We start from the raw sequence: 72,089 nt of genomic DNA on the forward strand, positions 1-72,089 counted from the left end.
CAGCACTGCCAGCCTCTAGGGTGACTCGTGCAGCACAGCCAGTCTCTAGCGTGACTCGTGCAGCACTGCCAGCCTCCAGGGTGACTCGTGCAGCACTGCCAGCCTCCAGGGTGACTCGTGCAGCACTCCCAACCTCCAGGTTGGCTCGTGAAACGCTGCCAGTTTCCAGGGTGACTCGTGCAACACTGCCAGTTTCCAAGGTGACCCATGCAGAACTACCAGTTTCCAGGTGACTCGTGCAGCATGTTACGGCCCTACTGGGACGCAACGGGGTTCTACTCTGATGGTATTAGAGTTTGGGTATCCGGCCCCAAGTTAGTAGAGGCTTTCAAGGGGTGTGTTCCGTAACGCAAGTTAAATTAAAGGGGGAGGGATACAAATGTTTCAATTTATATATATATATATATATATTCACCGCCACCATAAATAAATATATAACAGTTGCACACGGGGGTTATTACTACACGATTATGTACAAGCTTGTCTTCCTCCGAACACACAGGATGCTCCACAGTGCTCACTTTGGGTAGCCCCTGGTTCCTTCTTCCGTGGCCCACGATGAATCCTCTATGATTCTCTTGGCGAATCTACCCTGGCCACAGGCCAGCCAAATCACAGTCCCACTGGGTGCTCCGTCGTGGAGGCCTTCAACCACAATCCAGCTTGTAGCTGGCAGGTACCGATCAGCTCCGCTGTGTAGGCCACTCCACAACTGATACTAGGGTTGCGAGCCCTAGGCAGGAGCCTCGTGTGATCCCGCTGATCACTCTCCTCACTAAGCACCACAGTGGCTGGTCTCTTCCACCAGCCATCCCCGGATAAGGCGATTCCCAACACTGCCACGCCACAGGCAGGCTAATACTCTCAACAGAGTTCGTCCGGGGGTGACTCACAGCTTCTTCAAAGCAGACTGGTGAAGAGACCTTGGCTGCCTTGGGTAGACTGATCCATCGTCCAATACAGCAGTCCCAGGTCGACTCTGCAATCAGACACGTCATTAATACTGGGACGCTCTAGGGAACCTCACTTACAGGCTTAGACACAAACGTCCACCTCTTCATTCCATAGATGGCTTTGCTGTCTAAGCGCCACCTCACCAGAGGTCAGCAGCGGCTATGTTATGAGCTGATTAAGACGGAAATCCAGCACCTGTGGCCGGTATATCCCGTCCTCACTAGATGGCGTCGTCCATTTGGAGGGGTTTCGGGAGCGGACTCACAGATGGCGTTGTTGTCACTGCTCCGTGCTCCGATGCTGGACTCGGGTCCGTAACACAGCACTACCAGCCTCCAGGTTTACTCGTGCGGCACTGCCAGCCTCTAGGGTGACTGATGCAGCACTGCCAGCCTCCAGGGTGACTCGTGCAGCACTGGCAGCATACAGAGTGACTCGTGCAGCACTGCCAGCCTCTAGCGTGACTCGTGCTGCACTGCCAGTTTATGCCTCGCCTGTGACAGGATATATGCCTCACCTGTGACAGGATATATGCCTCACCTGTGACAGGATAAAAACATGCTTTATGGAAAACCGGTGCCATTTGTTGGAGTAAAAGCATCACACGCTGTAATCTCCGAAAGTTCTTCACCAATTGCTTTCAAATTTAGACACAACGTCCCATTCGAATACGCTCATGTTTTTATGTACATACTATATATATGCTACACCTGTGACAAGTATAAACATGCTTTTTTGAAAAACAGTGCAATCTGTTGCACGTATTAGCAACATTCGCAGTGCTAAATATGTTACAATTCCATTTCAATGTTTCCAATTGCAGTGATAAATTGAATTTTCATAGTTTTTTATTTATTTTCATGATTTAATTCTTTTGTGTAACATTATGCTGGAATTGAGCTGCGTTGCTTACCATACTCTTCATTTCATGAGTATGGTTTTTTTCTTTGTTTTCAATTTTTTTAACTTTTTAACTGTTCTTATTTTTAAGTGATGGGAACATCAGATCATTTGATGTTCCTAATTTTCTGATGATCAGAAAATCATATCAGATCATTTAGCAATTCATCGGACGAGGGAGTGGGGAAGACGAGGGGAAGGGAGAGGGGGATGGTGGACTGAACGAGGGGACAGGGGTGGGAGAAATGTTGGGGAGGACGAAGGGACGGGGGAGTTGTGAATGGTGGGGACTAGGGGGTGGGGAAATGAAGAATGGTTGGAAGGACAAGGGGACAGGGGAGTGGGGGATGGTGGGGAAGAAGAGGGGACAGGGGAGGGGAGGAATGGTAGGGAAGGCGAGGGGACGGCGGAGTAGATGGTTGGGAGGACGAGTGGACGGTGGAGTGGGTAATGGTGGGGAGGACGAGAGACGGTAGAGTGGGTAAGGGTGAGGAGAACAAGGGGACGGGGGAGGGGGGTAAAGTGGGGAGGACGAGAGGATGGGGGGAATAGGGAATGGTTGGGAGGACGAGGGGACGGGGGAGTGGGGAATTGTTGGGAGGACTAGGGGACGGGTAAGGAGGAACGGTGGGGAGGACTAAGGGACAGGTTGCTGTGGGTCAGCAAATCAATGCGTTGCTGAGCCACAGAAACACATCCAGACCATCTGGTCTGTGACCTCTGGTCACAGGAGGTTGTGACCTCTTCTCACAACAAGACCATCACCAGAGAAATCCTAACAAACAACACATAAATCATCGATAGATACAGCTATAGCAGGAGGCTCGACATCTGCAAGGCACTACACATAAAAAATCAACACCAGCAATCAACAGCCGATTAACGCACAACTATATTCTACCCACTTCAAGACGCCGTACCAACATAAAAGCAGGAAGAGGAGCTATGGGCCAATAGGCCTTCTGCAGTTACTTTTATTCTTATGTTTTCATACCCAATTTATACCCATTGTTTCGTGTTCTGCCATGTGTTTATCACCTCACCCAAAACTTTTGTGCCATATCACCTCACCCAAAAAAGAGTATAAGTACGATGAATTTGTAAGTGTAAAAAAAAACAGTTGAATTCTCTCACCACGATTGACAACACCTTGCTTTCCACTCCAATAAGTGTTGTGAACATCTGCGAGATGTGTGTTATAGTTCACAGTTACAGTCACTCCCTCAGTTACTCTTTTAGTACAGTGTAACCATGACTCCCAAGGATATGACTTTTCTAGCCATCCTTCTTGAATTATTAACGTCAGAAGGACACAGTGATCTAGTAGCAAGAGCAAGGAAAATTGCTGAAGATGACCCAACCCTCAACGAACCACCGTGGCAATTGGTAGGCAACGGAAAGGCAAACAAACGAAGAAGACCCGAAGAAACGCCCAAAGAAACCAATTTAGAAGCCAACCAGAACTCAAGAGCAGCACCCAAACCAATGCCAAGGACCATCTTCAAAGCCAAAAAAACAGTAGATGGTCCCACTTATGCTTACATTGCCGCACTGGAAAAAGTTAATCCAGGATCAGATCTTAGAGCCAAACCTGACATCAGAGGCAGATATAACATATCCACAGCTAATTCGGATATAATCACAAACCTCAGGAATACAGAGCACCTAGTTGAAGTGAAACCAGAAGAAAAAATCCCCAAAAATGTCCAAATGTCACAACTGCGGAATGATGTAAGCACAACAATATAGAAACAAGACAGGTCCTCGTAACAATAAAAGGACCTCGCATCAACACTCTGAGCGTTGTGATCTATGGTCAATTCAGCCTAAGAATGTACAATCCAGAACCCATGCACTGTTACAGATGTCAGCGCTTCGGCCACCATAAAGATGGCTGCAGAGGCCCGGAGCGATGTGGAGTATGCAGCGAGCTCCACAACACCGACATATGCAAGAATCTGCATAGAAAAGGCAAACAAACGAAAGGAAAATGCCCAAACTGCGGGGATACACATCACGCCTGGAACAAACGATGTCCGAAAAGGGTAAAAAGAATACTAGCTTTTGGATCAACTCAGCAACCCAAAGTTACAACTTCAAGACCACAATCGACCAGACCCTCGGTAAAAAGCCAGTGGTACACTCCTCGGCAAGTCCGAATAAATGAAGATCGGAGTCAGTCTGGCGCGCCGGGTCCTACTGGTTTGAGCAAGAACGGGGCCTCCAGTAACTGGAGGAAGCGGGGAAGCACTGCTTCACAAGGCAACAGCAACAGAATAGATCAGGGCAGCAAAACGAATATACCTGCTATTGCCTCCAGGGCCTCCCATGCGGAAATGATGGTCCCTACATCATTGGGTGCTCCAGTGGCTGGATGTGGCGGGTGCGCTTCAACCCAACCAAGAGTCTCCTCACCCACCAAGAAGGGGGTCTCCGCTCCAGTCGGGGGGACACAGATCGTCGGGAGGATTAGCACTGTAAAAACCACGGGCTCAATGATTCCACTATAAACGGAATAATAGACAATCTCAAAATAATACATTGGAATATTCAAGGATTCAAAAAAAGCTCAAACACTCAGAGCAGTGCTTCTCAAGGACAGCATTGATATTGTTCTACTTCAAGAAACACTCACCAGGACTGAAAGAAATATCAATATTCCAGGATATCAAGGTTTCCACTGCCCTATGACACAAAGAGGCACCAGAGGCATTTAAATTCTAGTAAGAAAACATATCAATGCCACGGCAATCACATACCTGCCCAACTGTGGCGAGAACGTCGAAATTATGGGAGTTAATCTCACTATGAGGAACTCATTGCTGTCCATCTTCAATGTATGCAAGAGCCATAGAGAACGCGACATGGATCTCTCAGCAATCTTTGAAATAGCAGTCACTCCACCTACTATCATCTCTGGCGACTTCAATGGTCATAATGAATTACTACTTGATTCACCAAGAACCGAAGCCAACGTAAGACATATTGAACACCTTTTGGATGAAGTGCCGGAAATCAGTCTACTTAATTCGACGGAACCAACCCACACTGGTGAGGGAAAGCTGGATCTCACGTTTGTTTCCACCAGTATTTATGAGTTGTGTCATTGGTCAGTGGGTCATGTTCTGACCAGTGACCACTTTGCTACAAAAACAGTTATAAATATAGCACTACCTCCTAGACCTCCAGCTCCCGAGCCCGGATGGGTCTTTATCAAAGCTAATTGGACGAAGTTTCAAGAAGCTCTCGAAACTTGGCAACAATACTACACTCCTGACAACACCGAAGAAATGGAAAAATATTTAGTAAATGCAATACATAGAGGATGAGGATAAATTGCAATGCAATTTTTCCCCAAGAGGAAAACAATTACCCAACTACATAAGGACCATTGGTATTACTGTGATAGGATCAAAGAGCTACATAACAGACTAAATCGTACACGAAAGAATTTCAGAAAAGATAGAACCGAAGCTAATCTAGGACTTCTTAGAGCTGTCCGAGATCATGTGCACGAAGAAACAGCCAAAATCAGAGAAGAAAAATGGCTCGAGTGGTGTGCAAGCTAAATCAGCATACATCCTTGGGTGACATCTGGAGGCAGATCAACAAGGCCAAAGGAAAATCGCTTCCTGCTCCGCCGCATCATGTTCATCTAGAGCAAGAAGCAGAAAGGTTAGCAAATCTATTTGCCTCAAGAGCCAGTTCCACTCAACTTCATCAAACAATTCTGACTCACCAACAAAGACTTCAAGCAGCAAGATGGAAAAAAAAGGATGATGCTTTAGCTTTACCTGACGAACTAGACCAACCTTTCAATCTGAAAGAACTCAGAAGTGCTACAAAGAAAACTAAAAATACAGTTCCAGGAGAGGACAAAATCACTTACAACATGCTAGCCAAGCTAGGAGAAAAGGGCGAAGAAGCCTTCTTGAATCTCATCAACAGAGTATAGATGACAAGAACTCGACCACTCTCTTGGAACAGTGCAATTATCGTTCCCATTCCAAAACCTAGAGACCCAGGAAATCCAAGACCCATCTCATTAACAAGCTGTCTGGCCAAAACTGCAGAAAGAATGACCCTTAATCGAATTGAGTGGAAAGCCAATCCACTACACCAAAATATATTTGCTTACAGAAAAGGTGTTGGAACCACAGAATGCCTTACCTCCCTCCTGGATCAAATCAATGACAAACCTGGAATCCTTATTTTTCTAGACTTTGAAAAAACCTTCGAGTTAGCCAGGGCTCCAGCTACACTGTGCTGCCTTGTGGATAAGGAAATCAAAGGACACGCTCTTTCCTTTGCCTCCTCCTTCTTTGATTCTTCCTCCTCCACGGGAAGAATCGAATCGAAGATAATCATTGAAGGATTACCAGTTAAAAAATCAGCATGTGTCCCGCAAAGGCTCAAGGAAGTAATAGAACAACAAATGAAAACCATCTCAAGACCTACAATGACTCACATCTTCACAGGCGGATCAGTTGATCAAAAAAGAGGTTCTGCTGGGGCAGCAGTTTACACTACCAACCATGAAGCTTACTGGATAATGAATAGTGGGTGCTCAACATTGCAAACAGAATTATATGCCCTGAAGGAGGCAATAAACTATACAATTGAGAATAATTTACATGATGTCATCATTCATTCCGACTCCAAATCTTCGCTCGAGATTGTTATCCAGTCAGCACAGAGATAATATACAACTCCTCACAGAAATTCAACATAAAGGAAAAGAAGCCCATAATCTAGGGCTGTCAATCACCCTAAATTGGATACCAAGTCACATTGGCATAAATGGTAATGAAAAGGCAGACTCATTAGCAAAAACTACCACTGCTCTACCTGTTGTACAGGTTCAAATACCTCCAAGTTTTTTTTCCAGATTAAGGAGCAAATCAAGATGAAAATATTTTCAACTATCAAAAGTCGCCACAGAGCCAAAATAGCGGAAGGAAGATCCACTACGATATGATACGAACAAGCCACTGGTTCCTCCTCTTTCAAGCCTGGCAAAAAGATATCCAGAGACATTGCAGTAGCCATACACAGACTCAGACTTTGTTACAAGTGTTGCTGGTAGGTAATGAACCCAATAGTTAAAAGTGTCACATCTGTGAAATAGAAGCAGAGGCGCCACTATTGCACTACTTACTGGAATGTGAGGCTAATGAAGGTCTGCGCAATCAAACTCAACATTAATCCAACGACAGCAGCTGCATTAGATGCACATTCCACCGCGACTACTATGATTAGAAAAACCGTTGAGTAATGGGACTCACTAGTGAGCATTCTGCATCTACATACGCCTCCAAGATAATGTTAATAAAACTAGACTAAAACCAGTGCACTAAAAGAGAAGCGAAAAATAAAAAAGGAAAAAGGAGGAATCCCCTCCTCCATTTTTAACTTAGACCCATACATCACAGAAATAAGGTTATCGCAAATAACCGAATTACGGGCTCACCAGAGCCCGTGCTACATGGACACTTCGTTCTGAGTAGCTAAATCTGAAACAACAACAACAGCAACAACATATGTGTAGACTAAGTATTTGAGAATATAATAAGAATTATGCAACACGTCCAAGCGACAGACTATCAATAAAAATGAATGTTGGCGAATTGATACTTCAATTTCCATCGACAGTGAACAGAAACATAAAAGACTGCTACCAAAATATACTAATATATATATATATATATATATATATATATATATATATATATATATATTATATATATATATATATATATATATATATATATATATATATATATATATATATATATTTTATATATATATATATATATAATATATATATAATATATATATATATTATATATATATATATATTATATATATATTATATATATATATATGTCGTACCTAGTAGCCAGAACTCACTTCTCAGCCTACTATGCAAGGCCCGATTTGCCTACTAAGCCAAGTTTTCATGAATTAATGTTTTTTCGTCTACCTAACCTACCTAACCTAACCTAACCTAGCTTTTTTTGGCTACCTAACCTAACCTTACCTATATATATAGGTTAGGTTAGGTTAGGTAGGGTTGGTTAGGTTAGGTCATATATCTACGTTAATTTTAACTCCAATAAAAAAAATTGACCTCATACATAGTGAAAAGGGTAGCTTTATCATTTCATAAGAAAAAAATTATAGTAAATAAATTAATTCAGGAAAACTTGGCTTATTAGGCAAATCGGGCCTTGAATAGTAGGCTGAGAAGTGAGTTCTGGCTACTAGGTACGACATATATATATATATATATATATATATATATTAGTATATTTTGGTAGCAGTCTTTCCTGTAGACATATATTATTAAATATGACCGAAAAAGAAAGATTAATAATTCTAACACGAATTTTCTCTATCTTTCGTGCATTTCTTTTCACTGTTGGTGGTAATTCAAAAATCAATTCTCCAAAATTCATTTTTATTTCTAGTCTGACGCGACACTTGAGCACGTTTCGTAAAACTTATTACATTTTCAAAGACTTTAGTTTACACATACACAACTGAATAGAACTTACACATCTCCGATTTGTTTATATCTACATTTGAGTGAGGTGGATGGGGTGAGGTGGTATTTAATAGGGTTTTAAATTCATCAACACAAGACAGAACACGAAACAATGGGTATTGAATAGAAGTGATTGTAGAAAGCCTATTGGTCCATATTTCTTGATGCTTCTATATTGGAGCGGAGTCTTGAGGTGGGTAGAATATAGTTGTGCATTAATTGGCTGTTGATTGCTGGTGTTGACTTCTTGATGTGTAGTGCCTCGCAAACGTCAAGCCGCCTGCTATCGCTGTATCTATCGATGATTTCTGTGTTGTTTACTAGGATTTCTCTGGCGATGGTTTGGTTGTGGGAAGAGATTATATATTCCTTAATGGAGCCCTGTTGCTTATGCATCGTTAAACGCCTAGAAAGAGATGTTGTTGTCTTGCCTATATACTGGGTTTTTTTGGAGCTTACAGTCCCCAAGAGGGCATTTGAAGGCATAGACGACGTTAGTCGCTTTTAAAGCGTTCTGTTTTGTGTCTGGAGAGTTTCTCATGAGTAGGCTGGCCGTTTTTCTGGTTTTATAGTAAATCGTCAGTTGTATCCTCTGATTTTTGTCTGTAGGGATAACGTTTCTATTAACAATATCTTTCAGGACCCTTTCCTCTGTTTTATGAGCTGTGGAAAAGAAGTTCCTGTAAAATAGTCTAATAGGGGGTATAGGTGTTGTGTTAGTTGTCTCTTCAGAGGTTGCATGGCGTTTCACTTTCCTCCTTATGATGTCTTCGACGAAACCATTGGAGAAGCTGTTGTTGACTAGGACCTGCCTTACCCTACAGAGTTCTTCGTCGACTTGCTTCCATTCTGAGCTGTGGCTGAGAGCATGGTCGACATATGCGTTAACAACACTCCTCTTGTACCTGTCTGGGCAGTCGCTGTTGGCATTTAGGCACATTCCTATGTTCGTTTCCTTAGTGTAGACTGCAGTGTGGAAACCTCCGCTCTTTTCCATGACTGTTACATCTAGAAAGGGCAGCTTCCCATCCTTTTCCATCTCGTAAGTGAAACGCAACACGGAACTCTTCTCAAATGCCTCCTTCAGTTCCTGCATATGTCTGACATCAGGTACCTGTGTAAAAATGTCGTCAACATACCTGCAGTATATGGCCGGTTTCAAGTAAGTAAGTAAGTAATTATCAAAAGAAGGCACCAAACCGGGAAGGCTATGTAGCACCATCAAATACGCAAAATAATCAGAGGGCGCTAAATATCACCAAGGATGCCAATACGAGAACAAAAACGCATAAGGCGAACGATATCAAAAGTATCCGAGTCACCAAGAATTCTATCGAGGGACAGGTGACCGCGAGGGGCGGTCGGAAAGCAAGACACACGCTCGTCCTGGAAGTCAGGACATTCAAGAAGGACATGCACGACTGTAAGAGGGACAATGCAACTAGGACAATAAGGAGCAGGGCGGCGCTCCATCAAGTGACCATGGGTTAAGCGAGTATGGCCAATACGCAACCTCGCTAGAGCTGTTTCCCACCGCCGGTTACGGTGGAAGGAGGACGGCCACGAGGAAACACAACATTTAAGAGTACGTAGCTTGTTACCAGTAACAGACAACCAAGAAGCCTGCCAACGGGTAAGGACTGAGGAATGGATAACCGGGTAAAAGTCGGAATACGGAATGCCTTTACGAGAGATGGGACAAGAGCGGACAGCTTCCTTAGCGGCAGCATCCGCACGCTCATTTAAAGACACGCCAATATGGCTGGGAACCCAACAAAACTCAACCGACTTAAATTTACTGTGAACGAGAAACAGCCAATGCTGGATCTCGACAACTACCGGATGAACTGGATTAAAGCACCCGAGAGCCATGAGGGCACTACGAGAGTCAACAACAACCACAAAGGAAGACTGACAACGAGAAAGCAGGAGACGAAGAGCATAGAGAATAGCATAAAGTTCCGCTGTAAAGATGCAAGTCTCCGGAGGCAAGCGACACATATAAGTGCGATCAGGAAAAACAACAGAGTAGCCAACACCGTCCGCTGACTTAGACCCATCGGTGAAGACAGAAACGGAGCGGGAGTGAGAAGAAAAGTGCTCGAGGAAAAGGCGTTTTAGAACTGTAGGAGGGGTAAAAGCTTTAGTGATACGAGTCAAGGATGTACAAAACCGCGGAAGAGGGACCCTCCACGGGGGCAAAGAAGGAACAACACGAGGAGAAACATCAGAAATACGAACGGAAAGAGAATCCTGCAGGCGAGATAACCGGACAGAAAGAGGGTGGTGGTGAAGAGGAACAGGAACCGCAGGAGGGGTAAAAGTTAAAGCACGACAGAGACGAGAGGAAGGATGTTGCAAGGACCGCGCAAGATAGCGAAGACAGTAGCGATCACGGCGGTCCTGGAGAGACAGGAAGCCAGTGTCAACATACAAGCTAAGGACGGGAGTCGAACGAAAGGCACCAGAACTGAGGCGCAACCCAGTATGGTGCAAAGCATCAAGACGGCGAAGAGTAGAAGGAGAAGCAGACGAGTAAGCAGGGCAACCATAATCGAGCTTAGACAGGACGAGAGAGGAATGTAAAGCAAGGAGAGTGCGCCTATCTGCCCCCCAAGAAGTATGGGACAAGACCCGAAGGAGGGTAAGGGACTTAGAGCACTCAACACGGAGGTAAGAGATATGGGGAGACCAAGACAAACGAGTGTCAAGGAATAACCCCAAAAGCTTCGCGGAATCTTTGTATTCAAGGGGATGACCATAAAGTGACAAAGAGGGACGAAGAACAACCCGTTTCCGCGTAAAGGTCATGGCACAAGTCTTAGAAGTAGAGAACTTGAAGCCATGACCTGTGGCCCAAGACGACACGGCATCAATCGCAAGTTGAAGCCGGCGTTGAAGGAGAGGCGAATCATCACCCTGACAACAAAGGGTAAGATCATCGACATAGAGAGCGGAGAAGACACCAGAAGGAAGAGAGGAAAGAAGACCATTGAGGGCAACCAGAAAAAGAGTAGTGCTCAGAACACTACCCTGGGGCACACCTTCGTATTGTTGAAAAGGGGGAGAGAGAGCGGTACCAAGGCGCACCCGAAAGGAACGACGAGAGAGGAAGCTGCGGAGAAAGAGAGGGAGATGACCACGAAGGCCAAAAGAATGAAGTTGAGATAGGATATGATAACGCCAAGTGGTGTCGTAAGCCTTTTCTAGGTCAAAAAGGACGGCAACAACGGAGGTCTTCGCAGCAAAAGCAGTACGTATATAGACCTCCAAGTTCACCAGGACATCTGTCGTGCTGCGGCACTTGCGGAAACCAAATTGAGAAGGGGAGAGGAGGTGATGGTGTTCCAGGAACCACATCAGACGAACGTTAACCATACGTTCAAAGAGTTTGCAGACACAACTTGTGAGAGCAATAGGGCGAAAGTCCTTAGGGGAAGTACCCAGAGACCCTGGTTTGCGAACAGGGAGGACAACGGCATCGAGCCAGTCCTCAGGGACTGACGACGACTCCCAGATCCGATTATACAGACTCAGTAAATACTGAGACGTGCTCGGAGGGAGATGGCGAAGCATCTCATAATGAATACCATCGGAGTCCGCCGCCGTAGAACCGCAGAGGGCCAGGGCAGAACGAAGTTCAGAGAGAGAGAAGGGATCATTATAGGGAAGCTGAAGATGAGTGCAGAAATCTAAAGGACGAGACTCAAGGACAGGTTTACGAAGAAGGAAAGATTGGGGAAGATGAAGACCAGAGCTAACAGAAGAAAAGTGGGAACCCAGTTCGGAAGCGACCTGCAACGGGTCCGCCACAAGAGTATCATGGAGGTGAAGGACCGGTGAAACATCGGGAACGAACTTACCCGCTATCTTGCGGATACGCTTCCAGATCTGGGCCAGAGGGGTTTCGGACGTAATTGTCGAGACATAAGATGCCCAACATTCACGTTTAGCCGTACGGATGGCCCTACGGGCCACCGCACTCGCTTTCCGAAAGAAAAGAAAAGAATCGGTCGTCTGCCTACGGCGGTGCTTCTTCCAGGCTGCACGCTTACAGCGGACAGCCCGAGCACAGTCCGCATTCCACCAGGGAACGCACTTCCGAGGACCCCGAGAGGAAGAGCGAGGAATAGAGCGGAGGGCAGCGTCGAAGACAGTGTCATGAAAAAGGAGGAAAGCGCGAGAGAGGGGCAGAAGGGAGAGGTCAGAGAGAGTAGCACTGAGGGAAAACAGGGTCCAGTCCGCCTTAGCAAACTGCCACCTAGGGAAAGAGAGGGAAGGGCGAAAAGAGAAAAAGGAAACGAGGATGGGGAAATGATCACTTCCATGGAGGTCATCAAGAACCTGCCATGTGAAATCTAAGTAAAGAGAAGAAGAGCAGAGAGAAAGATCAAGACAAGAAAGGGTGCGAGTTCGAGAGTCCAAATGAGTGGGCTCACCAGAATTCAGAAGAGACAGGGAAGAAGAGAGGAGAAACGGCTCAAGGAGGCGACCCCGGGTATTCGTCAGAACGTCACCCCAAAGAGAATGACGACAATTGAAGTCACCCAGCAGGAGCACAGGCTCCGGCAAGGAGTCTAGGAGGTGTTTCAAATCAGGAAGAGAGAGCGGGACACTCGGGGGGAGATAAATGGAACAAACTGTGTACCATTTCCCCACAAAGATACGAGCAGCAGAACAATGGAGAGGCGAAGGAAAAAGTAAAGGAACAAAGGGAACATCAGCCCGAATCAAGAGAGCAGAAGAATTAGAAGCCCCAGCAATGGCTGGGGGGGGGGGAGAGAAAGGAAGAGCCACGAAAACGACCAGGACGAGCACCAAGCATCGGCTCCTGGAGACAGACACAAAGGGGCGAAAACCGCGAAACCAGAAGTTGGAGTTCGAGGAAATTGGCGTAATAACCTCGAACGTTCCATTGAAGAATGGACAACGACGAGAAGAGAAAGGACAAAAACAGAGAACAAGGAAGAAACAAAGGCGAAAGACCAACAGAGCACGTTAAAGAATATCAGGGTCGGGATCAGGGTCAGCAAAGTCAGGGTTAGGGGGCATGGGTAAACTGAGCAAAGACGGAGGGAAGGAAACGGGAGAACAGATCAGAGGTGGGCGGGCAGGGTCCGGAGGAGGAGGAGGAGGAGGAGGAGGAGACAACGGAGAGGAGCAGTCAAGGACAGCAGCAGGAAGAGGGGGAGTAGAAAGAGAGGAGCGCACCCCAGCAAGAGCAGCAACCGAAAGGGAAGCAGGGGCCAAAGAAACCTCCATAGCAGGAACAGGGGGTGCAAGCACTGAAACGGGAGTGGAAGGAGCAACAGAGCCAGAAGGAGGAGCTGAGGAAGAAAGCGAAGCCTTCTTACCCGCCGGGGAAGAGGAAGGAGAGGAGCCAGGCTTACGCTTCTGACTTAAAGAGACCGGTGTCCCAGCAACTACGTACCGGGCAACGGATTCCAGTGTCTCAACAGGAGAAGCCGAACGAGAGCACACACGACGGCCGTTAGGAGAGCGATGGACATCCGCCCGCACCGACAGGCGGCGGGGAGAGCCGATAGATGGAGGAAGAGGATGGGAAGGAGGATCGGAGGGGGACGAGGAAGGAGACACAGAAGACACGACAGACCGGGTAGAAGGAAGGGGAACCCCAGACAGAGGACCAGGAGGAGGATCCTTTGGGAGAGAACCCAAAGGGACAGAGGAGGGGGCAGTGGGCGCATCAGGGTCCAAGGCCTGGAAACGGTTGTGAGTCTGAGGAAGGCGGGAAGGACGAGGAGAGGAAGAGCGCAACACGCGAGCATAAGAGATATTAGCATAAGGCAGGAGCCGGCGAACCTGGCGCCTCGCCTCAGGAAAAGATAAACGCTCCCGGTGCTTCAAGTTGAGGACGGCTGCCTCAAGCTTGTAATGGACACACGCACGGGAGAAGGTAGGATGGGCCTCACCGCAGTTGAGGCAACGAGCCTGGGGAGAAGCGCACTCCGACTTAGAGTGACCTTCGCCACCACACAAAGGACAGAGAGAGACAGTCCCGGAGCAGCGGAGGGCACCATGCCCAAACCTCCAGCACTTGTTGCAGAGCCGAGGAGAAGGAATGTACTCCTGGACAGAGCACCTGGCACCAGCAAGAATGACAGAGGGTGGAAGGGTCCTACCATCAAAGGTAATCTTCACAACCCGGAGGGGTTGACGGCGACTACCACGAGGGGGACGAGTAAACGTGTGCACCTGGAGAATAGAATGGCCCTGGGCAGCGAGGATATGTCGAATATCGTCGTGGCAGTCGCGTAGGTCCCGAACACCGGTCGCAACATGGGGCGGGAGCAAAATAGTGCCAACACTGGCATTCAACTGGACGTTCTTCGAGACCCGAACGGGGGTCTCGCCAAGGCAGGATAAGGCAGCCAAGCGGGAAGCAGCATCCTGAGAAGGAGCAGCAACGACACGCGTACCGAGACGAGTGGGGTTAAAAGTAATGGAGGCATCCACGGAATCAATGAGATGTCGATGAAGGGAGAAATCGTCAGGAGGCGCAGAATCAAGAGGGAGGAGATCAAAATATTTGGCCCACGAAGCGGGACCAAACAAGGCTTGATAGGTAGCAGAACTGGAAGGAATCGAGCGAGGGCGGCCGTGACGAGAACGGCGGTGAGAACCCCCAGAGAGAGAGGGGTTAAAAGGCGCAGTAGTAACAACTAGAGAAGGAGCCGCGCCAGGGGACGAGGTAGTCACCACTGGGGGCTTGGGGCTCGACCCAACCACAGAGGAGGGAGGGGAGCCAGAGGAAGGAGTCAGAGAGGCCAAAGGAGGAGCAAGGTCGGGGCCCAATGCAGCGGAGGCTACAGAGCCCGGTCTTCCAATACGGACCGACTCGGGGGCTTGGTCGCCCACCCCACGAGCCTGAAAAGGTAAGCCAGAAGCAGCCGAAACAGGGGTTATCATCTTGACGAAATTACGAATTCACTCACGAATGTGCCCCCACACCCACCATGGAGCCACAATTAGAGGCAGGACACCCAACAAGAAGCTATCGCCGATCTTGTCGGGGCCTCCTAGGGGTGCGTCGTGAGTATACGCCCCACAAACGCCACCTTAAGAAACCGACAGTCCGTCGAGATCGGGTTCAGTGACGAAGTGGGGATTGACAATAAAAGGTTCCCCTCGCTCTCGACGTCGGGTACTGCAGTTCTACGGGTGCAAGAGTATGCTTCCTCAAGCACCCGGGCGTCAAAGTAGAAGAAGTCCAAGGGAAGAACCAGAACGAGCAAAAGGTCGGCAGGAAACGGCAAGCAGATAGGAGAAGAGGGGGGAGAAAAACGAAACAGAAGGAAAAGGAAAAGATGCCCAGCAGAATTGGAGAGGACGGCAGCAGGAGCACAAGGCTAGAAAAGGACAGAGGACTGTCCCAAGGAGCATCACACTCCGGCAGCCGCCCACTAAGCCCCCAGACGGCGACAACGAGCTGAGCGGGGAGGGGGCACTTGGTGGTAAGCTTGGGCATAGATATTTCATGGAATCATCTCACATTGTGGGGCCACGTGAGCAACATAAAATGCGAACAAGCTTGAATGTTCACAAACTCTTGGTGCAAAAGTCTTATATCTTTACAGAATATCATCAATCTTGTCGTTGTGACACATCCAGACTATTTGTTCAGGAACGGTCCTTATCTCTCATTATTTATATATGCATTAATCAACGGACAGCCAAGAACATAATGGGTGAGGGTGTGAGACCTTAACATTCCTCCAAGGAGTGCCGGACCAACCGGGCTGTGGTGGGTATGTGGGCCTGCGGGCCGCTCCAAGCAACAGCCTGGTGGACCAAACTCTCACAATAAAGCCTGGCCTCGGGCCGAGCTTGGGGAGTAGAAGAACTCCCAGAACCCCATCAACCAGGTATCAACCAGGTACCACATAGTTTACACTTAATTTCATCATCATTAATACCTATTCCATATTCCCAGGTAATATTTTTTTGTACCCAAGCCGAGCACCTGACAGCTGAGTGGACAGCGCTTCAGATTCGTAGTCCTGAGGTTCCGGGTTCGATCCCCGGTGGAGGCGGAGACAAATGGCAAGAGGTTTCTTTCACCCTGATGCCCCTGTTACCTAGCAGTAAATAGGTACCTGGGAGTTTGACAGCTGCTACGGGCTGCTTCCTGTGGGATGTATAATAAAAAGGAGGCCTGGTCGAGGACCGGGCCGCGGGGACGCTAAGCCCCGAAATCATCTCAAGATAAGCCTGAGCCGTATGTGTACAGAGTCACTCCAAGCATTTCTCCTTTTACCATTCGTGAAATGATTGTTTTGACTCACATACATGTAGTGTTGCATAGTTTGACTTCCCTCATACAAAATATGCATTAAGAATGAGTATAAATTATAAGCGACCAATACTAATTACATAATAATTCCTATAATAACTATGTATTCATTCCAATTATGCAAAATGTTTTTAACATTTTGGTCGAAATTCTCCTAGTGCTGAGTGTGATAAAGACTTTAGACGTCACTATCAGCGCTTGGGTTGTAAACAAGTGACAACGGCCAGAGGGGTGCTCACCATCCCAGCGAGAGAACCATTAAGAGCCATAAGGAAGGACCAGGTTGAGGGCCGACAACACATCCCGGAGCGGTAGACCAAGAGCACAGTGATGCCTCCTGAACACCCAGAGATCACGGTGTTCACCACAGACTTGGCAACAGCTACAGCATCACCCTCGTGGCTGATGGACGCTTGGGACCCTCCGTTGAAGGCCAGGAACCCGAAGAGCAGGATGAAGCCTCCCAGAGCTGCCAGCTGTAAAGTAAGCCCTGGCGTTACATCCAGATTTTGCACATATGTTTGAAGGGGATAAGTTATTGTGGTGGCCTTAGTAATCCTCCAGAGGATGATAGGCCTTAGGCTCAGCACCAAACCATTTAAATAATTTATTATTCAAATAATGTGGAGATTTAAATATATATTTGTTAATGAATTGATATCTACTCACTTTTGATGCTAATACACAAAAATTTTATTATAAATTATAATTTACTTTTTTTAGATTTCCCTTTAATATGGAACACGTTTTGCAAGAAAAGAATATATTTTTTCAGAAGTAAACAATAATAGACAAAGACCACTAGGCTTCATTACTGTGTGCAATTAGTTCCCGACCATTGAATGATGAAGCTTAAGCCACATAAGAGGTGGCACGGGCATGAGTAGCCCGTAAATGGCATATTTTCTTGGAGTGAATGTGATCTTTGGTCGTGAAAGTTCCTGTCAAATAGTACCAGAATTTCTTGATGATCTAATATTCTAAAACTGTATGATAGGAACCAACCGGGACGGAGTGGCCGCATATCCCCTTGCTGTTGGGTCCGAAGCGACCAATTCTGGGCCCAAGAATTACAGCCCCGACGAGAGCTGCCACGGCCCCTGTGAGGTGGACGACGCCGGAACCAGCAAAATCCTGATAGGCTTCAGCTTTGAGCCAGCCAGCGTCTGACCAGGCCCAGTGTGACACCACTGGGTTCACCACAGCTGTCAATACACACTCATAATAATAATAATAATAATATAATAATTATAATAATGTTTATTCAGATAAAAGTACATACATACAAAATGAGTTAGAAACAGAATGTTGGATTTCTAGATAGAGTTAGTAAATGCTATCCCTAAAAGGCATTAATATGCACAGCGTTTCGAGCAAAACATTGAAAACATTATTATTAATACAAAAAGCTGCACAGGGTACACACAGATTATCCTAAACCAATTTAATTTGCGTGCACAGAAATCTATATCTATAATATAGGATGTCTGCCTCTGTCCAACGTATTGGCTAGCCTCATTAAATGTTGCAGTGTGACTGGTGAGGCTACAAAACCTCCATATCATATCAAACCGTGTGATGGACAAATCCACAAGGGCCGTGATGAAGGTTCGAATCTTGTGGATTTGTTCATTTGATGTATCGCGCTATTGTGATTTCTGTGTGTAACCCGTGTGATATCAACTCCCTCGCCTGGACCAGTGGTTGACTACACAGCACCTGCCTCGCCTGGACCAATGGTCGACTACACAGTACCTGCCTCGCCTGGACCAATGGTTGACTACACAGTACCTGCCTCGCCTGGACCAATGGTTGCAGGCAATCACACACTCAGCAGAGTTCGTCCGGGGGTGGCTCACAGCTTCTACAAGGCAGACTGGTGAAGAGACCTTGGGTGCCTTGGGTAGACTGATTCACCGTTCATCACAGCCGTCCTAGGTTGACTCTGTGAAAGCAGACACGTCATCAGTACTGGGACACTACATGGGACCACTAGGAAACATCACTTACTAGCTTAGACACAAACGTCCACCTCTTCGCTCCATAGATGGCGTTCACTGTCTAAGCGCCACCTCACCAGAGGTCAGCAGCAGCTACGTCACAAGCCGACTAGGACAGGCATCCAGCACTTATTGCCGGCATCTCCCGTCATCACTAGATGGCGTTGTCCATGTTGTGGGATTTTTGAGAGCGGACTCACAGATGGCGTGGACTTCACGGCTTCGTGCTCGGGCGAGTAATTTTGGTTTGTAACAGTAATGGCCAGACGACGGTTTCGGTTAGTGTTGCCTGTTCTAGTAGAACTCCCTCTTCGGAATCGATCTCTATATTCTCCACCTCGCATGTCGTGTTGATGCAAATCAGACTGCATTGATTGCTCGTGGTCTTCCCCGGCATTGTTGGAATCTGTGCATAACTGTGCTCCATCACTTTGTTGTTGGTATTGCTGCATGTCGGACTGCATTGATTGCTCGTGGCTGTTTCTTTTGCTGTTGGAACCACTTGGAGTTGTTGGAGTGCTCCAACCACAAAAGTTGGAGCAATTTTGTGTATTTTCTGATTTGGAATTAATAGATTCGGGAAATTTTGCTCTATGAGAGTGTGTGTCTGTTGTGGCTGTGCACGAGTGTTCCAGACGTTGGTGTTGATATATGTAGTGCTGGTCTGTGTGGTGCTGTCTTTATCCTGGCCTGAGCTGTCTGCACTTTTTCTTTCCGTGCAGAGCAGGTTGTGCTCCAGACATGATGTTTGCCTCTACAATTTGGACATTTGGCTGTTGTGGCCTGGTTTGCCTTGTGCTTGTCTATACAGTCTTTGGTTAGATGTCTCAGGCTGCACACTCCGCATCTCTCCTGTCCGGTGCAGCGTGATTGATGGTGGCCGTATTTCTGACACCTGAAGCAGCGCAGGGGTTCTGGGACGTATGGTCTCTGTCGGTATGTTCCCCAATTTCCAAGACTGAATGTTTCTGGCACATGTCCCATGACGGTCACCAGAACCTGACGTGTCGCTGTCTTGTCTACTTTTGTGCGGCATCGTTCCACATTCAGGATTTGCTTGTGTTCTAGTATTGGATCCAGGGGAAAGTCGATTGGGTATCCCAAAAGCACGACTCGTGTGCGTCTTTCTGAAGGGTCCAACTTTTCCAAGCATACAGGTTTCTCTTGCAGGACTCTTACTTTTTCTAAGTAATTTGCAGTCTGTTGGTCTTGTGGTGTCATTATTATTTCTCCTTTCAGGTTGACTGTAATGGAAAGTTTGAGCTCTGGTTGTTCTTTTTCCATTGCCGTTACACCTCCATATGTTGTAGGAAAGTGGTTTGTCTGCATTTTCTTGAATTTTGGAAGATGTGCAGAGTCTGGCGATGTCTGGTGTGAGACTGGTGGTGTCCTCTCCTGTCTCATACTGTCGTCCTGTGGCTGTGTTGTGGACAGAGAAGCATTGACACTGGCTGATGTGAGACTGATGCTGTCCTCTCTAGGTCCATTACGTCTGCTGTCTTGCTGGTAGAAGCAAGTGGTGAAGCCTCGATAGCAGTTTTCTTCGGTGCCTGCTGCACTTCGGTCCACCGTCCCTCCTCGTCTGAAAGCTGCCTCCATTTCCTCTTACTCTTAGCCTTCCCCATGACTCTCTCCACGTAGTGAGGACCGACTCACTGCCCTACCTAATGCCTGAGACACTCCTAGGCCTGGAGAAATTCATTCCCCTCCAACGGAGGTCGTAGAATGATTCCCCCAGGTGGAATCAGGGATACCTAACACCTAAATGAGCTGTTTGGTCTACCTTTCCCTGTCAGGCTCAGTACACCTTCTAAGGTGCTCCCTTGTGGCAATGCCCGTGGGATATCGCCTCGGCCTTCAGGGTAAGACTCTAAGTGACCCGGTCAGTGATACGGTCCTAAAAAAAATGTGCGGTACGAGAGTTTGGGTCGCCTGTGTACTGGGTTGCGCAGAATACCAATCAGCTGGACAGCAGGTAATCAACAACGGTGTTTCTCTGTCAATTGTAGAAGAAAGCGGAATTGTTTCCTTCAAAACAAGATATTGTCTGGGTCTTGGAGTACTGATGTATTCTTCATCACAAAACCGCGTTGAATTGAGCTGATGGGTGCTCAGAATCATGAGTTTTTTCGGGAACAAATCCGTGTGCGGCCATCTAGCAATGGCACCGGCAGCGAAGCCACTTAAGCTGATGAACCCGATGATCAACTACGCCATTACACACTTAAATTTTACATTTGAATTTGCCCGCCGTTATATACTGACCAAGTTGTGGCCTTGTCCCGTTATGTGTGACAAAGTTGTGACCGTAACGAGTTATGAATGGCCAAAGTTAGGTTAGATTGGGTTTGTTTATACTATAACCTTTATAGTGTAGCGATGACGTAAAGGGAGTATGGAATTCTCACAGGTCATAGACCCTACTCCACTACGAATTATATTAAGCGCAGTTATATAGAACAGAACTTATTGACTCCTCGTGATGCACAGACAGTAAAACAGTCCGCATATAGAGTAGGGTTCAGCCAGTCGTTTATGTCTAGTAAGGTTCAGTCAGTCGTTTATGTCTAGTAAGGTTCAGCCAGTCGTTATTGTCTAGTAGGGTTCAGCCAGTCGTTATTGTCTAGTAGGGTTCAGCCAGTCGTTTATGTCTAGTAGGGTTCAGCCAGTCGTTTATGTCTAGTAGGGTTCAGTCAGTCGTTTATGTCTAGTAGGGTTCAGCCAGTCGTTTATGTCTAGTAGGGTTCAGCCAGTCGTTTATGTCTAGTAAGGTTTAGCCAGTCGTTTATGTCTAGTAGGGTTCAGCCAGTCGTTTATGTCTAGTAGGGTTCAGCCAGTCGTTTATGTCTAGTAGGGTTCAGCCAGTCGTTTATGTCTAGTAGGGTTCAGTCAGTCGTTTATGTCTAGTAGGGTTCAGTCAGTCGTTTATGTCTAGTAGGGTTCAGTCAGTCGTTTATGTCTAGTAGGGTTCAGCCAGTCGTTTATGTCTAGTAGGGTTCAGCCAGTCGTTTATGTCTAGTAGGGTTCAGCCAGTCGTTTATGTCTAGTAGGGTTCAGTCAGTCGTTTATGTCTAGTAGGGTTCAGCCAGTCGTTTATGTCTAGTAAGGTTTAGCCAGTCGTTTATGTCTAGTAGGGTTCAGCCAGTCGTTTATGTCTAGTAGGGTTCAGCCAGTCGTTTATGTCTAGTAGGGTTCAGCCAGTCGTTTATGTCTAGTAGGGTTCAGCCAGTCGTTTATGTCTAGTAGGGTTCAGCCAGTCGTTTATGTCTAGTAGGGTTCAGCCAGTCGTTTATGTCTAGTAAGGTTTAGCCAGTCGTTTATGTCTAGTAGGGTTCAGCCAGTCGTTTATGTCTAGTAGGGTTCAGCCAGTCGTTTATGTCTAGTAGGGTTCAGCCAGTCGTTTATGTCTAGTAGGGTTCAGCCAGTCGTTTATGTCTAGTAGGGTTCAGTCAGTCGTTTATAGCTAGTAGGGTTCAGCCAGTCGTTTATGTCTAGTAGGGTTCAGTCAGTCATTTATGTCTAGTAGGGTTCAGCCAGTCGTTTATGTCTAGTAGGGTTCAGCCAGTCGTTTATGTCTAGTAGGGTTCAGTCAGTCGTTTATGTCTAGTAGGGTTCAGTCAGTCGTTTATAGCTAGTAGGGTTCAGCCAGTCGTTTATGTCTAGTAGGGTTCAGTCAGTCGTTTATGTCTAGTAAGGTTTAGCCAGTCATTTATGTCTAGTAGAGTTCAGTCAGTCGTTTATAGCTAGTAGGGTTCAGCCAGTCATCAGTCACTGGGTTGCCAGTGACTGTAGCGCCGCTCTACACATCCTAGAGATAATCTGAACCTTGTGTGTGGGCCCCAAAAACTTAGAGTTCAACATGCGTAACGCTTGGACTGCGCAATTCCCTTAGCTCTAGGTCACTACTAAGTATAGTTATTAAAATATTCATTTTTTCTTGTCCTATGTTCTTTGCAAATGAGAGGTTAAAAGTTTTAACAAATATTAAAAAAAATTAATTTCAGATTTGGAAATTTAGATAATGAGTTACACTTTTGTTTGATGTTCTCTTTGATTGTAAGACTCATGAAACAACAGTAAATAGGAGGCCTGATCGAGAACCGGGCCGCGGGGACGTTGAGCCACGAAATCATCACAAGGTATAGAGCAAAATGTCTTTAACGGAGGGTAGAAATAGCCTAAGTTACTCTATCCTTTTGAGATGTTTTTTATGGTCTCAATAAACGAACTTGAACTTGAGCTTCAATGGTCTCTAACTTTATATTCTTTATATTAATAACGACAAAAAATGGATGAAATGGTGGAACGTTTTCCAATGTTTTTTCCAATAAATAATTTCTTACTAAGGTTCTTAACTTTTTATGTATCTAGAGATGTAAAATCTTGGTAATTGTATGATTTTATAAACAAAATCCAATTTCCTTAAAATTATATTATGAAAAAAGTCATTGCCGTAAGCCGGATTCATCCCAGATTTATTTATTTATTTATTTATTTATTTATTTATTTATTTATTTATTTATATACAAGAAGGTACATTGGGATTGTGAGGATACATAGCATAGTAATTACATTCTTGTAAAGCCACTAGTACGCGCAGCGTTTCGGGCAGGTCCTTTATCTAAGAAACTCTAAGATGAACCAAGAACGTCAGATGACGTACGATGACCAAACCACACATCACAAGATGGAGAAACGACGACGTTTCGGTCCGTTCTGGACCATTATCAAGTTACCCACAACTTGATAACGGTCCAGGACGGACCTAAATGTCGCCGTTTCTCTAACTTCAGGTGTGTGGTGTGGTCATCATATCATCAGTCACGTTATTGAAATTGAAATTTAAATAAGTTTATTGAGGTAAAATACACACAAAGGGATGAGGTAGCTCAAGCTATTCTCACCCCGTTCAGTACATGGTGTTAATACATACATATACACACATCACTAACAATAAACATATTACCAAACATTCCGAGAGATAAACATATACATTTCCTCATTCACAAGTAGTATGGTATCAGTCGTACACACAAATACTTTTATGACCTAGGTATACTGTATAGACAATTTGCAAGAGACATGCAGATAATTCAACAAAAAATTACAGTCTTAGTGCAAAATTCTTATATCTCTCAAGAATATCATCAACCTTGACACGTTATTGTGACTCATTGTCCTCATATAACAAAAGCTGGATTCATATGACGCAACCTATCTCCTAATGGCTCATGTTTGGTTAACTAGGTGTATGTGGTCAAGTTAGTTTTACTAGTTCTCTTATTACATAGTCACCCCTGCTTGGCGACTATTTTTGATAATTACTTACTAGTTTTCTGTAAACAAGGACTGAAGTCTTTGCGAGCTACCTATGATGTGGTTTACTAATGTAAACTGTAGACTATATATACTTCGATAAATGGTATACAGCCCCTCTCGTGTATATATATTGCTGTCAGCTTGCACTGGTGTTAGGCTTAAAGCCTATCATCCTCTGGAGGGTTATTAAGGCGACTACAACAGCCTACTGACCAAGCAGCCAGTATACTTTAGTCCCATACAGTGTCCAGGACTAAACTAAACTCTCACTGTATATACAACGAGAAACGGGACGCACTTCTCGGTGTATTCGTCCCCCTGATGCGATAATTTTTGTTATGAATTTTATATATACTTATTATTGTGAATTTGATTTTTTACTTCCGTGAGTGCATTTTGACCTGTTAAAGAATAAAAAACAATAAATAAGGAGACGGTTATAACTTTTATTTTTACATGTACAATAATGCAAAAATTATTAACGAATAGATGTTATTTTAAAAGATTTTGACCCCCCAAAAATCCCAGCAAACAAGATCAACATGAGTAGAAAATTTGAGTGGCTTCAGGGTGGAGTGAAGCACTTCGTCACAGCTGGGCGGTGGATCCTTCTACTGAGCAGACATCTGCGCTTCCCACCACACCTGCCGTGCACTCCATGTCACGTAATAAATATTCAGAGTATATCTCTGGTGCTCTGTTAAGTCTGCCATGTTTTGGTCGCTAGATGAGTCGTGAAGCTGTGGTTAAATGGCCATCATGTAAGAGGTTGAAGGCACAACCTCTGGCTTGGAGACGTACCTGCCACATAACAGCAGCGTCCAGGGTCGTGGTACCCATGCCTGGGATATGGGTGGGTACAGTGGTATTGTACTCCACTGTAATAATGTCCAAGATAACGACAGAGGCGCTCCGCTCCAGGGATAGGGAAGCCTCGTGTTTCATCTGTAATTAGTACAGCAGCCTTAGGATGTAAGTTTAGTTGTTCAACAGCAGGTAACAGGAAGATAATCTCGTCATAAGGGTTGCTCTAGACGTCCCGCCCATTGCGTATTTTGTTGACGCGTCGGTGAGGGCTTCGGAATTTCCTGGTGTGGTATCCGTAGCCTTTACGGACCCAGTCCAACCCACGTAGGGGATTGGACTGGGTACGGTAATCACCTGAACGTCTTGGTTCGAAATCTCCGAGAAAGTCGTCGTCCTCGTCGACATCGGCAGCAGCCCACGACATCGTCAACACCGTAAGAAACACCAAACTTGTTACGTGCCACATCTTCATCCAGAATAAAGAAAACGGGAAAATGAATTACATATCGTTCAAAGACTGTAAATATTCGCTTTATTATTATAGATACAAGAATAATCACAAAAAACACGTGATCAGTTATGCGTAAGTATCAAAGAGAAAAATGTAAAAAAAATCTGAGCGCTTTCGCGATTTAACGATTTTAATTTCGCGTTTTCAAGGAGTGCAGTAGATAGAGGGTCCGTCTAATTACCAAAAACTACCACATACTACACACGCTTCAGAAAACTTCCTGGCAATACGTTAGTAATGAATAAATATGATATATTAAGTTAGGCTGACCTAACCTAACCTAACCTATCCTAACCTATCCTAACCTAACCTAACCTAACCTAACCTAACCTAACTTAACCAAACCTAACCTAACCGAAGCTTGGATCGTCGACTTGATTTGGCGTCACCAGCTTTTTATTTTCGTCTAATTTCTTTATAAAAAGATACTTTTTCGGATTAAAATTATGTTTTTTCATGTTGTATGTTCAGCACCAACATTGTAATGAGTAAATATATCATATTTATTCATTACTAACGTATTGCCAGGAAGTTTTCTGAAGCGTGTGTAGCATGTGGTAGTTTTTGGTAATTAGACGGACCGTAGATGGGTAATACTTGGGTGTGGGCTTACATGACCCCCTGTGACTTTAAGTATGATTTTAAAATGCAGTTTACCTGTTCCCATTATTCATTTTACATGTCACTTCCTTATGTTTTGTTTGTGTTTCTTAGTCTACTCAGGAGTAGGTGTTATACACACCTACACCCTTCTATAATCCCTCTCATGTTCTCCTTGAAAATGAGTTAAATCACGAAAGCGCTCGGATTATTTTCGTTTCATCTCCTATGTAGATACGCATTATCATAGACATCAAATTTTAAGGAAATTTTGATAACTTCTCTATTGATGATGAAGGCTTGTTTAACTAAGAGCAGTATATAATAGCTAGGAGCGGTCCAGATATACTTTATACATTTTGACAAGTTTTTGTTAATTAAATTTTTCACGTTTGAAAGTGAAAAAGTGATATAATCTACTTTAGCCACGTTATTGTGACTCATCGCCTGCATTTTCACGTTTGTTTTCAGTGTGAAGCACTTGGAAATATTATCTTACGATATGCGCGTTACCCCTCTGGTGATGCTTATAACCTGTGACTGGTCTGTGACTGGTTTGGTAGTGAAAGCCTCTCGTTATCCTGCCTCTCGGCACTGGAGGTACTGAGTTATATCTCTCCTCCCTAAGACAGGTCTAGGAATATGATCAAGGTCTATCCACAAGACGTTTCAACAACATCCGTTTTCTGATGGTCAAAACCGTTCGGTTTGGATACATTAGCTTAGGCTATCGTAGGGACGGTTAGGTTTCGTTAACTTACGTAAATTTTACGTTAGGTTAGGCTAGGTTAGGTTTGACTTGTTTAGGCTTGGCTATATTAGGATGGGTTAAGGTAGGTTATGTTGGATTAGTTTAGGTTGTGTTAGGCTAGGTTAGACTGGGTTAGGCTAAGTTGAGTTGAGTTAGGTTTGGTAAGTTCTCGTGTTTTAAAATCCGTGAGTGAACCGTGTTGTGTAGGCTGCGACTTGCGTTCGTCTGCAGCACCACCACCTGGTTCCTCACAGCCACGTCCACCACAACACAGCTGCCCACTTCTCGTGTGGTAATGACAACACTTATCACAAGTACAATCTTAAATTATTTTTAAATTGTTTAAACTGTATAAAATTGGTTATACAACTTATTCCCAATTGTGTGCAGACTGAACATCACCAGGCACTTTACCCCTTGTAGGGCAGATATCGAACCCACAACATAACAATAAAAGCTGTTTTAGCAAAGCCAGACTATTTCACTGAGCTTAACATTAAGCTAAAGCCATTCAAAGCAGGCATTTAAGTGCCAGTTTGTTCAACCTATTGTCAACCAGAGGTTATCATCCATAATACTTTATCTAAATGGCATTAAATGCAATTTTCAGCTCGTGAACCTCTCGCCCTTCACCTCACTCTGCTGCCTTTCTCTGCCGCTCTTTCTGTAAACGACTTTATAATGGTTCAGGGCGGACCGTGACACCATTTCCATTATTTTCTGATGTGTGTCCGTCATACGTTTTGGGTAGAACCGTCTGACATGGTTTAGACACAGCTGTCACACATGGTTTAGACAGAGCTGTCACACATGGTTTAGACACAGCTGTCACACATGGTTTAGACAGAGCTGTCACACATGGTTTAGACAGAACTGTCACACAGGGTTTAGAGAGAGCTGTCACACAGGGTTTAGACAGAGGTGTCACACAGGGTTTAGACAGAGCTGTCACACAGGGTTTAGACAGAGCTGTCACACAGGGTTTAGACAGAGCTGTCACACAGGGTTTAGACACAGCTGTCACACATGGTTTAGACAGAGCTGTCACACAGGGTTTAGACAGAGCTGTCACACAGGGTTTAGACAGAGCTGTCACACAGGGTTTAGACAGAGCTGTCACACAGGGTTTAGACAGAGCTGTCACACAGGGTTTAGACAGAGCTGTCACACAGGGTTTAGACAGAACTGTCACACAGGGTTTAGACAGAGCTGTCACACAGGGTTTAGACAGAGCTGTCACACAGGGTTTAGACAGAGCTGTCACACAGGGTTTAGACAGAGCTGTCACACAGGGTTTAGACAGAGCTGTCACACAGGGTTTAGACAGAGCTGTCACACAGGGTTTAGACAGAGCTGTCACACAGGGTTTAGACAGAGCTGTCACACAGGGTTTAGACAGAGCTGTCACACAGGGTTTAGACAGAGCTGTCACACAGGGTTTAGACAGAGCTGTCACACAGGGTTTAGACAGAGCTGTCACACAGGGTTTAGACAGAGCTGTCACACATGGTTTAGACAGAGCTGTCACACATGGTTTAGACAGAGCTGTCACACAGGGTTTAGACAGAGCTGTCACACAGGGTTTAGACAGAGCTGTCACACAGGGTTTAGACAGAGCTGTCACACATGGTTTAGACAGAGCTGTCACACAGGGTTTAGACAGAGCTGTCACACATGGTTTGGTTGAGTCGTCCGGCATGGTTTAGTTAAGCCGTATAACATGGTTTCAGTAAGCAAGGGTCGCCGTGGCCGAGTAGGCTAAGCTATTTCTTCATTCGCTGAGTCATTGGGGATTTTTTCAATGATTACTAAAGTTATTATTTAATATCAGTCAAATTTTACTTAGGTAGTATCGAGGAATATTGGCTTATACTGAGTATAGGTCAGGCTGCTAATTTAGTTTGGATCAGAGTACACGAAATGCATTGTTACAAGAGTTGAATTGAACGCGTCTATCAATGTTTAATAGGTCTACCAATGTCAATGTCTACCAATGAATTTTAGGTATGACTCTTGGTCACTAAAATGGGAGGGGGGTGGGGGGAGGGGCAACATAATTCCCCCGCCTTGGTGCCTTGTTTTGATAATCACTGACTACCGTGGGGGATAATACCAGTTTATGACTGCTCAGGTCATAAACCACAGCTCAAAGGTCACAACCACAGGGATAATAACCATTCGGTATGACTCAAGGGTTGACTACGCAGTTGACCAAATACAGCAGTAGGAGCGTATGATACCGGACGACATATAATAACCCACGTTCAAGCTATTGGTTACGATTGAGAAATCTGTTTAGTTAACATGTACGATATTGTGCGCATCTTCACGCGCATAACAAAGTGTTCCACTGCGCCGCTTCTCAGGAGAAAAGATCCAGGACAAGGGGGGGGGGAAGAAATAGCCTAAGCTACTCTATCCCTTTGAAATGTAGTTGTTCTTGTTTCAATAGACATACTTAACGAAACCTGAAACTGAGCGGCCCGAAACGCTTTGCGTAATAGTGGCTTTAGGCATTGTATGTATTAGCTCTATCTGTAAATTCATCAATATTTGTATCACCAATATTTGTAAATTCATCAATATTTGTATTTGTATCAATGTATGTATGTACTTTACCTGAATAAACATTTGAATTTTTTTGAATTTTTGAACTTGAACTTAATCACGCAGGCAACACCACACAAAGAATCCGGGGCTGCAGTTGGCGCCATACTGAACCTCCACCGCGACACGCAACCACACAATGTATCTGGATGCAGGAAGCAACCACTGTACCAATTCCTTATGACAACATAATCTATGCAAAAGCTGTGACTTGGGGGGGGGGGGGGGAGGGGACGTAGAGGATTGTTGTGGCTATATCTGAGTATGTGAGTGATATGCTGTATGACAATACAGACCCGAGTATATACACTTGTTCACCACACATGTTGATAATTATACACCAGTATACATACTTATACGTGAAGTGAGGTAAAACAAAAAATAGTGAGTGTGACTGGACCAGGTAGAGGAAGTGTGAGGAGGGTAGACATGAGTGGGTATAGAGGGAGGGGTGACGTGATTTTATTCACCTTGGGCATTAGGAGCCGCATGTGAAATGTTTTATTTATTTATTTATATTTTATTTATTTATATAAACAAGAGTTCTTACATTCTTGTACAGTCACTAGCACGCATAGCGTTTCGGACAGGACCTTAATCCTAATTTTCCCTGGAATACGACCCGCCAAATCGTTTAACAACCAGGTACCTATTCACAACCTGGATGAACAGAGGCTACAGTTAAGGATTGGGACCCAGTAAATCCTCCCCGTTACATCCATAGTTAGTGTGGTAAACAGTTCATATCACTCAGGGCGTGGATCACCTAATTTTCCAGTGCTCAAGTGGATGCTCCGGGAAGGGCATGTTCCATTGGGTAGCGGTTAGTTGCCTTGGGATCCTTCCATTTTTAAGGCTGGCTCAGTAGCTCAATTGTAGCTACTGAGTCAGTAGCTTATAGCTACACTATAAGCAGACCCACCTGGACACTATAAGCAGACCCACCTGGACACTATAAGCAGACCCACCTGGACACTATAAGCAGACCCACCTGGACACTATAAGCAGACCCACCTGGACACTAAGCAGACCCACCTGGACACTATAAGCAGACCCACCTGGACACTAAGCAGACCCACCTGGACTCCACAGGTGCTGGAGGGGTGAACGGTGGATTCTGAGGGCTGGTGTGGTGCTGAGGTCAGTGTCGTGCACGGTTATATACTTGCCTGGCACTCTACCCCTGTGGGGGAGGGCCGGGGTGTTGCATGGGGAGGGGGCGTACTGTCATTGGTGGGAGGGGCAAGACTTATCTCTCACTGTGGGAGCACCACAAGAAACACTTCAGCGAACTCATATGGTTTGTGAATCAAGAAGATTCATTCTTCTCTGAACCTCCCTTACTTATCTCTCCCTCCCTTACTTATCTAGCTCTCACTCTCTTACTCATCTCTCTCTCGCAGTCTCATTTCTTCCTCATCTCCCCCTCCTAGTCTCATCTCTCTAATGACAGGTTAAACCGGACTAGCTACGCTGGGATAAATCCAAGATCCAACAGCATCATATAAAGAGTACAAACATGAACTAGCAATAGGTCTGTTGTTTGACACAATGAAGTGTGTCAAACAAAACACTTGCATGGGGAGAGTAACAATCTCGGTTGTCTAACAGACAGTGTCACAGCTGCAATACGACTTGGCAACAAGTATCTCTGGCAACAAGTTATATTATTAGTATTAGTATTAACTGCGCACTCCAATGGTTAAGTCTGTTTAAATAATGGTGGACCTTGAAACTCTTTTATCAACAATATATCATATTTCACCTTGCAGATGACATTTCCTGGATAATGAATAAACACATACACAACATTTGTTTATAGATCAGTTTATTTAAAAACAAATATATCATTAAAGAAATGCCAAGACACAATGTTAAGCATTTATTATAGGCAAAACAATATAAAATAATATAAAAAAGTGATTTGTATATTTTTCAAATTTTCCTTATTACTTTGTTTACATACAAATAAATAAGAGTAACGTACATTGAAATATCCTACCTAAAATTGGCTAGAAATGCAATGTATCGGAAAAACCGACACATTACTAACTTTCCATACAATATGCAGTTAATATTGCTGCTGTTTGACCACGTGACAAGCGGGCTACACACTTACTCTACACCAACAAAATGCTGAAGCCTTCTTATCAGATAAGGCTTCCCCAGTATTTACTAGCATATGTAGTCTTAACACCTAGTAACATTGTAGTGAATTGTCTACCAATCGATAATTCTGATTGATAGACTATTACATTAATAAACCCCCCCCCACCCAGCTTGTGTAGGAAACGATTTGTGGGAATAAACTTATACAGTCCACTATCGAAACAAATAAATTAATGTAAGAAATAAATTCTATATAAATTAATGTAAAGTAATAAATTGTAAATAAATCAATAAATCCCACGAGGCGGTTTTCCCCCACACAATGGGTCGTTGTATCTTCACACACACACATGTAAATATATATATAAATCAATTTATTTATTATATATATACCAAGATCAACACCGAGGACTAAATTGTTCACACATCCAGAATCAACATATATTTATTTATTTATTTATATACAAGAAGGTACATTGGGTTTGAGAGAATACATAGCCTAGTATTTAAAATCTTGTAAATAATAGAATGTAAAGCTAAATCTTGTAAATCTCATTTGAATATTGTCAAGTATCAATACACAACATACACACACAAGGGCAAGGGGGTTATATACACAGGGGGGGTGAATACACCCTAGAGTTTACTTAATAGTTGATCAGTGAGCTATTGTAGATGGGGCGGGGGGGAGGTGTTAATACTCCTCTCAAGGCTGAAAAGTCTTAAGCCATTGATCAAACACCCATTGTTAGTAAACGCCTAGTAGCCTAGTAGTTAGTGTTTTTATATATTTTACTTAAAACTTAAAATTTTACTCATTTGAATATTTATATGCAATATCAAAACAATGATTTTATATATATATATATATATATATATATATATATATATATATATATATATATATATATATATATATATATATATATATATATATATATATATATATATATATATATTAATGTTTACACTCAAGCTGAGCTCAACACTATGAATAAAACACAACACCAGTCCGAGGGATGTTGCGTAATTGCTGTTAAACAAGTCAACACAAGAACTTCAATGACCACTGTTGCAACATGCACAGTATTACAAGCACTGTTAAGTAAGTTCAGTAGAACTTCGGTTTCAACCCTTTTTACCCTGTCGTAGCTCAATTTAGGCAGTGTCTGGGATGCTCCCGGACGCAGGTTCGAATCCTCGTCACGGCCCTTGTGGATTTGTTCATTTATGCACAGTATTTACTGTCCTTTCATACATATATATTTATATTTTACTATTTCAACCATACTCACTCTCTTATATATATATATATATATATTAACAAACATTAAAGCTTAAGTAACACACCAATATTCACCCGAGACCGAAGACTCGCTGGACTCTGTCGAGGGTGGGTGTATCGGTCTGTTAATGGCACCTGAGACCAATAGATGGAGTTACTTGTTTCTGTCTCGTAGTTTGTATCACTCTTCTGGAGACGCCACTCCTTTAGGTACACTTTACTGTTCACTGTCTCTCAGGGAAGTGACCGTAGTTCAGTTGTTAAACTGTTAACTGGCCGTCAATATAGTAGTAAGATTGTGTGTTGTCTTGTTTACAATGCTGATTGCCGGTCTGTTGATGTAGTGAGTTGAAAACACGATACAGTCGTTGGATAAGTTTAAACCATTGACCAAGTTGAGGCTGTACCCCTAGGTCTGTTGCTTGGAGGAAGGTGCCGTTGTAGCAGGTGTGTGTGCCGCCGGTAAACACAGATGTGATGACATTCTCCACCAGGCACTCTCCTACTTCTGGAGGAGGTACAGTGTCAGGAGGACGTAACCTTAGTTGTCGAGGCTGCTCAGCGCAGACGGCAGCAAACTCGCCCCGTCATCAGGGGTGTTTTGAGTAGATCGACCGATGCGTATTCTGTTGACACGTCGATGGGGACTGCGAAACTTCCTGGTGTGGTAGCCGTAACCTTTTCTGGTCCAATCCAGCCCACGCAGAGAGTCACTCGGTAAATAAGTCTTTTTGGGTTCAGTTGCGCCCCGAGCTGGCTTGCATTCAGCCTGGTTCCAAATGCGTTGGGGTTGACCCTGTTCAACAAAGGAAGGCAAAGTAGTATCTTCTCAGCTGGAGATTGTCAGGAATAATGTGAACTGGAATAGCCTATCTATGTGAGGGAAAAATGGATTCAATCTAAAAGCATGCATGGGGAATATGGTAAATAAAGTCAATAAAGGGTTTGATTGCAAATGTAAAGCATAGAGTATTAAGGGGCGATGACGCAAGAGAGGTGGACGCCATCTTGACTTGAGGGGAGGTGTATCGCTGCCGACCCGGTCCTGCTATTTGAGGGGTTTTCTCTGGCCGAACAGTCAGATAAGCCTTCCTTTGTATCTAAACAGGGATGCAAGATATTGTAAAGTAGTTATGCAGACTTTGGAGGTGTTCTTTAAGAGAGAGTCCAGGTTTCCTAGAGGTGTAAATATGTGTCATCGGTGGATAGCTGTGGTGGCTGTGTGCACTGTTCCAGGTTTGGGACGGAGAGCCTTAGGGTATCTAGAGCCCGCTTGGAGGGTTATATCACGTCATAATGACCTTGTGTTGTAAGGAACAACATTTCATATGTGTAATATCGTGTGATTTATACATATAACTTTGTGTCCTTGTACTAGGTTGTTTACCTTACTCCTTGATTTGCCCTAGGCTCAAGTACAATCATCTATTCCCCTAGACAACATTTAAAGGTCCACCATCACTAAATTCTTAACAGGCCTCTGAGACACAGCTATGACAAAAGTTTTTGACACACACACACCCCATGACATAACACCCCCCCTTCGAATTTAAGGACAATCTTTTAACGTGTTTTGAACGGTTTGGGACTGTGTTAAGTGTTCGTTGGAACAAGGTCCTTGCCGGGCACTGTGTTGGTATGCTTGACGGCTCCCGCATCCTGATGTTGAAGTGTAGTGTACCGTCGTCAGTGTCTGTGTTGGGTTACACGCCCCGCTGTCTCTATCGGGGGCAACCACGCACCTGTTATAGGTGCGGTCACGAGGGTCATCTGGCTGCAGTGCACGAAAGAGGAGCGACTGGTAGGGTGCATATTTTTTTAGTGCGGAGGATTTTCCGCCCCTGTTGCATTCAGGCGGTTCTGAGGACGGTGTGGGTTCTGTACCAGAGGCGCCTAATTGCCTGTCAGCTGTTCTGCCTGTCGTGGCGGGTTCTACGGCTTGTGTGACTGTGAAGGTGGGGGGGAGTATGGTGCTCCGGACTCCTCCACCGTCGGTGGCGGAGCAGAGGGGCTCCAGTTACTTTCCTGTGCCCCCCCCCCCGAACCTCCCTACGATGGGGGGTTGCTCCCTGGTGATCGGGACCTCGTCGTGGTGCTAAAGAAAGATGTGCGCTGGGGGGCTTCAGCTCCTATGCCCAGTGGTGGGGACAATGCCACGCCTGCATCCCCTGCGGTTCCCCCTACTTCGTTGCCCTAATCTGGGGGGAGCCTGGTCCAGACTGCCGGGGCCATGACCCGTGGGGGGTCGGGTATTGGGCTTTCTCGGAATGCCCAGATGCTTTCGGTCCCATGGTGCTCTTCCACTATCTGGGTGCCGAGGGTGAAGGAGTTTGTTTATGGGGTGCTGGATAGGATGCCTCCGCAAACGGCGCCGCCTGGTGGCCGGGCGCCCTTTGCCCACATTCTGCTGTGGGAAGCATATTGCTTACGCTTTCCGATGCGGGAGTTCCCTGGTAAATATTAGTCGACGTCATGGACACAAAGTGCTGCCCTCCGGTGCGACATGTCTCCCTTTCCCGTCCGCCTTTGTTTTCGTCGCTGCTCCTCTGTCTACGGCTGCTAGTGACTTTTAACCCTTCTCATTCTTCACATACACGTGTCACCTAACATCTGTCCTGGTGCAGTCATTATGAGGATACGCCCTTCATGCAAACTGCACCTACTATCAAGAAGAAGAAGACCAGGAGAAGGGAATCGATGGATATCACCCACACTATACTTGCCAGGATTGGCAAAGCACCTTCAACAGAATATGAGAAGTATTGTAATGACTCCAAGAAACCTATAGAGACCACCCGGCCTGATCGACTTTCCCCACAAAGACCACCTATTCTAGCATGGAAAATAGACAAATCCATTAAGGAATACCTAGTCAGAGCAGCCTTTACACACGACTCTTCCAACAACGCTACAACCTGTTGAGGATCGTAAATTATAGATCGACGATTATAGATTATCGTAGACACATTTTTAATAAATTTAGGGGACTGCCGAGTCCACTAACCCTTAAACTGCGCATGGCGTATATATACGACAGGATCTAATGGTACCTTAAGTTAAATTTGTTTAAACTTGTTCTAACACTTTCCAATTTTTTGTGCATAATCTACTAAGCAAACACTCCAACTTTGTCTAAATAATCACCAACATAACTCGAAAAACAACAAAAATCAAAATTATTATAAAATATATTATTGAAAATTTCAGATTTTCAAATCAGCTGCAAAATATTATATATCGCCAATTGTTCATTTTGTGTTATTATGCTATTAGAATAGTATATAATTTTCATTTTAATAGATTTAAAATATAGATTTTCAGTTTAGTTTACTGTAAAAAAAAAATCGTCAATATGGCATTTGAAATATGCACCAAATTCAGAAAACAAAATTTATAACTCAAAACGTTTAGAGTTTATGAAAAATCCATTCTAATAGGATTGAAGAACAGTTAGCGGCGCACACTATATGTAAAAATGATGATAATCGGTCAGAAACTGGATTTTTTTAAACTGACTCAATGTTGAAACTTTACTTTTAGAGATAATTGAAGTTGAAGTTATCGACAATGTATAAGGTAGTTCTAATTAATTTACTTGTATGTTTTAATAAACATGATTTGGCATTCATACTCGAATATGTGAAAGTTGTAGGTCAATATGTGTTGAAATAAAGTCAAGAAAAAATAACCCCCAAACACAAAATATAGGGATAATTATACTGATTTAGGGGATATATTTAGCGTATATTTTTTTATAAATCAAAAAGCCCTAATCAGGTTCCTAATCATCAAAACAATCTAAAGAAACAAGAAAAATAGTTTGAAATCTGTGAAAAAATAAGCCCAAAAAAATTCAGTCTCAAGTTTTGCCAGTTATGACTGATTTATTGACCAATTTTATTCTATCTTCACATAGGTAGGGACGGGTATGCATTCTCCAGGATATAGAGGTTACAACAAAATCAGAAAAATAATCTCCCTCCTCCCCCCAAAAAATTGAGGACATTGATGAAAGTCACAGATAATACCATTAGACAATGTATTTGTGTGATATATAACAAAATAGAGCATAATAACATACTTACTCATTATTTGTGTTATTATGTATTTCTCAGCAATGCAATAAAGGCACCAGCTGCATATCCACTTTGTGGACACTTCTTGCCACTATTCTTCTTTGTGCATCGTACAGATGTTTGCATCTCTTTATTACTGCATTATCCCTCAGTCCCAAGTAATAGGAACTATTCTCCTTATCAACAAAACGTTCTTCTTTAAAAAAAAATTGTCTAAATTTCATTTATGAAAATATTGGGATGAGGTTTTCATGATGCTGAAGCAAATAAGTTGGAAAATTTTTAACATTTAATATTAATTTTCACATAATTCATATATATTTTCGCCCAGCCCTAGCTTATACCCTCATTTACCGCCCAGGCTGTAGCAGTGTAAGGGCTAAAGCAAAAGATATACAAGGAACTTTCATCTCTGCCGGTGGTTAAGGAGGCCCAATGCTAAACAGAATACAACATGTGTTGGAGTTTTATTGATTTATTATGGCTAAATTTTAAACAAAAAGTTCTTGAAATATTAAAACTCTTTAACAGTGTACATCCCTGTCTCACCCTACACATCTATGTCTCACCCTACACATCCCTGTCTCACAATTGCATTCACATCACTGTTCCACACCACACATTCCTGTCTCACCACACATCCCTGTCTCACCCTACACATCACTGTCCCACACCACACATCACTGTCCCACAGTACACATAGTAATAAACTAAATTCTAAACACAAAGTATTTATCACATTAATTATAATTTATACGGTAATGATAATCGTATAAATTAATTACAAATTATGAACATGGCAGGTCATTGGAGGGTCAGTGATCGTAGGCTGCTTCTGGAAATGGGAGATCGTAGGCTGCTGCTGGAGGTGGGAGGTCGTAGGCAACTTCTTGATTGCATTCACAAACTTCTTGATTGCATTCACAAACTTCTTGATTGCATTCACAAACTTCTTGATTGCATTCACAAACTTCTTGATTGCATTCCCAAACTTCTTGATTGCATTCCCAAACTTCTTGATTGCATTCCCAAACTTCTTGATTGCATTCACAAACTTCTTGATTGCATTCACAAACTTCTTGATTGCATTCACAAACTTCTTGATTGCATTCACAAACTTCTTGATTGCATTCACAAACTTCTTGATTGCATTCACAAACTTCGGGGATGCATCCATTAACTTCCGGGTTGCATCCACTAACTTCCAGGTTGCATTCACTTACTTCCGGGTTGCATTCACTAACTTCCGGGTTCGAAGGTTGAAGATCCAGGAAATCTGGAAAGCAATGGGATCATTAAGTGAATGATGGATATATATATCAATAATTAAATTGCGTGTGTGTGCAAACGAATAAAGAAAAAGAATGTTGGAAAAGTTTGTCAAATGCTCAGTTACCTTCACCGTCATTGTGGGGGTTGAAGTGACTAGCTTCAGGGAGGCCGGGGTACATGGGCGAACAACATACTGAACACGATGAACGATTCGCACACTTTTGACCATCTTTGGGTGGAATTGGGTCCTGGAAATTGGTACAACCACATTTCTCTGGGGCAGACATGTTGGCTAGAAGATCTGGAAAAATAATGGATCATTATAGAAGATTGATGGATAGATATTATTTTACACACACACATACTAGATGGGGTCTACGACGATGACTAGGATGACTTGGTGGCTAGGTCTCTCCCTAACCCCTATCCCATGCCCCCTTTTTCACTTACATAAATTTTTACCATTCTTGTAACTGTTTTCAATATGCACTGTCGTAATAATTATAAACATCTTCACACCATCTCCATTCCAACTGTACACCCTCCTTCTTTTTCACACATCCATACATTAAAACATTGGTTGTAACCATGATGTATATGTACTTCCGCCTACAGTTTAGACCTATTGTCTTGTGTATGACCCTCTGTCCAGCGTGACAGAGGATACCAGCATTATCCTCACTTCAGTAAGACTTAATCGAAATCCTCAGATAAGGAAAAATTGTAATTAATTTTGTCAATAAAGATGTTAATAATAATAAATCCCTCCCTCAATCTATGCACACCCTGCCCATCACCCCCTTACATTCCCTACCTATCTATTCCTCATACATACCCTCACTATCTCCCTCTATACCACCCTCGCAATCTTCCCCCACATACACCCTCCCCATCACTCCTAGCACACCATCCTGGTCTCCAACACACACATCCACCGACTTTGTGAAGAGGGTGCATAGGGCCCATTATATATAGACAAACATCACACACACTAAACTTTAAAAGCAACTTGGTTGACATCTTACCTGAATTCCTCTTGTTCTCCTCCTGTGCATTTATGGATCCATCGTACTGGCTCTCCAGCCAAGCGTCAGCTGGCTCCCCGTGCTTCAAGAGGTCCATTCCTGGCGTACAGAAATTGTTAGAGATATAAAACATATACAATGTATAATGACTGTGTTCATAACACTGAAAACATAACAATTATAATACAATTATCAATTATATAATACAAACGGGGAAACTTTATGTATTATCTTCACTTGCCTGCAATTTCCATTTCTGGAGGCACCCTCAAGACGCCGAGCAGCCTGAGGGAACCAAACATAACCAAACAAAGACCACCAGACCAGGCCACTATGGCCAGCGCCCCCACTATGTTCCAGGCGAGGACCTCCACGCTGCCCCCGTACACAATGCCACCATCCTGGAAGAGGGCCACAGCAACCAGCCCCCACAACCCACCTCCCATGTGCACAGCCACAGCATCAAGTGGGTCGTCAACTGTGGAAGAAATATTAATTAACTTTACACTCACAACCTCAACAGTCCCAATATGCACGTACACTTCCCAATAATGTAACAAGACAATATTATTTAAGTATTTGCTTTACATCTTCAGAACATAACAGTGAAGTTAAAAGATTGCAAATTGAAGTTAGATAAAGCCGGCTACTTGTTGCCTTCTTGAGACAAAAAGTTAAGAAAACTGAGCGGCGAGAGTAGCGGTGACGTACCCTTCAACTTGGGCAGAAGGGTGTGGATGGCGAGGAACACTGATCCACCCACTGTACCAATGACACAGGCACTCCACGGCTGGACAGCGTTGCACCCGGCACTGATTGACACCTGTCATGGAAATATGTTCTTAAGCATTGGATAAACAAACTCACAGACATATTGCAAGTAACGGTATTTTGATAAGAAATTAGTTACGTTATCATAATACTAAATTAAGTTTAAATTAAATGTCCATCCATGAAAATTAACAGCTAGCAGAGTCCATCACACTAGCACCAGATGGACTCCCGGCCACACAGTGCAGAGTGGTACTTACCATGCCAGCGAGAGAACCATTAAGGGCCATTAGGAAGGACCAGAGGGACTCCCTCCTAGAATGATTCATCAAGAGCACAGCGATGCCTCCTGAAGAGGCCGATATCGCAGTGTTGAAGACAACCTTGGCAATGGCTAAAGCATCAACCTCGTGGCTGATGGACGCTTGGAACCCTCCGTTGAAGGCCAGGAACCCGAAGAGCAGGATGAAGCCTCCCTGAGCTGCCAGCTGGAAGTTCAAACACAACTCTACACCTTCATCTTGACGTGTAATATTTGTATTAAACATGATATTCCACTAAAATTATATCTTGCTTCATGACCTCATATAATAACACATTACTAATGCTCTATGAACATACCGGCACAGAGTGTCCACGTATCTCCTTGCCCTTGGGTCCGAAGCGACCAATTCTGGGCCCAAGAATTACAGCCCCGACAAGAGCTGCCACGCCCCCTGTGAGGTGGACCACGCCGGAGCCACCGAAGTCCTGGTAGTGTTGAGTCTTGAGCCAGCCAATATCTGACCAGGTCCAGTGTGACACCACAGGGTACACCACACCTGTACAAACACAAATATTATCATAACACGGTACACCACAGCTGTACCAACACAAACATTGTCATATCCAGGTACACCATAGGGGCTGTCTTACATATGCCAGCTGTGCAAATGTTAGACAGTCTCCTCTCTTATGAATTTTGAGACACAGAAACAAAGAGATAAAGAGAATCGGATTCCTTCCACCCACCAGACAGCATGACGGAGCAGATGAGGTAGGCGTTGAAGGCACACCGCTCAGCCATCGACCCGGAGACTATGGTGGCAGCTGTGGCAGCGAACGCGAACTGGAACAACCAAAAGGCCAGGCGCACGTCCGCCAGCCCGTATGTCTAATCGCCCATGCCAGAGAAGCTGTTTCCTCTTCCAAATGCCAGCTGGAACCCTACCAGCAAGTACGCTATGGCACTTATGACTGGAGAGAGCAATAAGGTAGATGTTTAGTACAGGAATAAGCACTAAAAGAAGTGATGGAGACAGTACTGGAAAGAAGTAGTTAAGGCGGGCCAGGGAGGGATTAAAGAGGACGATATGGTAGTAGAATTTTTATAATTTCAAAATTATGCATAACACCTGCAGACTTGGGTTTGGAAAACCAAATATATATTTCTCAAGAAATGGGCGAGAACTTCACATATTAAAAACGAAGGCGGGTGTTTGATTACTTACCAATAATGTGTAAGTTCTTGAAAAGAATGTTGGCAGTGTTCTTGGACCTTACGTATCCTGCCTCAAGCAACGTGAACCCCGTCTGCAACACTGTTGGAAAAAAATACAAATTGTATATCAAATTCATTTAAAGCATGTTAAAAATATTTCCAGAATAGAGAATACCTGTATTTTATTACTGAATAAATACTTGATTTCTATATATAACAGAATGTATGTCGGTCTCCTAGTCCTTTAGCCGATAGTTTGATGCAAGTGATCTATCTCCTTTCTTAAAAATTGGTACCACATTAGCAACCTTCCATGACTCTGGGACTCTGCCTGACTATTGATTTATTAAATATGGTAGACAGTGCCTCCCAAAGCTCCTCTTTGCATTCTTTAAGCACCCTGGCAAACACTTCATCCGGCCCTGGGGATTTGTTTGGTTTGAGTTTTACTGTTTGTTTAATAACATCCTCCCTGGTAACTGCTAAACCTGTCCACGTTCCAACCCACATAGACTTGTTCGGCTGAAGGCATGGTGTTAAGTTCCATTTTAGTAAATACAGAGATAAAATATTTATTAAAAATACTACTCATCTCCTCGTCATTATCCGTTATCTGACATGTTTGTTTTTAATGGACCTATACTTTCCCTAGTCTGTTCGATATTAACTGAAAAAAAACTTTAGAATTTGTCTTTGCTTGCCCTGCTATGCGAACTTCATAGTTTCTTTTTGCCCTCCTAATTAAAAACGAAGGCTGGTGTTTGATTACTTACCAATAATGTGTAAGTTCTTGAAAAGAATGTTGGCAGTGTTCTTGGACCTTACGTATCCTGCCTCAAGCAACGTGAACCCCATCTGCAACACTGTTGGAAAAAAATACAAATTGTATATCAAATTCATTTAAAGCATGTTAAAAATATTTCCAGAATAGAGAATACCTGTATTTTATTACTGAATAAATAATTGATTTCTATATATAACAGAATGTATGTCGGTCTCCTAGTCCTTTAGCCGATAGTTTGATGCAAGTGATCTATCTCCTTTCTTAAAAATTGGTACCACATTAGCAACCTTCCATGACTCTGGGACTCTGCCTGACTCTATTGATTTATTAAATATGGTAGACAGTGCCTCCCAAAGCTCCTCTTTGCATTCTTTAAGCACCCTGGCAAACACTTCATCCGGCCCTGGGAATTTGTTTGGTTTGAGTTTTACTGTTTGTTTAATAACATCCTCCCTGGTAACTGCTAAACTAGTCAAACTGTCTTTTTAACATTTCTAACCGGTTGTACGAATTCCTGTTCTAATCTGACTTCCCTATTCTTAATCCTTTTGTACCACGCTCTTTCTACCTATAAGGTTCTTCAGATACTTTGTTATCCATTTTGGGTCATTAGTATTCGATCTATTCAATTTGTATGGAATACTACGTTCCTGTGCTTTGCATAGAATATTTTTAAATCAGTTATATTTTAAATCCACATCGAAATCCCTTTTTACGTCACCTATCGCTGGGTTTACATCTCGCTCCAAGACTGCCAAACCCCCATGCCCATGACTCCAATCTATTTGACCAAAAAATTCTTAGGCACCAATCGCTGGGTTCATGTCTCGCTCCAAGACCGGCCAACTCTCATGCCAAAGACTTTCCAATCTATTTGACCCAAAACATTTCTTAGGCTATTAAAATCAGCTTTTCGAAAATCTGGCACGTTAACATAATTTTCTCCTTCAGATCTATTCCATTTTATGCTAAATCTGATTTCTTTGTGATCACTGTTCCCTAGCTCACTCCCTATTTCGATGTCATTAATTTGTGTTTCCCCTGCTAGTTAACACTAAATCTAAAATATTATTTTCCCGCGTTGGTTCCAATGTGTTGCGTAAGAAAGCAATCGTCAATTAATTCTATAAATCTTCTGCTTCATTATTCCCTGTTCTGTTAAACCAATTTATTCCACTAAAATTAAAGTCATCCATGGCACAAATACTGTTAGACCCAGATGCTCTAGATATTTCATCCCATAGGTGCTTTGCTTCCATCCCGACTAAGTTTGGTGGCCTGTATATAGCTCCTATTATAAGATTTGCTTTTTCGTTAAATTCTATCCATATAGTTTCTGTGTGTGGTTCAGTTTTGATTCCCTCTTTGAGACTACATTTCAAATTGTCCCTAACATATATGGCTACTCCCCCTCCTCGTCTAATATATCTATCTGTGTGAATAAATCCATTTATTTGATATTCAGCTAATAGTTCTCTATTTTCTACATTCATCCACGTATTTAGTGGATGGTTAGTATCCACTAAATAAGTTTTAGTAAAGACAGTATTTAGTGAAGATGGTTACAGGGATGAGCATGGTTATTTGTAATGTAAATCGTTACAGTGTTGGAGGCTGTGTGTAGTGAAGATGGTTATAGTGATGATGGCTGTGAGTAGTTTAGGTATTTACAGCGAGGAAGATTGGGTGAAATAAAGACGGTAAGTGATGATGCCCGTCAATAAAGACGGTGAGATGCCTTAAATAAAGACTGTAAGATAATGAGTAGTGAAGAAGCTTACAAAAATAAAGATAGTATGTAGGAAATATGTAGTGATGCAGACGGTGAAAGCGAATTCAGTATTACATTTTCTGCGATAGAGATCGAAGGGAAAGGGGGGTGGGGACAGAGGGCAGGAAAGGTGAGAAAGGGTGGATGTTGGGGAAGAGGGGTAAGATAGGACAGAGCAGAAGAGAGGGGAGAATACGGAAAGAGATAACTGAAAGGGGGAGAGAGAGAGAGGAGTAATTGAGAGAGCGGGGATGGGAAAGATAGACCCGGTCGCAGCCTAGTATTCTCCCTCCAAAAGTAATGTATATGGAGATACCGTGATCTGTATATCTGTTTATATACTTTTAAAAGTGGTGCTTTCAAGAGGACACTGTTAATTAGAAACGTGCCGCTAATGATAGGAAATAACATTAACGTTGATACTCACTGAATATTAGGATTCCGGTCAGAATGAGGAAGAACATGTCCTGGTCAGTCAGCGAGGGAGCCAGCAGGTCACGTTCCTCTCGGACGACTGAAGACAGCGTCGCTGACGGCGGGTCTTCGGCAGACATTAACCAGGTTATATCTTGGCCGGAATCCATAGTTGGATCTCTCAAAATCGCAAGGAAAATATCCTAGTTAACTGAAGACGAAATGGGGTTGTAGCGAGTAGATTATCCCAATAATATACTCGCTCCAAATATAGTGTTAATATTCCTGTCAACCTTTGGAGATGAATGAGGTGAGGCGTTGCCCGGGCAACACGGTGAGGTGTTGCCCGAGCAATATAAGCAGCAAGAATATCAAACATTAACTAGTCTACTTTCAAGTGTGGTCTAGAGCAGACACTTGCGAGATACTGTACCAACGCTCAGTGGGTGACCAATGTAACGGTTCTATTGTTACGTAATGTATGGTGACAAATAAACACAGACACTAAGATACAATATATATATTTGGTCGAATATACAGAAGTACACAGGTGATACGTTCGTGTGAGTTGAGCGCACTGAGCGTTGGTACAGTATCTCGCAAGTGTCTGCTCTAGACCACACTTGAAAGTAGACTAGTTAATGTTTGATATTCTTGCTGCTTATATTGCTCGGGCAACACCTCACCGTGTTGCCCGGGCAACGCCTCACCTCATTCATCTCCAAAGGTTGACAGGAATATTAACACTATTTTTGGAGCGAGTATATTATTGGGATAATCTACTCGCTACAGGGTACACCTTCTGACTCTCAAGCTCCTCCAACTACTGTCTGTTTTCGGGGAGCACTGCGGTATTTATAGGCGACCAGATGAGATGCTGGTTGGTGATTTTTACAGCTAATTCCCACTGATGCCACGGTGGTTGAAGGGGGAAAGGGAATTATCGGGGGAAAGCGCCCAGGATCAGGATTTGGGATGGGAAGGAATGGTACCCAAACACATGGACGGTCGGTGGGTTTGAACGCCGACCTGCATGAAGCGATACCGTCGCTGTGATGGTATCCATACAAAGGAGATTCAAAAAGATACAAAAATAAATATAACCCGTCATAATGAGACAGACATTGCAGCCAAATTAGCGTGTAACAAAGATGAAGTTGAATTAGAACTAGGTATCCCCATCTCTACCGTCAAAACTATATTGTTCCAAACACTCAGGTCTGATAGGAAACAAATTACTGACTCCCAACGACCTGAAAGCACTAGTATAATAAGCTATGATTTGTTCATATCTGAAACCTATATCTATATATCTAGTCTCCGTGGTGTAGTGGTAAGACACTCGCCTGGCGTTCCGCGAGCGCTTGTCATGGGTTCGTATCCTGGCCGGGGATGATTTACTGGGCGCAAATCCTTAACTGTAGCCTCTGTTTAACTCAACAGTAAAATGGGTACTTGGTTGTAACAACGATTCTTCGCGGCGGGGATCGTATTCCAGGGACCTGCCCGAAACGCTACGCGTACTAGTGGCTGTACAAGAATGTAACAACTCTTGTATATATATATATAAACAGAAAATGAGCAACACAAAACGTCCACCAGACTGTGCGACACAGTGGTTGCCAGGATTAGGTTTGGTTACCGTTACCTGTGGCAGGTGGCTGCAGGTGACGGATCTCCCAATCCTGAGCACTCCAGGTACAAACTCTGTGAGCAGGAACTGCGGCATGATCTCCCACACTACACCACCGAGCCCAGTTATTAGACCTTTCAGACCAGTTGGCATGAGATACCTGGAGCTTTGCAATTACTTTATTCACTCTTGTGTTCTTGAAGATATCCTCATAGTGCACCCAAAATTTGCCAGTGCAGGCTACTGAATATATGGCTCTGTATGACTAACCATCATGTGTGATGGGGATTTTTAGTATCACTGCTACCTTGTTCACTCTTGTGTTCATGATATCCTCATAATGCACCCGGAGTCTGTCAGTGCAGACTACTTATCATATGCCTCTGTATGACTAACCATCCTGTGTGATTTGTTTGTGATGTGTTTATATGTATGTATTAACACGACGTACTGAACGGGGTGAGAATAGCTTGAGCTACCTCGTCCCTTTGTGTGTATTTTACCTCAATAAACTTATTTCAATTTCAATTTCAATTTCCTGTGTGATGGGGATTTTTTGCATCACGGAGCTAGCGTTTTGACACACTATACTCCCCTTCATATAGTCTAGGGCAGCTATACTTCCCTTCATATAGTCTAAGGGAGCTGTACTCCCCCTTCATATAGTCTAGGGTAGCTGTACTTCCCTTCATATAGTCTAGGGCAGGTGTACTGCCCCTTCATATAGTCTAGGGCAGGTGTACTCCCCCTTCATATAGTCTAGGGCAGCTGTACTTCCCTTCATATAGTCTAGGGCAGTTGTACTCCCCTTCATATAGTCTAGGGCAGCTGTACTCCCCCTTCATATAGTCTAGGGCAGCTGTACTCCCCTTCACATAGTCTAGGGCAGCTGTACTCCCCCTTCATATAGTCTAGGGCAGGTGTACTCCCCTTCATATAGTCTAGGGCAGTTGTACTCCCCTTCATATAGTCTAGGGCAGCTGTACTCCCCCTTCATATAGTCTAGGGCAGCTGTACTCTCCTTCATATAGTCTAGGGCAGCTGTACTCCCCTTCATATAGTCTAGGGTAGCTGTACTCCCCTTCATATAGTCTAGTGCAGCTGTACTCCCCTTCATATAGTCTAGGGCAGCTGTACTCCCCTTCATATAGTCTTGGGCAGCTGTACTCCCCTTCATATAGTCTTGGGTAGCTGTACTCCCCTTCATATAGTCTACGGCAGCTGTACTCCCCTTCATATAGTCTAGGGCAGCTGTACTCCCCTTCATATAGTCTAGGGCAGCTGTACTCCCCTTCATATAGTCTAGGGCAGCTGTACTTCCCTTCATATAGTCTAGGGCAGCTGTACTCCCCTTCATATAGTCTAGGGCAGGTGTACTCCCCTTCATATAGTCTAGGGCAGGTGTACTCCCCTTCATATAGTCTAGGGCAGCTGTACTCCCCCTTCATATTGATTGATGAAGATTAAGCCACCCAAAAGGTGGTACGGGCATGAATAGCCCGTAAGTGGTGGCCCTTTTGAGCCATCACCAGTATCAGTAGATGATACTGGAGATCTGTGGAGGTGCGACTGCATCCTGCGTGACGGGAGATGTCTCTCGTGCTCCTTCATATAGTCTAGGGTAGCTGCACTAATGCAGAGGTACGTAATGTATTAATAACAAAAAACCGTCGCTGTACCGTCCAGCCCAAGTGGTTGGAGATAATGGCTGATTAATGACACTACACGGAAGCTTCCAGGACAGCTGACGACTTGTTCATATAACACTTCGAACTGTTTAATGAACCCAGCCTAGAGAACATAAAAAACATCATCACCAAAAAACTCTCACATCTCAACAAAGCCTACCTACACCAGAGAATAGCTGAAGGTTCGCCATCTGCAACATGGTATCTTCAGGCAACCAAATTAGAAAGGTTAAATATCCCAAAAGGAATCCACAGGGAAATAGCAGTTAGGTTATATGGACTATGTCTAGGTTACAGATGCAACTGGGAGATTGGTGAACCCCGACAGAGAGAGTGCATCTTCTGCCAAACTGTCACAGAAAAGCCATTACTTCACTATCTTCTGGAATGTGAAGCAACCAATGACCTTAGAAGAGCTTTAAGAGTTCCTGAATCATGCAGTGGCCACCCTGAAGCCATCAACACAGCCACTCTCCTGGTCAACAAAAGTGTCCAGCAGCTGGACACCCTCATAAAGACTGTGAAGCAGTATCCTCCCCCACGATAACAGCTTGATGGTTAAATGCAACCTCAGAATACTGAGAGAAAAAAAATTGTACCACTTACGGGCTATTCATGCCCGTGCCACCTCTTGGGTGGCTTAATCTTCATCAATCAATTCAATCTGTTTAAATCACGGGAGACATCTTCCGTCACGCAGGGTGTAGTCGCACCTCCACAGATCTCCAGTATCATCTATTGATACTGGTAATGGCTCAAAAGGGCCACCACTTACGGGCTATTCATGCCCGTGCCACCTCTTGGGTGACTTAATCTTCATCAATCAATCAATCAAATGAAACAAATGAAGGTTCATATATCGCTATGAAGCGGTAGTTTATGGTAATGTAATGACCTCGTTGTAATGAACCCACCCCAGTGGGAACAATTATCCAAGAGCAACGCGTATTCAACGTTAAAGTAACGTCATCAACATCGATTCGACGTCGAGCCAAAGCCAATCCTGGATATTGTGGATATTGATTGATAAAGATTAAGACACCCAAGAGGTGGCACGGGCATGAATAACCCGTAAACACCATAAGAATTACGTTAAGAAGTACGTTAAACAGTAACAAGGTTGGACAGGTGGAACGGTCACACAATGATTGACGAGTCATTGAGCAAATTGGTTATTGAAAGATTGAACAGTTTTAAACATAAATATGTAACAACATACGCTGGTTAACGCATGTATATAAAGGAATATATTGAAACTCAACGAACAAATAATATACCCTGATCCCTTGTGAAACAGCAGAGTAGTCTACGTTCTCAGGTCACACTTGGGGATAAGGAGAGGTAAAGTAATTATCAGGAGAAAGCGCTAAGCCATTAGGACAATATAACCTTTGGAAGGGATTAAGATTTAGGATAGGACGGAGGGAAGGAATGGTGCCCAACTACTTGGAAATTGAAATTGAAATAAGTTTATTGAGGTAAAATACACACAAAGGGATGAGGTAGCTCAAGCTATTCTCACCCCGTTCAGTACATCGTGTTAATACATACATAGACACACATCACAAGCAATAAACGTATTACCGAACATTCTGAGAGATAAACATAGACATTTCCTAACTACTTAGACGGTCGGGGATAGAACACCGACCTGAACGAAGATGACAGATCCTTGTCCAGGTAGGGGCAAAGGACTCGGGGTCGAGCCCCTAATTCCCCCATCCTCCTATTTATGCCCACCCAAACTCACTCATATCTGTGTCTAACCTACTCTTGAAACAATCTAGTGATCCAACGACTACTAGGTTACCTGATAATTTGTTCCATAACCCAAGAACCCGTTCCAAACCCGAATGGAACACAGAGCTGTTGATTTAGTTAGAGAAGTTGCAAAAAGAAGCCCTGAAACTAATCTTAGGATTCCAGAGAAATTCTGATTGAGGTAATGAGGAAGGAACTACACTTACAGAGTATTAGGGATAATTTCTGAGGTAAATATTTATTCTCCAATTAGGTTAACGAGTGCAGGGGACGCTAATGAGTGTGTTTTGTTATATGAGAAACAATTAACACCGCCATGGGTACAGGTAAAAATAACGTCAAGTTTCTCACAGATTAAGGAGCAAATCAAGAAGAAAATATTCCTGACTGTCAAAAGTTGCCACAGAGCCAAAGTAACGGAAGGCAGACCCACCGCGATGTGGTACAAAGCTACTGGGTAATCCTCTTTCAACACGGGAGACATCTCCCGTCACGCAGGGTGCACTTGCACCTCCACAGATCTCTAGTATCAGATCTTGATACTGGGAATGGCTCAAAAGGGCCACCACTTACGGGCTATTCATGCCCGTGCCACCTTTTGGGTGGCTTAATCTTCATCAATCAATCAATCCTCTTTCAAGCCTGGATAAAAGCTATACAGGGACATTGCAGTAGCCATACACAAACTAAGACTTGGTTACAAGTGCTGCTGGGAGGTAATAAACCCAATAGGTAAAGGGTGTCATATATGTAGAACAGGTGTAGAAATGCCACTATTGCATCACTTACTATAATGTGAAGCAACTGAAGCCCTTCACATCAAACTCAACATTCAACCACCTGGAGCAGCTGCATTAAATCTATGGGCCCCGTGGCGAAGTGGTAACACACTCGCCTGGCATTTCGCGAGCACTTTGGCCTAGGTTCATATCCTGGCCGGGAAGGATTTATTTGGCGCCAATCCTTAACTGAAGCCTCTGTTTACCATCAGTGAATAGGTACCTGGTTGTTAAATGATTTGGCGGGTCGTATTCCTGGGAAAAATTAGGATTAATTAAGGTTCTGCCTAAAACGCTATGCGTGCTAGTGACTGTACAAGAATGTAAGAACTCTTGTATATAAATCAAATAAATAAAATAAATACAAAATCCACAACAATGGTTAACAAAGCAGTTGAAGAATGGGACGCACTAGTGAACATTGTGCATCTATACCCGCCACCAAGATAATGTTATTAAAACTAAAGACTAAAACCATTGCGAAAAGAAGGAAACTCTACCTTCATTTAAAACTCTGACCCAAATATCACAATAACAAAGTTATCGTGAATAACCAAACTCAATTACGGGCTCACTATTGCCCGTGCCACATGGATATTTTGTTCCGAGTTCAAGTTGAAGTATATTTATTGAGACAAGAGAATACATCTCAAAGGGATGGAGTAGCTTAGGCTATTTCTACCCTCCTAAGTGTTCCCAGTAGCTGAATCTAAAACAACAACTACCACCATGGGAGGAATGTAATGGTGGAGAGTGTTCCCCCTACAAAATAAAAAGATATGAACGAGAAAATTATAGAAAATATGCAAAGTATCTAAATATTTAGGATATTAAAATATGGAACATGGATCAAGTGTCGAACTATTCCTCGGCGGGTCGGGAAACAAACTTTTTTGTTAAACATCTTGCTAAATTACCCTTTTTTTATTAACAAGCTTAGGTATACACAGCAATGTGCTGTTACCCTATTATATATGAAAGATTATACATTGTAGATTAAAAACTAGCTATAAGTTCATCTAATATCCCATCTCACAGGATGGTTAATCATACACGGAATCAGGGGAGAAAATACCTACCTCAGTACAAAAATAAATTAACTTTGACTAAATATTAACGTTATGATTTTTATAAGAGCTAAGCACTGATCATGGAAATATTATATTATATTTATTTTTACCAGTTTCTATCAAATTCCTCTCAAATAATGTCTTTTTAACAAGCTTAGGTATACACAACAATGTGCTTCTACCCTATTCTGCAGAAGCCCCTTTTGATCTACCACACTGTGTAGATAAAAAACCAGCTACACCCTCATCCAACATCCCCACCTCACAGGACAGCTAGTCATACATGGAATCAGGAGAGAGCATGAAAAGTAAGGTATCTATTAGCCTCCACTAGCAAAATCTGGGTACAGCACAAGAATATCTTCAACTTCATACACTTCTTAGTATATGAAATAATTACAAATATCAGAGTACCTCATACCATTTGGTCTGAAATCACTGATAACAGGGCAATCACAAATTAGTGTTGGAGAGTATGTCCCAACTCTTGTTCACATACTTTACAACTGGAATGTTCACCATTGGGGGATTCATTACTTGCAGCCACCTGCCATAAATATCGATATCCCAAATTACCCGGAAGAGTGACGTATCTGCAAAAAGTACCAATCGGCAACTTGGTTGCTCACCTATATATACTCCAGAGGGTCGCTGAAATTAGATATTAGGTTGCAGGCCCTGGCAGCAGGAAGGCGAGACCCTCGGAGCTGCTTGGCTTGCTCCACATTACATCCACAGGAATTTACGACGTGTTAATTTTGTCTGGAAATTTATTTTGCTAATAATTTTTAAGCTACAATTTGAGAGATCTGGAAGTCTCGCTGGCAGCAACAAATATGGATGCCGGACACAATATAAGTTTACTAATGTCTGGCGAGAACCCAACGCCAATGTCCCGGGAACTGGACATTCTGCAGAAGGACCTGGACACCCTCTTCCTCATTGTGTTCGGCATCCTCATATTCAGTAAGTACCAAAATCTGTGTTTTCTCTCTTTTTTCAAGTATTTAAACATATATATATGGCACCTATTTCACATTTTGTATATTAATAAAATATTTGTATTTTATATAGTTGTATATAGACGTACAATAATCTGTGTGTTAGATTTTGTTTTATTATGCTTAGAATAATGTATTTGGAATGCAATTTGTACTTTTGACTAACATTTGTTTATATTTCAGTCTTGCAGACCGGGTTCGCATTCCTTGAGGCAGGCTCCGTAAGGTCCAAAAACACCACCAACATCCTTCTCAAGAACATGCTCGATGTCTGTAAGTTATCAAACACCTTCGTTATTTGTTATCGTATCTGGCTTATGTCTGGTGAACCAACACATGATTTTTTTATTCCTATCTCATAGCTAAAGTAAGCTCTCAATGTATATAACTTTGCCGACTCTTGTATTCCTGTAATTTCCTGCTTTTGCTTTTCCATCTGCTGGTGTTATATACTAAATTGTTCTCTGTATTTAATTAACCGACTTCCTCCCACCAAGCCTCACGTAGTAATAATGATATGAATTCCACAATCGTCCCCACCCTGTACTAACCATCTGCCCTGTTACTCTCCCCAGTCATTGGTGGCATAGCGTACTGGCTGGTGGGGTTCCCGCTGGCGTTTGGAGGCGGGAACAGCTTCTGTGGTACAGAGTACTGGGCGTCGAACGGGCTGTCGGACGAGCACCTGGCCTTCTGGTTCTTCCAGTTCGTCATCGCCACCACAGCCTCCACCATCATCTCGGGGTCGATGGCTGAGCGGTGTGCCTTCAATGCTTATCTCATCTACACGACCGTGCTGTCAGGTGGGTGTGAAGCCTCTTTCTCTCTGTAAAGTATGTTTCAAATTTAGCAGGATACTTTACACTATTTTGTGGTCAATGAATAAATAACTTTACTCACTGGCTTTATTTATATAATTTAGATAATATTTGAGAGGAACCTTAACAGGGCAATCTTGAGAGAAAGACAATTTGTTAGACAATAATAGCCTAACACTGATCATTATAATTAAACTTTATGTGTTTCTCAATAAATTTAAAAGGCAATGCAAACAATAATACATTTCCCACGGAATTAATAGATACATTATTAAATACAGCAGTGTTGGTACAGCTGTAGTGTGCCGTGTTTTAATCATGTTTGTGTGTTGTAACAGCTCAGTTATGATAATATTTGTGTTTGTACAGCTGTGGTGTACCCTGTGGTGTCACACTGGACCTGGTCAGACGTTGGCTGGCTCAAGACTCAACACTACCAGGACTTCGGTGGCTCTGGCGTCGTCCACCTCACAGGGGGCGTGGCAGCTCTTGTTGGGGCTGTAATTCTTGGGCCCAGAATTGGTCGCTTCGGACCCAAGGGCAAGGAGATACGTGGACACTCTGTGCCGGTATGTTCATAGAACAGTGGTAATATATTATTATCTGAAGTCATAAAGCAAGATATAAATATTTGTGGATTATCATGTTTAATACAAATATTACACGTCAAGGTGGAGGTGTAAAGTTGTGTTTGAACTTCCAGCTGGCAGCTTTGGGAGGCTTCATCCTGCTCTTCGGGTTCCTGGCCTTCAACGGAGGGTCCCAAGCGTCCATCAGCCACGAGGGTGATGCTGTAGCCATTGCCAAGGCTGTCTTTAACACTGTGATCTCGGCGTCTTCAGGAGGCATCGCTGTGCTCTTGGTGTACCGTTCTGTGCTGTGTGGGAGGGAGTCCACCTGGTCCTTCCTAATGGCCCTTAATGGTTCTCTCGCTGGCATGGTATGTACCGCTCTGCGCTGTGTGGCCGGGAGTCCATTAGCGCTAGTATGATGGACTCTGCTCGCTGTAAATTTTCATTGACAGACGTTTGATTTAAACTTAACTTAGTATTATGATAACATAACAAATTTCTTATCAAAATGGTGTTACTTGCAATATGTCTGAGTTTGTTTATCCAATGCTTAAGGACATGTTTCCATGACAGGTGTCAATCAGTGCCGGGTGCAACGTTGTGCGGCCGTGGAGTGCCAGTGTCATTGGTACAGTGGGTGGATCAGTGTTCCTCGCCATCCACACCCTCCTGCCCAAGTTGAAGGGTACGTCACTGCTTCTCTCACCGCTCAGTTTTCTTAACTTTGTCTCAAGAAGGCAACAAGTAGCCAGTTTTATCTAACTTGAGTTTGAAATATTTTAACTTTAACGTTATGTTCTGTAGATGGCATATACTTAAATAATAATATTTATAAAATTTTATATTATTGGGAAGCGTACGTGCATATTGGGACTGTTGAGGTTGTGGATGTAAAGTTAATAAATATTTCTTCGACAGTTGACGACCCACTTGATGCTGTGGCTGTACACATGGGAGGTGGGTTGTGGGGGCTGGTTGCTGTGGCCCTCTTCCAGGATGGTGGCATTGTGTACGGGGGCAGCGCGGAGGTCCTCGCCTGGAACATAGTGGGGGCGTTGGCCATAGTGGCCTGGTCTGGTGGTCTCTGTTTAGTTATGTTTGGTTCCCTCAGGCTGCTCGGCCTCTTGAGGGTGCCTCCAGAAATGGAAATTGCAGGCAAGTGAAGATAATACATAAAGTTTTCACTTTTGTATTATATAATTGATAATTGTTATATTTTTAGTGTTATGAACGCATTCATTATACATTGTATATGTTCTATATCTCTAACAATATCTATACGCCAGGAATGGACATCTTGAAGCACGGGGAGCCAGCCTACCCAGCTGACGCTTGGCTGGAGAGCCAGTACGATGGATCCGTAAACACTCAGGAGAACAAGAGGAATTCAAGTAAGTTGTCAACTAAGTTGCTTTTAAAGTTTTGTGTGTGATGTTTATTTATTTGATATTAATGAAATGCATCATAGAAATTCATACAGTTTTGTTATCAACATTTTCCACTATTCATCTAATCCATTATTTTCCAGATCTTCCACCCAACATGTCTGCCCCAGAAGAATTTGGTTTGACTAATTCCCAGGACCCAGCTCCAGTCCCTGGACACCTTGTATACTGGAGTCGTGCAGGACCAGTCCCATCCCACCTCTCGCCCGTCGTGTCCCTCAACAACCACGAAGCTAACCACTTGAACTCCAACAATAATGTCTCTGAAGCTGGCTTCACAGTCCGACTGGGAGACCATGATCTGCGAGTCCTCGTTGAACCCAGAGATCAACGTGGTCAAGACCCTCATTGTTACACCAATGAGGCTTTTGACGAAACCACAAAGCTTTAAGATTATCTTTTATTTGTCATTACTTATGAAAGTATTTGTATGTTGTCATTACTTATGAAAGTATGTGTATGTTGTCATTACTTATGAAAGTGGGTGTATGTTTGTCATTACTTATGAGAGTATGTGTGTTTGTCATTACTTATGAAACCTCAAAACTCTGAGATTCTCTGTTGGTTCTTCGACATTAAAGCTTGCTTGTATTGATTCGGTAAATTGACTTAATTAATTTATATTATTTTTCTGCACTAATTACATGAAATATATTATATATATTTTTGTATATATTTTTTTTTATTCGGTGAACTTAGTAAGAAACCTGATAAACTAAAGGTTTAACAAGAATTACGTTAAGGTGAAGGATGTTGACAGAGAAAGATGGCGAGCATATTTTACGACTTAAAGTAGGGACTGGAATGAAGTATGAAGTATGGAGGGACTTGAAGTATGTGCCTAGCCACATACCTTCGCCCGACAGTCTTCCAAGAACTGCCATCGCGAATGCACTTTAATTGTGCATTTTTTTACATTTGCATTGTTCTTAATGGGTTGTATTCAAGTGTTTAACTATCAATAAGTTTGCTATTCTCGGATAATTACTTCCTGTTGTCCAGTCTTGATGATTTGATGGCCCATAAGATTATAGACTTGCGGTGGATTACTACCTAACTGGATGTAAGATGACATAAGAAATGATTTTAACATGTTTGAAAGGAGTAAGGAAAACAAAAAGGAATTATGAAGTGAAGACATTTCCCCAACGGAGACATCACCCACCAGACACATCACCTGCCAGACATCATCCACCAGACACATCATCCACCAGAATCATCACTCATCAGACACATCATCCACCAGACACATCATCCACCAGAATCATCACTCATCAGACACATCACCCACCAGACACATCACCTGCCAGACATCATCCACCAGACACATCATCCACCAGAATCATCACCCATCAGACACATCATCCACCAGAATCATCACCCACCAGAATCATCACCCACCAGACACATGATCCACCAGTATCATCACCCACCAGACACATCACCCACCAGACACATCATCCACCAGAATCATCACCCATCAGACACATCATCCACCAGAATCATCATCCACCAGTCATCATTCATCACACACATTATCCACCAGAATCATCACCCACCAGACACATCATCCACCAGAATCATCACCCACCAGAATCACACATGATCCACCAGTATCATCACCCACCAGACACATCACCCACCAGACACATCATCCACCAGAATCATCACCCATCAGACACATCATCCACCAGACACATGATCCACCAGAATCATCACCCACCAGACACATGATCCACCAGTATCATCACCCACCAGACACATCACCCACCAGACACATCATCCACCAGAATCATCACCTATCAGACATATCTTCCACCAGACACATGACCCACCAGAATCATCACCCACCAGACACATGATCCACCAGTATCATCACCCACCAGACACATTATCCACCAAAATCATCACCCATCAGACACATCATTCACCAGAATCATCACCCACCAGACACATCATCCACCAGAATCATCACCCACCAGACACATTATCCACCAGAATCATCACCCATCAGACACATGATCCACCAGAATCATCACCCACCAGTATCATCACCCACCAGACACATTATCCACCAGAATCATCACCCATCAGACACATCATCCACCAGAATCATCACCCACCAGACACATGATCCACCAGTATCATCACCCTCCAGAATCATTACTCACCAGACACATCATCCACCAGAATCATCACCCACCAGACACATCATCCACCAGACTCATCACCCACCAGACACATCACTCACCACACATCATCCACCAGACACATCACCCACCAAAAATCATCATCCACCAGACACATCATCCACCAGACTCATCACCAACCAGACACATCATCCACCAGACACATCACCCACCAAAATCATCACTCGCCAGACACATCATCCACTAGAATCATCATCCACCAGAGACAATCTTCCATATAACATTGAGGAGGGCGACGTTGAGGGACCTGTACCATGGGCTGTGGGGCGCCCGTGTGCTTCCTGAGGCCCACCACCACCAGACACTCGGGCTCGTACTGGATGGCCTCCATTTGTCCATTGAAAATCGTCTGCTGTTAAGATACGTAGCCACGTTGTTGAACAACCCTGTGATGTCGCACAAGAGATATATCACATTTTGAGTCAAATCAATTATGTTGAATTAAATAAATATATGTATTTAAGAGAGAATGTTTTTTTCTGCTCAAGGGTGGGGGGGCCAGACGCTTGGACCTAGTCTCATCCAGCGTTGAAGGGTGAGTAATGTTGGCTATGTGCCCAGAGTGGGAACTTCGAGGTCTATCTCCTCTACTCCCATTAAAAAGGAGTCGGCATCAATGGCCCTTTCCAAATATATCGGGGAAAGGTGGCTGTCTGAGTCTATAGAACTTCTTCTCTCCACCCTTCCTTGGAAAATATATATATATGTCGCACCGCACTACTTGGCCTAAAATGCAGAATGATTTTCGTTATTTTCAAATATTTCTTTCCAAATTGGTTTATTCCAAATAATATTATATAATATTTAGTACACGAATTACTGACTTATGTTTGGTTAACCTAATAAGAACATTTCTTATGTTCTTAATATAATATTACTATATTATATTAAGATAATATAGTTCTTAATATAATATATTATATTCTTAATATAATATTACTATATCATATTAATAAAGAACATGAAATATTTCTTAGTTATGTTAATTTAGGTTATGATAGGTTAGGTAATTTTGGTCGTATATCTATGTTAGTTTCAAATTAAAAATACGTTTAATCATATAAAATATAATGGAAAGCTATATTATTTCATAAGATCTTTAGGAAAACCTCTGCTTATTAGACAAACCAGGGTTTGCATAGTAGACTAAGTAGTGCATTCTGGCTATTAGGTACAATATATAGTAGTAGTAGGCATCCATCAGTCTCAGAAGACTATGGTGTTGCGCTCTGGTTGTTGGTCTGGAGAGGCCTCACGAGGGCATAAAGCCAGGGTAGGTTAATACTGTTACCCAGGCAGCAGGTCCCCCCTCTCCACGGCGCTGAAAGTCTCCAATGGAAAGGCAAACGCCAATGCGATTGGTTCCAGCGCCGTCGCAGGAACTGTGAGTTCCGGGGATGACCTCGAAGTTGGTGAAAAAAAGGCACAGGGACTCCAAACCCGGAGACCGCCGTGGTCGGGGCCGGAGAAGAACCACCCCCAGCAAGGGTATGAACGACCCCAGCCTCCTGAAGCAGAGCCTGGGCCGCACGACCCCGGGGAGGTGGACGTCCCGGTCCCGCACCTACGGGTTCCTGACAGAGATCGTCACAACCCTCTTTCACCGGAGGCCGGCCTCCTTCAAGAAAAATTAGAAGGAAGAGTGATAATTATTAAATACAACAATTATTATTATAATAAATATAAAAATATTATTATATATAATTATTATTATAATAAATACTATAATAATAATATAAATAATTAATAATTATCACACAATCGTTAGTTTAGGTTATTTATTATGCACCCCATACCCATCTTGTGGGTGGTAGTGGAAAGGGTTACAGAGGCACATAATGGGCTCAGGGACTGAACCCCACAATTCATTTAGCTAAGCAAGTTACAATCTTGATGAGCTAGTTACAAAATTCAATATAAGTCGTCACATCAACAATGGGTTCGAGATCGACCACAAGTACAGTTTCTAAATTAAGCAACTGTCCCACAATACAACCTCCTCCCCCCCACCAATCTATGGTTCATCCAATAGAATCACAATATATATATATATATATATATATATATATATATATATATATATATATATATATATATATATATATATACTGCATGGGTTGCATTGCGGAAGCACAAAGGGCTGGCATGCAAGACACAACGAGGTCAATGACATCATCAAGAGAAGCCTCGTCTCAGCTGGGTGCCCAGCGGAGAGAGAACCTCGCATCCTAGGGGTCCAAAACCCGGATTTCCCCGCACTTCGTCCTGATGGCATCACCATATACTCATGGAAGGAGGGTAGACAGTTGGTGTGGGACTACACATGTGTATCCACCCTGGCTGACACCTATGTACACTTCGGAGCTGATCAAGCAGGTGGGGCGGCCAACCACAGGGAAACAGCAAAATCACTCAAGTACAGGCGACTGGATGGTCAATACCTCTTTGTTCCCATAGCGTCTGAGACGCACGGCCCCTGGGGCAAGAGTGCCTTGGGATTTCTCAAGGAATTGGGTTCCAAGCTCATTGACGTCACCAGAGGCCCAAGGGCTTCCAGTTTTTTATTTCAGCGTCTCAGTGTGGCGATCCAGAGGGGAAATGCTTGCTGCGTCCTCGGTTCCTGTCCAGAAGCGGAGGAGCTTCAAGAGATCCATAACCTTTAGGCATTTGTCTTGTATGTTTTGTAACCTTTAAATACACAATAAAGGAAAAAAAAGGGAAGGGGGTGGTAGGAGAAAAGCACACAGAAACTGTATTGGAGGGGACCTACATTCCCTCCAATGCGTTATGTGTGGTTTCCTCCGAGGCTATGGGTCCCCCTTCTTCCAGCCAGATGTGGTACTCCCTTCCCTATTATTAAAAAAAAAAAAAAAAAAAAAATTATATATATATATATATATATATATATATATATATATATATATATATATATATATATATATATATATATATATATATATATATCTCACACCCCAGAAGTGACTCGAACCCATACTGCCAGGAGCACTCTGCAACTGTACATCTGCAATGCATGATAATAGGAACAAAAACAGGCAGGGCCCTCGTGTGTTGTGTGGCCCTCGTGTGTTATGTGGCCCTCGTGTGTTATGTGGCCCTCGTGTGTTGTGTGGCCCTCGTGTGTTATGTGGCCCTCGTGTGTTGTGTGGCCCTTGTGTTGTGTGGCCCTTGTTGTGTTGTGTGGCCCTTGTTGTGTTGTGTGGCCCTCGTGTGTTGTGTGGCCCTCGTGTGTTGTGTGGCCCTTGTGTTGTGTGGCCCTTGTGTGTGGTGTTACCCTTGTGTGTTGTGTGGCCCTTGTGTGTTGTGTGGCCCTTGTGTGTTGTGTGGCCCTTGTGTGTTGTGTGGCCCTTGTGTGTTGTGTTACCCTTGTGTGTTGTGTTACCCTTGTGTGTTGTGTGGCCCCAGTGTGTTATGTGGCACTTGTGTGTTGTGTTACCCTTGTGTGTTGTGTGGCCCTTGTGTGTTGTGTTACCCTTGTGTGTTGTGTGGTCCTTGTGTGTTGTGTGGTCCTTGTGTGTTGTGTGGTCCGTGTGTGTTGTGTGGTCCTTGTGTGCTGTGTGGTCCGTGTGTGTTGTGTGGCAGGGCCACACAAACACTCAACAAACAAGCGCGCATCGGAACATGCAGGAACCGGGAACAAAAACCCGCTCCCCCCCCCCCCCCCACACACACACACAACCGCACCCCATGCACATCAAAGTACACAACCGGATACAACCTCACAACACATAGCAAACAAAACAAATTACTGGACAGGAGAACAAACCTCAACGGGAGGCGAATATTTCTCAGGAAACTTATACAGAGGATATTTGTGCTTATAGGCCTCCCATATCAAATACTCCATGTCAGTAGGGGAACGATTCCCCTGCTTCCGGGGCCGCATAAACTCTGGAATCACTAAATCAAAAACGGCAGAAACGAAAACGGCGGCTCCCGGAGGTGGTCGACAGAAGTCGCATAACAAAGAGGGGCAAGGTAAACCACCTCCTCCGCCAGATAGTGGTCTTTTTTTGTTTTGGTAGGGACGCGAGTCTTTATTTTCCTCGGCGTCACCCCTTCTATATAGGAACCACCGTGAAAGCGGAAGAAACCGAAGCAGAGTACGTAGACCGCCTAGACGGTCCCGCCGCCGGATGCGCAAGAGAAGAAGGTCTTTTTCAACACCACTACCAGATCACCACGCTCACCACGAACCTCATCAAGGGGTAACCATCCCCACGAAGAACCGGAACCATCCGACGCGGGCGACGCACCCGAAGCAAGATTTCCTGCCCGAAACGCTTTGCGTAATAGTGGCTTTAGGCATTGTATGTACTAGCTCTATCTATAAAGCCAACAAACTTTGTAAAATCTCTTTATGTATGTACCTTACCTAAATAAAAATTATTATTATTATTATTATATATTAAAGATCCACAGGCACCACACCAAAAGTCCGAGACACTGTCACCGGCAGCCGCAGGCACATGTACTTTACCACCACCGTAGAATGTGACGCAACCGGAAGGAACCACTTCGCCATCGCCGGAAGATTCATAGTCGTCCAAATCTCCCACATCAGCCCAGGCAGAAGATCGCCGGGAACGCTTGGACTCTGGCCGCACATCATCAGATCTGGAGGCCGACCCAGAGACACGGGCGTCACAAGCCGGGCGAACCAACACCCTCCGCAGGACGGCAGCATCCTCAACCACATAGGGTACCAGGCCGAGCACAATAGAAGACCCCTGTATCCACCCCAGCCGGGACACACGTCGAGGGCACAGGGACATGCTCAACAGTTGGAGAAGACGAAGACGACGTACAGAGTTCCACGGGAAGACCCACGGGACCATCAGGGACACCAACGGGAGCAGGCAGAACATGCAGCTGATGCCTTTGAACATTCGAAAACACCATAACGCTAGGAAGAGGGGCCACCACAGCAGATGTGTCGGGCGCCACAGGGGGGGCCCCCAGCAGCCAATGGGACGGCCACATCCCCACCCAATGAATCTTCCTCCACAGGGAGCGGTGGAAAATCCTCCTCACAGAAGAGATTCACGGGGACGACGGCAGCTTCAGAACACCCGGCAGCCTGATGCCCCAGCAGGCCACATCAAAAACTTATCCGCGGTTGTCGGGAATAATACACCAAAACATAATATCCGAGGAGCCGGACGGAGGACGGAATTCCGCCCGCAGGCGCATCCCCAGGGTCCGAATGTTCATTCACAAACACTGGACCTTTCCCAAGGAAAGCTTGTGCAGCCTCACACTGACGACAGCTCCAAACCTCCCGAAGTAACGCCACAGGAGGTCCTCGGGAAACTCCAAGGGCGCTCCATGAACACTGACGTACGTCAATGCACCACTTCGATCGGAAATCTCCACAGTGCCGGCACCACCCGGCAGGGGCAAGGATCACCCCTCGAAGCTCTGGAGAAACGCACGATACTCTGCGTCCCCCACAAATTTGACAATCATGCGATGAGTTCAACACCGTAAATCACATCCACGGGGACACGGAGCATGTCAGACATTACAAGTTCAACCTCCGGGTACCCGGCATGGCCAGAAAATTCCAGGCTTACAGAGTGCACACGCACAACAGGGGGAAGAGATCCCCCCATTAGGAGCGTCACCGACGAACACCCAGGCACCACTTGACGACAAATGCAGGGAGGGCAGGAACACCCACACCCCCTGGCGACAAGCCACGCTCTGCGCATTAGTGGCTTTAGGCATAGTATAAACTGAATAAATAGTTATGGAAACTATCTAGAAATCCAACATTCTGTTTGCAACTCATCTTGTATGTATGTTACCTGAATAAACATTTAATTATTATTTATATTTTTATGTATAAAAGATCCAATAAACTTCCCAATCTACATTTGTTTTTATTCTGAATATCTTAAGTTATTTTATAAAATACAAATCTTCTGAATTAGTTTGGGTAATAACACCAGGAAATAATAAACAATATGGATTATTGATACAAATATATTTACTATTGTTTACAATTTAAACTAACAGCATTACAAAAATAGATTAATTAATTGTATACACGCACATACTTTCACAACTAATGACAAACACACATAATGTCATAAGTAATGACAACTACACACACACACACACACTTTCATAAGTAATGAAAACACACATACAGTACTTTCACAAGTGTTATGTATCAATAATACTTGATGCTGACATTTTTCATGATAAAGCATTAATGTTCCTAAATTCCTTCCTCAGTTATTGTGAGATTAACATTACGTCCTTTTTGTTTTCGTTGAGTATTGTTTGCGTTAACTGTAGCGTGCTTGTATGTTGTATTTTTTGACGCTATTTCATGTTTATTCATGTGGGGAGAGACAGTGGCGTCTCGTGGGAGGGGAATGTACAGGGGAATCTACTCTGTACATATACAGAGTAGTCATTGATGCACGCATTGTATCCAACATAGCATCACTGATTCACCCCTGTAATTATTCAGTGTTCTTGTGTGTACATGTATTTTAATTACACCTTAGTTATGTTTAATGTATATTACGGTATTTATAAATATGTTCATAAGTATTACTCGCTGCAGATAGCAACGTATCTAAAAATATTCATTTGGGCCTTAATTGGTAATATGTTGACCCCACGCCCCATGCTACTGGACACTTGGCAGCCAGTAGCATAGGTGGAGTTATCCGAGGGGGACCTGAATCATAAGATAAGTCAAAGGTGCCTGTTTAGTTCAGTTAACATAGTTACTTGCCTGGTTAGACCATTATTTGCTTACCCATATATTCTTATATCGGGTAAGTTAGTGATCAGTGCCTATAGATATTATCTAAACTTATTAAATGAGAATATATCTGGTGATTCTTGGCTACCTGTGTGTATTTATTTGATATGTCTGATTGTTTCTTTGTTATCCCTTCATGAAGTATATTGATGTGTTTGTGAAGCAGTCGTTTCTTTAATCCCTAGACAAGGCCACATTTATTATTTAATTATTGCGAGACACATGAACCTTACCCATAACAATAAGTAATGACAAACACACACATACTTTCATAAGTAATGATAACATACACATACTTTCATAAGTAATAACACAGAAAAGAGAATCTTAAAGCTTTAGGTTTCGTCAAAAGCCTCATTCGGGTAACAATGAGGATCTTGACCACGTTGATCTCTGGGTTCAACGAGGACTCGCAGATCATGGTCTCCCAGTCGGACTGTGAAGCCAGCTTCAGAGACACTATTGTTGGAGTTCAAGTGGTTAGCTTCGTGGTTGTTGAGGGACACGACGGGTGAGAGGTGGGATGGGACTGGTCCTGCACGACTCCAGTATACAAGGTGTCCAGGGACTGGAGCTGGGTCCTGGGAATTAGTCAAACCAAATTCTTCCGGGGCAGACATGTTGGGTGGAAGATCTGGAAAATAACGGATAAGATGAATGGTGGATAAAACTGAATGAATTTCTATCAAGAATTTTATTAATACGAAATAAACATCACATACAAAAACTTTAAAAGCAACTTAGTTGACAACTTACTTGAATTCTTTGTGTTCTGAGCGTTTACGGATCCATCGTACTAGCTCTCCAGCCAAGCGTCAGCTGGGTAGGCTGGTTCCCCGTGCTTCAAGATGTCCATTCCTGGCGTACAGATATTGTTAGAGATATAAAACATTTACAATGTATAATGAATGCGTTCATAACACTAAAAATATAACAATTATCAATTATATAATACAAAAGTGAAAACTTTATGTATTAACTTCACTTGCCTGCAATTTCCATTTCTGGAGGCACCCTCAAGAGGCCGAGCAGCCTGAGGGAACCAAACATAACCAAGCAGAGACCACCAGACCAGGCCACTATGGCCAGCGCCCCCACTATGTTCCAGGCGAGGACCTCCGCGCTGCCCCCGTACACAATGCCACCATCCTGGAAGAGGGCCACAGCAACCAGCCCCCACAACCCACCTCCCATGTGTACAGCCACAGCATCAAGTGGGTCGTCAACTGTGGAAGAAATATTAATTAACTTTACATCCACAACCTCAACAGTCCCAATATGCACGTACACTTCCCAATAATATAAAATTTTATAAATATTATTATTTAAGTATATGCCATCTACAGAACATAACGTTAAAGTTAAAATATTTCAAACTCATGTTAGATAAAACTGGCTACTTGTTGCCTTCTTGAGACAAAGTTAAGAAAACTGAGCAGCGAGAGAATCAGTAACGTACCCTTCAACTTGGGCAGAAGAGTGTGGATGGCGAGGAACACTGATCCACCCACTGTACCAATGACACAGGCACTCCACGGCCGCACAACGTTGCACCCGGCACTGATTGACACCTGTCATGGAAATATGTCCTTAAGCATTGGATAAACAAACTCAGACATATTGTAAGTAACACTATTTTGATAAGAAATTAATTATAATAATACTTAATTAAATTTAAATCAAATGTCTATCAATGAAAATATACAGCTAGTAGAGTCCATCACACTAGCACCAGATGGACTCTCTTCCACACAGCGCAGAGCGGTACTTACCATGCCAGCGAGAGAACCATTAAGGGCCATTAGGAAGGACCAGGTGGACTCCCTCCCACACAGCACAGAACGGTACACCAAGAGCACAGCGATGCCTCCTGAAGACGCCGAGATCACAGTGTTAAAGACAGCCTTGGCAATGGCTACAGCATCACCCTCGTGGCTGATGGACGCTTGGGACCCTCCGTTGAAGGCCAGGAACCCGAAGAGCAGGATGAAGCCTCCCAGAGCTGCCAGCTGGAAGTTCAAACACAACTTTACACCTCCACCTTGACGTGTAATATTTCTATTAAACGTGATATTCCCCTAAAAATTATATATTGCTTCATGACTTCATATAATAACACATTACTAATGTTCAATGAACATACCGGCACAGAGTGTCCACGTATCTCCTTGCCCTTGGGTCCGAAGCGACCGATTCTGGACCCAAGAATTACAGCTCCAACAAGAGCTGCCACGCCCCCTGTGAGGTGGACGACGCCGGAGCCACCGAAGTCCTGGTAGTGTTGAGTCTTGAGCCAGCCAACGTCTGACCAGGTCCAATGTGACACCACCGGGTACACCACAGCTGTACAAACACAAACATTATCATAAACCGGAACATCACAGCTGTTGCAACACAAACATTATAATCCGGTACACCACAGCTGTATTTAATAATGTATCTATTAATTCCGCGGGAAATGTATTTAATATTGATTGAATTGCCCTTTTAATTGAGAAGTAAATCATAATGTTGTAAATCATAATTATAATGCTCAGTGTTAGGCTATTATTGTATAATTAAAATTTTATAAATAACGCCAGTGAGTAAAGTTATTGATTTATTGACCACCGAATAGTGTAAAGTACCCCGCTAAATTTGAAACATACTTTACAGAGAGAAAGAGGTTTCACACCCACCTGACAGCACGGTTGTGTAGATGAGATAAGCATTGAAGGCACACCGCTCAGCCATCGACCCCGAGATGATGGTGGAGGCTGTGGTGGCGATGACGAACTGGAAGAACCAGAAGGCCAGGTGCTCGTCCGACAGCCCGTACGACGCCCAGTACTCTGTACCACAGAAGCTGTTCCCGCCTCCAAACGCCAGCGGGAACCCCACCAGCCAGTACGCTATGCCACCAATGACGGGGGAGAGTAACAGGGCAGATGGTTAGTACAGGGTGGGGGCGATTGTGGAATTCATATCATTATTACTACGTGAGGCTTGGTGGGAGGAAGTCGGTTAAATACAGAGAACAATTTAGTATATAACACCAGCAGATGGAAAAATAAAACCAGAAAATTACAGGAATACAAGAGTCGGCAAAGTTATATACATTGAGAGCTTACTTTAGCTATGAGATAGGAATAAGAAAATCATGTGCTGGTTCACCAGACATAAGCCAGATACGATAACAAATAACGAAGGTGTTTGATAACTTACAGACATCGAGCATGTTCTTGAGAAGGATGTTGGTGGTGTTCTTGGACCTTACGGAGCCTGCCTCAAGGAATGCGAACCCGGTCTGCAAGACTGAAATATAAAGCAATGTCAAAAGTACAAATACATAATTTTAAGTATAATAAAACAAAATCCAGAGATTATTGTACTATTATATAAATATTTGATCAACATACAAAATGTGAAATGGATTCTATACCCATTTAAGTTTAAATACTTGAAAACGAGAGAAAACACAGATTCTGGTACTTACTGAATATGAGGATGCCGAACACAATGAGGAAGAGGGTGTCCAGGTCCTTCTGCAGGATGGACAGTTCCCGGGACATTGGCGCGGGGTCCTCGCCAGACATTAGTAAACTAATATTATGTCCGGCATCCATATTGGTTGCTGGCAACGAGACTTCCAGATCTCTTAAATTGTAGCTTACAAATTATTAATAAAATAAACTTTTAAACTAAATTAACGCGTCGTATGTTCCAGCAGAAATGATGTGCAGCCCCACATGTAGCCTACACCTATCTATATACCTATACCTATACACTGCATATCTTCTGATGATGATGATGAAGATTAAGCCACCCAAAAGGTGGCACGGGCATGAATAGCCTGTAAGTGGTGGCCCTTTTAAGCCATTACCAGTATCAAGAGCTGATACTAGAGATCTGTGGAGGTGCGAATGCACCCTGCATGATGGGAGATGTCTCCCTTATGAATGTGTTAAGATGAAGATGAAGCAACCCAAAAGGTGGCACGGGCATAAATAGCCCGTAAGTGGTGGCCCTTTTAAGCCATTACCAGTATCAAGAGCTGATACTGGAGATCTGTGGAGGTGCGAATGCACCCTGCATGACGGGAGATGTCTCCCTTGTGAATGTGTTAAGATGAAGATGAAGCCACCCAAAAGGTGGCACAGGCATGAATAGCTCGTAAGTTGTGGCCCTTTTGAGCCATCACCAGTATCAATAGATGATACTGGAGATCTGTGGAGGTGCGACTGCACCCTGCGTGACGGGAGATGTCTCCCGGACCAAATGGTGTGATGAGTAGAGAGAGAGAGAAGATTTAAGCCACCCAAAAGGTGGCTTGGGCATGAATAGCCCATAAGTGGTGGCCCTTTTTGAGCCATTTCCAGTATCAATAGATGATACTGGAGATCTGTGGAGGTGCGACTGCACCCTGCGTGACGGGAAATGTCTCCCGTGGATGAGTAGATTTGATGATTGATGAAGATTAAGCCACCCAAGAGGTGGCACGGGCATGAATAGCCCGTAAGTGGTGGCCCTTTCGAGCCATTACCAGTATCAAAAGATGATACTGGAGATCTGTGGAGGCGCAACTGCACCCTGCGTGACGGGAGATGTCTCCCGGACCAAGTGTGGCATATCTTCTGATTGATAATGATTATGCCACCCAAGAGGTGGCACGGGCATGAATAGCCCGTAAGTGGTAAATTTTTTTTTCTCAGTATTCTGAGGTTGCATTTAACCATCAAGCTGTTATCGTGGGGGAGGATACTGCTTCACAGTCTTTATGAGGGTGTCCAGCTGCTGGACACCTTTGTTGACCAGGAGAGTGGCTGTGTTGATGGCTTCAGGGTGGCCACTGCATGATTCAGGAACTCTTAAAGCTCTTCTAAGGTCATTGGTTGCTTCACATTCCAGAAGATAGTGAAGTAATGGCTTTTCTGTGACAGTTTGGCAGAAGATGCACTCTCTCTGTCGGGGTTCACCAATCTCCCAGTTGCATCTGTAACCTAGACATAGTCCATATAACCTAACTGCTATTTCCCTGTGGATTCCTTTTGGGATATTTAACCTTTCTAATTTGGTTGCCTGAAGATACCATGTTGCAGATGGCGAACCTTCAGCTATTCTCTGGTGCAGGTCGGCTTTGTTGAGATGTGAGAGTTTTTTGGTGATGTTTTTTATGTTCTCTAGGCTGGGTTGAATTGTTTTATGTATCACTGGATGACGAGTAGCCAATTTAGCAATTTCATCAGCTTTTTCATTTATTGGGATTCCAATATGGGATGGGATCCAGTTTAAAGTTATCTTGAGGCCTTTGCCTTTAGCGACTGCTCCTTGATACAAAATGGTGGTAATTATTTCCACATTATCTTTCCACTGTTTTTGTCCTAGTATTTGAAGTGCAGCTTTTGAGTCTGTGTGTATGATTGCATTTTGAGTGTTTTGTGCAATCACATATGCGAATGCCTGTTGTAGGGCAAACAGCTCAGTTTGGGTTGATGATAATAGTCCTCCAATATGCCTGAACGCTGGTCGTGCAAAGAGCAGCGCCAGCACTCTCATTTTCTGTGTCCACCGATCCGTCTGTGAAGATGTGGGTGGCTCCTGCTACTGCTATGCTATACATTTGCTCTTCTATTATGCGCCTTAGGATTGTCGGATCATAGGCAGCCTTTTTCATTGGGAGACTTTCTATTACTATTTTGAAAGTAGGCTCTTCCCACGGCGCGAAAGGAGTGTAATTTGGGTGTGGATGATCACCCTCTCTATCAAGAATCATGTTTTTTAAATGTAGTCTGTTTAGGATTTTTCCTGCTCTTGCAACCCAAGAGTTTCCATTGTTTTGGCCTAGTCCAACCACCAAGACCTGCCGTACTGGGATTGGATCAGAAGAAATAATTATCTTACTGATAATTGTAGCTGTCCTTTGTGATATTCTTTCTTGTAGAGAGGGCAAACCCGTCTCCAGTCTAAGAGTTTCAAGCCTGGTCCACATGGGGGCTCCCAGTGCAGCTCTCATAGCATTGTTTTGGGCAACTTCAAGCTTTTTCCACTGTTGGTGTGATAGATTTGTGAGTGCAGGTGCGGCATAATCGATCACTGATCTGACTGCCTGTACATAGTATGTGCGAAGGACTTGCAGATTGGCTCCTCCAGAAAGGGAGGTTAGCGACCTGAGGATTGCCGTCCGGGCCGCAGTTCGCTCTCTCAAGTATGTGACCTCAGCATTAAAATTCATGTGTGTGTCCAGGATGATGCCTAGATACTGATAGGTGTCGGCCCATTCTATTGGTTGACCCTGTACTGTGAGTTGGATGTTGGGCTTCGCTATTTTTATGGGCATGGCCTTTGACTTTGAGGGGTTGAGTTTGATCCCAATCTGTTTTGCCTCTTTACTGATGCAGTCTAAGCATTTGGGTGCAAGGCGCGCCGCATGCCTTCCTTTTATGATGATGACAAAGTCGTCCGCGTAGTTTAGCAGCCTGTAGTGATGTGGGAGTTTCAACCTCATTATTCTTTCCATTAAACAGTTGAAGAGAAGAGGGCTAAGAATACCTCCTTGCGGTGTACCATTTTCATGTCTTTTGTACTCAGAGACTGTGCCATGAAGTTTTACTCTTGCTTCTCTGTTTATGAGACAGTTTTTGGTCCAGGAGAGCAGGTTGCCTCTGACCTCTTTGTCAATGAGGCAGCAGAGAATAGCTGGGGCGCTAGCCAGTTCAAAGGCTTTTTCGAGGTCCAGGAATATCAGCATTCCTGGCATATCTTCTTGATTGATTGATTGATGAAGATTAAGCCACCCAAAAAGTGGCACGGGCATGAATAGCCCGTAAGTGGTGGCCCTTTTGAGCCATTACCAGTATCAAAAGCTGATACTGGAGATCTGTGGAGGTGCGAATGCACCCTGCATGACGGGAGATGTCTCCTTTGTGAATGTGTTAAGATGAAGATGAAGCCACCCAAAAGGTAGCACGGGCATGAATAGCTCGTAAGTGGTGGCCCTTTTGAGCCATTACCAGTATCAATAGAAGATACTGGAGATCTGTGGAGGCGCGACTGCACCCTGCGTGACGGGAGATGTCTCCCGTGAGTGTGAGAGAGAGAGAGAGAGAGAGAGAGAGAGAGAGAAGATTAAGCCACCCAAAAGGTGGCTTGGGCATGAATAGCCCATAAGTGGTGGCCCTTTTGAGCCATTTCCAGTATCAATAGATGATACTGGAGATCTGTGGAGGTGCGACTGCACCCTGCGTGACGGGAGATGTCTCCCGTGCTGAAGAGTCGATTGATTGATTGATGAAGATTAAGCCACCCAAAAGGTGGCACGGGCATGAATAGCCCGTAAGTGGTGGCCCTTTTGAGCCATTACCGGTATCAAGAGCTGATACTGGAGATCTGTGGAGGTGCGAATGCACCCTGCATGGCGGGAGATGTCTCCCTTGTGAATGTGTTATGAAGATGAAGCCACCCAAAAGGTGGCACGGGCATGAATAGCTCGTAAGTGGTGGCCCTTTTGAGCCAGTATCAAGCTCAAGTTACCAGTATCAAGAGCTGATACTGGAGATCTGTGGAGGCGCGACTGCACCCTGCGTGACGGGAGATGTCTCCCGGACCAAGTGGTGACCAAATGGTGTATCTTCTTGATTGATTGATTGATGAAGATTAAGCCACCCAAAAGGTGGCACAGGCATGAATAGCCCGTAAGTGTTGGCCCTTTTTGAGCCATTACCAGTATCAATAGCTGATACTGGAGATCTGTGGAGGTGCGAATGCACCCTGCGTGACGGGAGATGTCTCCCTTGTGAATGTGTTAAGATGAAGATGAAGCCACCCAAAAGGTGGCACGGGCATGAATAGCTCGTAAGTGGATCCCCTTTTGAGCCATCACCAGTATTAATAGAAGATACTGGAGATCTGTGGAGGCGCGACTGCACCCTGCGTGACGGGAGATGTCTCCCGTCAACCCTGTATCTTCTTGAGAGAGAGAGAGAGAGAAGATTAAGCCACCCAAAAGGTGGCTTGGTCATGAATAGCCCATAAGTG

At 43.9% G+C, this 72,089-nt stretch overlaps 2 protein-coding genes and 1 long non-coding RNA gene across 3 annotated transcripts; 1 reads left to right on the forward strand and 2 right to left on the reverse strand.

Moving 5' to 3' along the window:
- Window positions 1-24,460: 24,460 nt before the first annotated feature.
- Window positions 24,461-30,444, reverse strand: LOC138363805 (uncharacterized). The gene is made up of 2 exons (XR_011228133.1): window positions 30,390-30,444; window positions 24,461-25,307 (listed from the first exon to the last, which is right to left on the reverse strand). It is a non-coding gene; the product is annotated as an uncharacterized lncRNA (long non-coding RNA).
- Window positions 30,445-49,049: 18,605 nt separating this feature from the next.
- Window positions 49,050-55,455, forward strand: LOC138363602 (putative ammonium transporter 1). Its single transcript, XM_069322965.1, has 10 exons — window positions 49,050-49,096; window positions 52,022-52,194; window positions 52,413-52,502; window positions 52,805-53,032; window positions 53,417-53,616; window positions 53,751-53,987; window positions 54,193-54,304; window positions 54,538-54,774; window positions 54,906-55,010; window positions 55,148-55,455. Exons 1-10 carry the CDS (start codon window positions 49,050-49,052, stop codon window positions 55,453-55,455), a joined length of 1,737 nt encoding a protein of 578 aa, XP_069179066.1.
- A 9,417-nt stretch (window positions 55,456-64,872) lies between these two features.
- LOC138349624 (putative ammonium transporter 1) lies at window positions 64,873-66,809 on the reverse strand. Its single transcript, XM_069322966.1, has 6 exons — window positions 66,755-66,809; window positions 66,220-66,419; window positions 65,849-66,085; window positions 65,536-65,647; window positions 65,066-65,302; window positions 64,873-64,934 (listed from the first exon to the last, which is right to left on the reverse strand). Exons 1-6 carry the CDS (start codon window positions 66,807-66,809, stop codon window positions 64,873-64,875), a joined length of 903 nt encoding a protein of 300 aa, XP_069179067.1.
- Window positions 66,810-72,089: the final 5,280 nt, after the last annotated feature.

The sequence above is a fragment of the Procambarus clarkii genome, chromosome 11 (genome assembly GCF_040958095.1).
Source record: "Procambarus clarkii isolate CNS0578487 chromosome 11, FALCON_Pclarkii_2.0, whole genome shotgun sequence".
Taxonomy (NCBI): Eukaryota; Metazoa; Arthropoda; class Malacostraca; order Decapoda; family Cambaridae; genus Procambarus; species Procambarus clarkii.

Coding starts and splice junctions, on each gene's coding strand:
- LOC138363602 (XM_069322965.1), top strand. CDS start 49,050: ATGGTGCCCAACTACTTGGAAATTGAAATTGAAATAAGTTTATTGAG. Junction 53,617..53,750: donor TACGTGGACACTCTGTGCCG/GTATGTTCATAG, acceptor TTGAACTTCCAG/CTGGCAGCTTTGGGAGGCTT. Junction 54,305..54,537: donor CCTCCTGCCCAAGTTGAAGG/GTACGTCACTGC, acceptor TTTCTTCGACAG/TTGACGACCCACTTGATGCT.
- LOC138349624 (XM_069322966.1), bottom strand. CDS start 66,809: ATGGCTGAGCGGTGTGCCTTCAATGCTTATCTCATCTACACAACCGTG. Junction 65,648..65,848: donor ATGGTTCTCTCGCTGGCATG/GTAAGTACCGCT, acceptor TTTCCATGACAG/GTGTCAATCAGTGCCGGGTG. Junction 64,935..65,065: donor TCCAGAAATGGAAATTGCAG/GCAAGTGAAGTT, acceptor TCTGTACGCCAG/GAATGGACATCTTGAAGCAC.